At 42.3% G+C, this 71,501-nt stretch overlaps 4 protein-coding genes across 4 annotated transcripts; 2 read left to right on the forward strand and 2 right to left on the reverse strand.

The window, feature by feature from the left end:
• Nucleotides 1-15,450: 15,450 nt before the first annotated feature.
• Nucleotides 15,451-23,770, forward strand: LOC141611413 (uncharacterized). The gene is made up of 4 exons (XM_074429940.1): nucleotides 15,451-16,142; nucleotides 18,469-18,695; nucleotides 22,645-22,752; nucleotides 23,394-23,770. The coding sequence occupies exons 1-4, from the start codon at nucleotides 15,917-15,919 to the stop codon at nucleotides 23,496-23,498; spliced, it is 666 nt and encodes a 221-aa protein (XP_074286041.1). The 5' UTR covers nucleotides 15,451-15,916; the 3' UTR covers nucleotides 23,499-23,770.
• Nucleotides 23,771-25,387: 1,617 nt separating this feature from the next.
• On the forward strand, nucleotides 25,388-27,380 carry LOC141611411 (large ribosomal subunit protein uL2). Its single transcript, XM_074429938.1, has 2 exons — nucleotides 25,388-25,957; nucleotides 26,879-27,380. Exons 1-2 carry the CDS (start codon nucleotides 25,518-25,520, stop codon nucleotides 27,219-27,221), a joined length of 783 nt encoding a protein of 260 aa, XP_074286039.1. The 5' UTR covers nucleotides 25,388-25,517; the 3' UTR covers nucleotides 27,222-27,380.
• Nucleotides 27,381-27,787: 407 nt separating this feature from the next.
• Nucleotides 27,788-31,161, reverse strand: LOC141613572 (amino acid permease 6-like). The gene is made up of 6 exons (XM_074432312.1): nucleotides 31,086-31,161; nucleotides 30,766-30,993; nucleotides 29,764-29,857; nucleotides 28,712-29,069; nucleotides 28,410-28,637; nucleotides 27,788-28,314 (listed from the first exon to the last, which is right to left on the reverse strand). Exons 1-6 carry the CDS (start codon nucleotides 31,159-31,161, stop codon nucleotides 27,892-27,894), a joined length of 1,407 nt encoding a protein of 468 aa, XP_074288413.1. The 3' UTR covers nucleotides 27,788-27,891.
• An 11,171-nt stretch (nucleotides 31,162-42,332) lies between these two features.
• On the reverse strand, nucleotides 42,333-44,444 carry LOC141613121 (uncharacterized). Its single transcript, XM_074431858.1, has one exon. The coding sequence runs from the start codon at nucleotides 44,442-44,444 to the stop codon at nucleotides 42,333-42,335; it is 2,112 nt and encodes a 703-aa protein (XP_074287959.1).
• Nucleotides 44,445-71,501: the final 27,057 nt, after the last annotated feature.

Genomic DNA, 71,501 nt, shown 5'->3' on the forward strand with positions numbered 1-71,501 from the left:
ACCAGATTTCGGTTTAGTTGTGGATTTCGGATCCTTTTCTCAATGAGAGAAGTGGAGTATTTATAGACTTTCAACTTTTGTCACGTAGTGGCCAAGTGGCAGAGCAGGTGGAAAGACCGTTTTACCCTCGGCCGAGGGACCTATGGCAGGCCGGCAGGCCTGGTTGACTCCATGCCGAGGGGACTGGATGTGAGTACGCGGATATGCTTCTCGGCCGGCTAGTTGTCTCGCCGAGACCCAAGTGACAGGCCGACAGGCTGTGTCGGTTAGGCTGTCTAGTACGTTAACTTGTTGTCTTTTAGCTTTGACCTTGCTCAATATGTTGACTCGGTCAGCGGGTGCAGAATATGCCCCATCAATTTGCCCCCAGCGTAGTCTATGCCGTGGTATGGACCTTCGATGAGTGTTGAGCGTATTCTGCGCATGTTGAACTTCTTACTCGGCTTGGTTATGTTCAGGCCGTACCATATCCCCCCTCCACATGGTTGTGTAATGGACATCGAATGTGGAAAAGAAAATGGCGCTGGCCGAGACCAAGGTTGGGAGTGCCGTTTGCTTTTGATTGCCCCCGGCCGGTGCTGCCAAGCTTGGTTGATCAGCTGGCCATTGGCAAGTACGTACCAAGGAGCGTGTCAAAGAAGATTGGTAACTGTTATGTCGATTGACATTCCGTGGCTGCATGCTTGACACGTGGCTTGGCGTTGATTGATGGACGTTTCATGGGCTTTGCTCTGATTGGTCCGCTTCATGGGCTTTGCTCTATAAATAGAGCAGTGTGCCCCTCTTTTTGACTTGCAAACTTCATTTCTTCAAAAAATTTTCTCTCTCTAGTTTTTTTTCGAAGCGTTTTCTCTCTAACTTTCGAAGCGTTACTCGGCGTAACACTTTCTTCAAAGGTAAACAAACAAATTTTTCCAACTTTTATTTGTTAAGTATTTATTGTCACCATGTCTTCTGCTGATGCTCAACCCAAGACCTGCTGGCCGGGGCGAACTGTCATCGTCTGATGAACAGGAGCCACTGGTTGTCACCCCGATAGGGTTTGGGGGTCCCAAGTCGCCTTCTCCTGAAATTGATGAGAAATTTTTGGAGGATTTCGATGATGAGGAGGAAGAGGCCCCATCCGTCTCAGGAAGGCCGCATTACTCGTGGCACGGTGAAGCCTATTCGATTAGGCCTGATACTGTGTGGACGAACAAGTTCACCTGTGACTCTGGGCCTGACCTTTTTTAGGACCATTACTCCTTCGGCAGGGGGTATAGAATAATTGTTCCTGAGGGTGATCAGGCCGTCTGTTGCCCTCCCGAAGGTTGTATCGGTGTGTACGTCAGACACCTGGAGTATGGGCTCCGGTTTCCTCTTAATGAACACGTTGCTGCCATAATTAAAGCTATGAATGTCGCCGTGGCTCAACTACATCCGTTGGCCATCAGGACGATTATTGGCTTTGTATGGTTATGTCTTTTTAAGGGGGAGACCCCGACGGTGAACCTCTTCCGCCGGCTCCACCATCTTCGGCAGACTACCCTAGGCGGCACGGGGTGGTACAGCATACAGACCGAGGCGGGTTATGTTACCGTTTCCAAGCTGACATCTTGCAAGGACTGGAAGGGGCGGTGGGTGTACGTCGAGATTCCGGAGGACTATCCGTTGCCCCGGTCCTTTCAGAGGCGCGTCAATTTGCGGTGTGAGAGTCAGGGGGAGCATGACAGATATGTCTCCCGTAGTAAGCTTAAGATGGATGCCAAGAAGATCCATCTTAAGGAGGACGAGTTGCGGGCAATGAGGCTGTTTGAGGCTGAGAAGGACGGCACGCCGAAGGGATAGATGCCCCCGACGCAGATCGTTCTTCAAGACGAGCTGCTTTGCCACGTCAGCCTCATACCGGCCCTCGGCCAGGGTGAGTGGGGTCGGTATGAGGCCCACCTTTGCGTTTTATGCTTCTGTATTTGAGCCTTGGTTTATTTCTTTTGCTTAACTCCTGCTTTGTTTCTTGCAGATCGATTTGGCCGGGATCTGCCTGTCTCCATCCTCACCAAGTTGGGACTTGATCAGGACGGGAGAGTTGTTGAGCTGCACCCTAAGGCCGCGCCACGTGATCGCAGACCGGCTCCGCACGAACTTATGGAGCAGGCGATGAAGGCAATGGATGTGGCGGCGACTCAGGCGAAGATTGGCGGTAACGTGTCGCGCCGGAGACCAAAAACAACGTCTACGGTGGTAACGGCGCCAACTCCAGCTCAATCTTCAATCCCCGTAATCCAAAAGGAGCACGTGGTCGTCGATGTTGAAGAGGAGGTCACCGTTGTGGAGGGTCATCCTCCTTCAAATAAGAGAAAAGAGGCAACGCCTGCTGCTGCTGTTACCGAGGCAGGGAAAGAAAAGGGGTCAGCCGGCCCTCCAACCAAGAAGGCCAAGACTGGTACGGATCTAACCCATGGCTCGGATTTAGCAGGTTCATTAGGCATTCCTGATGACAGGCTCTCTGACATGTCAATGAATGTTGACATGGATGCTTTGTCTGGGTTTTTTGTAGATCAGCCGTCGCCGGCTGTCGTTCTCACTGAACGGCAATTGGAGAAGCAGCCTGTGCAGACGGGCGATCAAAATGTCACCGCCGACTCCTCATCCCAGAAGGTTTCCCCCGCTCAGCTTAGGGCGGAGGGCATAAGGTTGTCCAAGAGGCTAGTGACGTGGGTTGAACTAGCCGGTGCTCATATATATTATCGAGCAAGAAAAGCTCATGGCTCAAGCAGCTCCTGCGCTAGAACGGCTTAGGCTTGAGCTTGCCGCTTCCAAGAAGGAGGCCGAGAGGACGAAGAAGGACTTCCAGGCCGCCATGAAGGACTTCCTCGCTGAGCGAAAGCTTAAGGAGGAAGCTGATAAGGCGGTCCTAGCCGAGAGAGCCAAGGTTGAGGCTGCGTTGGCTGACGCCGCCAAGCTGCGGGAGGAGAGAGACAAACTTCAGGGCGGTTATAATACCATGGTTGAGCAGAAGGAAAGATGGAAGTCCCTGCATCTGGCCGAGGCGAAGGAGCATAAGAACACAAAGGCTATCCTTGCTCAGAGGGAGAAGGACATTGTGACGCTGAAAACCGTCATCATCCCTGACATGTGTGCCCGGTACCGGGACCAGGCTGAAGATGCTACCAGGGATGCAATTAAAGAGCTCCTTCCTGAAGGCTCCTTCCCGTGGCAAGATTTTGACCGGCTTCTGGATGAGAAGGCTGCTGCTGCGGAGGCCAAGGCCGCGGATGAGGCGAAGGCGGCGAAGGCCGCTCAGGAGGCTGCAGAGAAGGCGGCCCGGAATACTAAGGTGAAGGAGGCCAGAGAGGAGGCTGAGAGGGCCAAGGCAAGTAAAGCTGCCAAGCTTCCCTCTAGGCCGCCCACCGTTGGTGATGCTGCTACTGCTGCCGGTGGCGAGCAGCAACAAGCATAGGGAGACGGGCGGTCGTCACCAGATTCACCCGGTCCTTCGGACAGCTTCAGCTGTTCGGGGGCCAACTATTGAGCCTTTTCTCCCTGCCATCCTTTTGGCGCTTCAAGTCATATGTTTGTAACCTTTTGTTGTACCTTCTTTTTTGTTAAATTTTGGTAGGTTGTGTTTAGGCTATCCCTATGGGGACGACCGTCGACTTTGTTTTGCCTTGTAAACATTTTTCAATAAAGTTTGTTTATTTGCCTTTGGCTTGGCCGAGGCTTTTGATCTCATCCTCCATTAAGTTGTCTTCTTACGTTTTTAAAACATATTGAGCGCTTTGTTCGTTTTTACCTTCAGCTTGGCCGAGGCAGTTAGATTGCGTATCTCAACTGTACTTAACGTTTTTCAAACATGTTGGCATGTCGGTCGCTTCCTCCTCCACTCCCGGTCTTAGCCGAGGCGGTCAGATTTGCGCTTCCCAACTGCCGTTGTGAACATGTTAGCGTATCGGTCGTTGTTCCCCGTCACTTCCGGCTTTGGCCGAGGCAATCGAGGTTACGGCTCGACAACGTTCGTATCTATAGACATATTGATCGCTTCCTCTGCCACTCCCGGATTGGCCGGGCGATCATTTGCGTTTCTCAATCGTACTTATACGTTCTTAAGCATATTGGTCGCTTTCGCGAGTATCAATCGCATTGGTAGTAGATCGCCCGGCGTCTACTAAGCATGTTGGTCGCTTTCGCGAGTATCAATCGCCATTGTAGTGATCGCCCGGCTTTGGCCGTGGCGTCTACTCGTGATCGCCCGGCTTTGGCGCGCGTCTACCTTGGTACGACTACGGAGGGGACGAGCATTTTGATGGAAAACTTGGATAATTCTTCATTAGATATAATCACGCGTTGGGGTGCCCACAACGGTCTCGGACACCTCCGCCGCTATACAAAATACTTCCTAAGGTTGTCTGTGTTCCAATGGCTCATTAGAGGAACACCCTCCATGTCTGTCAGCCGGTATGTCCCCGGCCTCATTTCTTCGACCACCTTGTAGGGTCCTTCCCAGTTGGCCGTCATTTTACCATGGATGTTTCCTTTGTTGGTTGCGGCCGACTTTCTTAGGACTAGATCTCCTACTCTTAAGTCTCTTTTGTGGACCCTACGGTTGTATGCTCTTCTCATTCGGTTTTGATATACTGCCAAGTTGAGCCGTGCCGTGTCTCGACTTTCTTCGACCAGGTCTAGGGAGGCTCTCAGGCCTTCATCGTTTTCGACTGGGTCAAAAGTTTGCGTTCTGAATGTCGGCACCGCTGCTTCAATTGGCAGGACGGCCTCAGACCCATATACTAGGTGGAATGGACTGTACCCCGGTACTTCTTTCTCTGTAGTTCAAAGTGACCATAGGACGCCGGGTAGTTCATCATCCCATCTTCCCTTTAGATCTTCAACCTTCTTCTTCAACCCGTTCAGTATTGTTTTATTGGCTGCCTCCGCCTGCCCGTTGCTCTGAGGGTGGCAGACGGAGGAGTATGCAAATTTGATACCGAGCTCTTCCAACCAATTCATCACCATGTCGCTCCAAAACTCTCGGCCGTGGTCAAATACCATGACTTGGGGTAACCCAAATCGAGTTATGACGTTCTCCCAGATTACCTTTCTTACGGCCGCCGTGGTTTTGGCAGGTACCGCGACTGTCTCGACCCATTTGGTGAAGTAGTCAACGGCGACGATCAGGTATTTCCTTCCTCCGGAGGCCGTCGGAAATGTTCCTAATAAATCCATCCCCCATTGTGAAAATGGTAGGGGACTAAGTACTGGTTGCAGGTCTCGGGAAGGTGCATGTATCACCGGAGCATGCATCTGACAGTTCTTGCACTTCGTGGTTTTTGCCCTGGAATCTTTCAGCATGGTCGGCCAGAAGTAGCCGGCTCGGAGAGCTTTGTGGGCTAACGTTCTCGCCCCCATGTGGTGTCCGCAGATGCCTTCGTGAATCTTTGTCAGTATAAGCTCTGCGTCGGCTGGGCCGACACATTTCAAGAGTGGTCTTATTACGGACCTTCTATACAATTCTCCTTCGAACACCAAGTACCTTGCGGCGATCCTTCTTATCTTCTGAGAGAGACTGCGGTCCTCCGGTAACTCTTTTGTCAGTTTTTATTTCATTATCGGAGTCATCCACGTCGTCTCGGCTTCGATGTCGCCCACCATGCCGACGGTCTCAGCGATGTTTTTAGCATTTATGATATCCACCAGCACAGTTCGACTGATATTCTTGATGCTTGAACTGGCAAGTTTTGAGATAGCGTCGGCTCGGTTGTTCTCAGACTTGGGGATGCACTGTATTTGGAAGGATTTCAATTTTGAGGTGTCAGCTTTTACCCTTTCCAGGTACCTCATCATCCCATCGTCTCGAGTCTCATACTCTCCTCTGATTTGATTAGTCACTAAGAGTGAATCTGTCTTTAACACAATGTGCTCCGCCCCGGCAGCTCTAGCTAACTCGACTCCAGTTATCACCGCCTCATATTCGGATTCGTTATTTGAGGCCGAGAAGGTAAACTTCAAGGCGTACTCAAACTCGTCTCCGTTAGGGCTGGTGATAAGGATGCCGGCTCCTGAGCTGTTCGTCGTGGAGGACCCGTCGGTGTACACTTCCCACACGCCGTGATGTGATTCTTCTTGATATGTGCACTCGTCCAGGAAGTCTGCAAGTGCTTGCCCTTTTATCGAAGGTCTTGGCTTGTACTGAATGCCAAAGCCGGAGAGCTCCACTGCCCATTTGATAAGTCTGCCTGATTTCTCGAATTTTTCTAAGGCTTTCTCCAATGGCTGGTCGGTTAAGACCGTCACGGGATGTGCGTCGAAGTAGGGTTTTAACTTCCTTGCGGCAACGACGACGGCGAGGGCTGCCTTTTCGATTAGTGGGTAGTTTCTTTCGGCGGCCAGCAGTGTATGGCTGATAAAGTAGATTGGGTGTTGCTGCTTGTTTTCTTCTTCTGACGATTACGGCACTGACCGTGGTCGAGGTAACTGCTAAGTACAGATATAGCGTCTCCCCCAGCATCGGCCTGGACAGGGTCGGGAGAGTTAGAAGGTGGGCTTTCAGTTGTTTGAAAGTTGTGCTCTGTTCCTCCCCCCAGCTAAAGTCTTTATTCCCCTTCAACACTTTGAAGAATGGGGTGCTCTTGTCGGCCGACCGAGATATGAAGCGGGCGAGAGCCGCCATCCTCCCGGTCAGCATTATAACCTCTTTTCGATTTCTCGGCTCCGGCAGGTCTAGTATTGCTTTGATTTTCTCTGGATTGACATCAATTCCCCTGGCGCTGACAAGTACGCCGAGGAACTTGCCGGCCCGGACACCGAAGTTGCATTTCTTTGGGTTAAGCTTCATTTTATTTTTCCTTAGTGAACAAAATGTCTCGCTCAAATCGGCCAAGTGCTCGCTGTCAGACTTGCTTTTTACAATAGCATCGTCGACGTAAGCCTCGATGTTTCGTCCTTTTTTATCTTGAAACACTTTGTCCACCAATCTGGTGTAAGTTGCGCCAGCGTTCTTCAAACCGAACGGCATCATTTTATACATGTATGTGCCGTGTATGGTGATGAATGCGCACTTAGGCATGTCTTCCTCGGCCATGAATACCTGATGGTACCCTGAGAAGGCGTCTAGCAGGCTCAGCATAGTGTAGCCTGCCGTTGCGTCAATTAAACTATCTATTCGAGGCAAGGGATAGCAATCTTTAGGGCACGCTTTATTAAGATTTGTAAAATCAACACACATCCTCCACGCCCCTGACGACTTCCTTACCATTACAACATTTGCTAGCCACTCAGGGTAAGTACAAGGCATGATAAAGCCCGCCTCTAATAATTTGTCTACTTCAGCTTTAATGGCCTCATCCTTCTCGGCCGAGGAGTTCCTCATCTTCTGCTTGACAGGGCGAGCGGTGGAGAGTACGTTCAGCTTGTGAACGATCACCTCCCGGCTCACGCCTGGCATCTCGGCTGCTGAGTATGCGAAGACATCTTTGTTCTTCCTCAGCAGGTCTAGGAGGTCGGCTCTGAATTTTGGCTCCAGGTCGGCACCGATAGTTACGGTGTGCTCTAGGTCAATTTCCACTTCCTCGGTCTCGGCTCCTTCGACCATGCCGACATTAGTATCCATCTTTTCGCCCTCCTGCTGTAAGGATGGGCTCTTCCCCTTCTCTGATTTCTTCGCCACTTTGAGGGATTGCATATTGCACCCTCTGGCAGATACTTGGACATTGACAATTTCGTCTCTTTCGTCCTTTGAGACGAGCTTTTGTGCTTCCCTCCGGTCCGAGACATACATCAATGTCAGGGCCCGGATGGACATCACTGCGTCGGCCTCGCTCAAAGTGACCCGGCCTATTAGGACATTGTAGGCGGACGAACCATCAATAACCAGGAACTCAGATAGAATATTTTTAGCCGCGTCCGCTTGGCCGAACATCACCGGCAGTCTGATCGACCCCAGGGGTACCAGGCCGGCCCCGAGAAGTCGTACAATGGGTTGGTGCAGGGGCTCAGGTCTCCAATCTTCAGACCGAGATTGAGAAAGCACTCCCTGAACATGATGTTTGTGTAGGCGCCTGTGTCAATCAGGCACCTCTTGACCAAGTGGTTAGCTATGTCTAGGTGGACTACGAGCGGGTCGCTGTGCGGGGCAACGACTCCTTCGTAGTCCTTCTTGCCGATGGTTATATCTGTAATACTCCGTATTTATAAGTCTTTAGGTACTCTATCGAGTAGGCCTTACTCTGTCGAGTAAGGGCAAGTTGCGAAATAAAATAGTTTCTGACCTGTTGGGTACTCGATCGAGTAGCTGGGGTACTCGATCGAGTAAGGGGGTACTCGATCGAGTAGCCTTGGGTACTCGATCGAGTAGCCGGTTTACGGGGAGTTTTTCTCGGGTTTTGTTAATTATGCGATTAAGATATATAACCTTCCGTCATTGTTTCTAAATCACTTTTGCAAAACCTAACTTACTGTTTAAGAGAGAAGGCAAGTTTGTTCTTAATCCTAATCGCATTGTTGACAAATCCCGGAGCTAGAGGTGTCGGATTTCATTGTTCTTGGCATCATAGTGTTCCTTGCGTCAAGGGTAAGTCCTACATACCAATTTTATAGCGTTTGGTTGACTTTGTTTAAACCCTAATTTTGGGATTGGGGGTTTTTATGATTTGTTAAGGTTAGATTGTGATTATGTGATTATGTGATAGGAGAAGGATTTGTAAAGGAGAGGTTTTGAGACAGCTGCTAGATCGTCTGATGATTGTGTTGCTTTCCAGGTAGGATTTCCTACTCAGTATTAGTCCCATAATGGGATATTGGTGATGTGCTGTAGTTAGTTGTTTGATATGATGATTGTGATTGTGATTGTGATTGGTTGTCTATGGTTCTCGAGATGCGTTCTCGGTGAGTGAGGGGTCACTTGGGGAGTGACTTCACGCCCTAGTTTCGCCCTTCGTGGAACCCGCCACGGAAGGGGATGTGCACATTAATGGGACAGGGTTATCGCTCGGTATGATGAGCGGGGCTTAGGTGGGAACGGCAGTGCGGTCCCCCATCGGCGGGCGGTCCAAAGTGGACGATCGATTGAGATGATGGGAGTTGGTGGTGTGTGTGCGTGTGTGTGTGACAGTTCAGCTGTCTGTTTATCTTATTGTTAATATATGTTGAGTTGTGTGATTAGTACTGACCCCGTTTAAATGTTTTAAAAACTGTGGTGATCCATTCGGGGGTGGTGAGCAGTTATTGAGCAGGTATGATATGACGTGTAAGGGATAGCTGGGATGAGTCATCACGTGGCAGTTAGAAGTCTTCCGCTGTGTCAGACGGTGTTTTGTAGCTTTGATAGTTTTAGCAGTAGACCGTCTGAGAATCTTGTATTTCTTTTTATCAGTTGGGAATTGCTATGTAATCACTTTAAACTTTATTTACTTTTAAAGTTGTTTCGTTATTGTCTTATGAATATCATGCCTCGGGTAACCGAGATGGTGACATCCTTATACCTGAGTGGTCCTGGTAAGGCACTTGGAGTATGGGGGTGTTACAATATCGGGGACGGTGGAAGCGGGGATCGCTGTTTTGGGCACAAAGTTGATGGCTTGGTATAGCTCATTTAGGTGCCGTTTGTGCCCATTAGCTGACCCACCGTTCTCGTTTCCTCCGATGACAACCTGGATCACTCCCATCCGCTGGAATACTGATTTTCTATTCGCCCCGTCGGAGCTTGTTTCTGGGCCTCCAGCTACATACTTGCTGAGGGCCCCCTTTCGGATTAGCTCCTCGATGGCGTTCCTCAGATGCCGACAGTTGTCGGTCTTATGGCCGGTTTGGCCGTGGTATTCACAAAACTGGCTAGTGTCACCGTCCCCCCTCGCCTTGGGGGGCCTGGCCCACTTCTGCCCTTCATTCTTGCTTAGGGCAAAGACCTCGGCCGGTGATTTGACCAGGGGGGTGAGACTGTTGTACCGCTTCTGGGTGTATGGTCCCGAACTCCCCCCGACGCCCGCCGAGTGCTGTTTCCTATTGAATCTCTCAGGCCGTGACCGATTCCCGTCACGGCGTCCTTCATCTACGTTGTCCCGACGGCTCCTCCTCTCTAGGTGCCCAGCGTCACTGTGGCCTACCCAGGTCTTGTGATAGTCCTCCACCTTCACGGCTCGGTCGGCCATCTTTCTGGCGGAGTCTAGGTTGAGGTCCTCGCACTTGATCAGCTCGTTCTTGAACTCGCCTTTCGGGAGGCCTTTCATCAGTGCGAAGGCCGTCAGTTCGGTGTTCAGCTCACGGATCTGCTGAACCTTAGCGTCGAACCTCTTCACATAGCTTCGGAGGGACTCGTCCTCCCCCTGTCGGATAGTGAGGAAATCTTAGGTCTCCACGGCCCTTCTCTTGTTGCAGGCATAATGGGCTATGAAGTTGTCTCTCAGGTCAGCATAGCAATATACCGAGCCATTGGGTAGCCCCTTGTACCAACTCTGAGCCATCCCATGCAGGGTCGTTGGGAAGACTCGGCACCACACCTCATCGGGTTGCTCCCACACCGACATGTACGACTCAAAAGCCTCGACATGGTCGGTCGGGTCGCTATCCCCTTTGTATGATATGGGTGGCAGCATTAGTTTAGTCGGCACAGGGACTTGAGGACATAGGCACTGAGGGGCTGTCTGACCACGTGTCGAATGACACGCGGCGATCGGCTCCTCGCAACCTTAGTCCGACTTATCTCCATGTGGCGGGAAGGGCTTCTTGTCCGACTTTGGTGAGTCGGACTTCTTTCATTCCTCCGGGAGTGGCCTCGTTGTTGCCGCGGCGACGCTGTCCTCCCGCGAGTGGGGGAAGGACTTTGGTCTGCCACTGGCACCACGGGCTCCGCCGGCGTCCTTGCATGCCCAGCTCCTTGTATTACTCCGGTCAAGTTGTTCGGAGTCACTTTGTGGGCCCTGGTCACCTGTGGAGGCGCTGCCGCCCCTGTCGCCGTGACAGGAGTAACCGGCGTACCACCCATCAGGTCCAGGAATAGCTTCAATTTGGCCGCATCGACCACATGTCCCATGACAGTGACTTGGCTGGTCGGCAACGGTGTTTCTGGCTCTCTCGACATCCCGTACTTCACCGGCTCAGTGACTCGGCCGGTGGGGGACTGCCCGATCTCAGAATTAGGGAACGTGTCATCCTGGTAGAATACAGTTTCTTCACTCACAATTTCTGGTTGTTTTGACATCTTCTTAGCTTTTTGAATGGTTTTTGTTTTTGTTTTTTTTTTTTTTTTTTGTAAGGTAGGTGACTAGCTTTTAGTATCTATCCCCACAGACGGCGCCAATTGTTCCGGGTGTAATTCCGGAGTAGGATTATGACCACGTAAGCTTGCTGAACGATGTCTTTGCTTGTCTCTTCCTTTCACTCTTATCTGTAAAGATGAACAAACTGAGGGCTCGGCTTGGGGCCGAACGAACTCACTCCGACGCTCAAGTCAGTGAACTTAAAGGGATAAGTTGTGTGTTAACTTGGCAAAGTATATTGTAGAGAGATAAGGGAGTTTATACCAGATTTCGGTTTAGTTGTGGATTTCGGATCCTTTTCTCAATGAGAGAAGTGGAGTATTTATAGACTTTCACCTTTTGTCACGTAGTGGCCAAGTGGCCAAGTGGCAGAGCAGGTGGAAAGACCGTTTTACCCTCGGCCGAGGGACCCATGGCAGGCCGGCAGGCCTGGTTGACTCCATGCCGAGGGGACTGGATGTGAGTACGCGGATATGCTTCTCGGCCGGCTAGTTGCCTCGCCGAGACCCAAGTGACAGGCCGACAGGCTGTGTCGGTTAGGCTGTCTAGTACGTTGACTTGTTGACTTGTTGTCTTTTAGCTTTGTCCTTGCTCAATATGTTGACTCGGTCGGCGGGTGCAGAATATGCCCCATCAGTATGTTTGCTTATAGTGGGCAAAAACATAGGCGGTCTTATTATTATTATTATGTAAGACGGTCTTATTAATTAGACGATCAAAGGAGTATAAATTACATGTGCTTTGTAAAAGAAAGAATATAAAAATGAACTCTATGTATCAATAATTAGAAGATTAATTATTATTATTATTATTATGTAAGACGGTCTTATTAATTGAACAAAAAAATTTGAAATGACTAACTTATAAGAATGACATGTGTAAGTAAATTTTCCATATTTGAAGGGTAGGTATATGGTTCAAACAAAATATATATCCATCCGTCCCTGTCAATAGTTTACATTTGCTTTATTCTCCTTACCAAAATATAGCAAATGTAAATTATTCATTAATTTCACACCTGTCTTTGTATTAATCATAAGGGTTATCAAAGCGTCCCCATTGACTTACACTTATGATGATTAGTACTTAATAAATTTTGCTATAATTCGAGATAACAAAGCTTTAGAGGCGCTACTTAATGCTTAGAATCAACTACGTATCAAGAGACCATAAGTGATTATGATATTTCATTTTTTTAGAATTATTTGACACCCGAATTTGAACTTCGAAACACCTATTCGATAATGTTCTATAACTTAGTTTTAAAATAATCAAGGTTATTAACCCGTACGAAGTACGGGCTTTCAAACTAGTATAAATAACAATGCAAGCCTCCTTATGAGGTGTTGCCTTAACATATCGCTATATCAAAACACTCTCATAAGGATTGTAATACTTGTATCAAATAATAACAATTTATAAAGATTTGTGTTGAGTTTTGGTTTCGAAATACTCTCCCTATCAAAATTCCAACATTTCCTTAATCATTGACTTCCCATATATTTAGAATACCTAGATTGTAGTCAACCATGAATAAAATAATGAATTAATCAAGGATTGTACCATATGTGGGCAAATTGGACAATAATTATGAGGGCTGATTTTCATCGACGACGTTTTCATTCCAAAAGACGATAATGCCCTTGCACATTAACACTACTTTCTCTCTCTCTAAACATTTTTCTCTCAAACTCTAACAAAAACCAATTAAATAAAAAAAAACAACAACAACATCAATTAATTAGCATGACGGAACCCGAATCACCGATACGTAAAAAAATAAAAAAATGTTAGAAAATAACCCACATCGACTAGAAAACTTTAAAAATTTAAGAAATCAGCAAATAAAGGCAATAAACACGGTTTAAAAAAATTGACTGAACCATGAACGAAATTTTGGGTTTCAACATTCGTCCATGGGGACCTTGCATTTTAACGTTTGCCATGGAGTGAAAGTTGAAATTCAACATTCAACCACGGACCAAAACTCAAGATCCAACGTTTGCCATGGAGCAATTTTTTTTTTTTACCACCAAAAAAAAAAAAATCAACCATGGACCAACCTCAAAATCCTACGTTTCAACCATGGAGGAAAGTTGAAATTCAACTTTCGACCATGGCATCAACGTTGAATCCCAACATTTGCACCATGGATGAAAGTTGAATTTCAACTTTCGTCCATGGTGTTCTTTCCCTTTCCAAATTCGACTTAATTCGACACCAATTCGACACAACAACCACAAATATCGACACAAAATTCACTCTATTTCGCCAACAAAACACCACAATTACAAACAATAATGAAATCAAAAACATACAAACTAATTAACTAGAAAAAACTAAACTTAATTCAAAACCTAATTCAATTAAATTGGATAAAACCTAAAACAAACAATTAATTCAATGTTGGTGGTGGCAGTGGTGGTGGCGGCGTGCTGGCATGTGGTAGTCGGCTAGATGGTGGCGGCGGCGGCGGTGGTGATGGTGGAAGTTGGGTGAATTTTGGAGGATTTTGAATTAAAGAGAAAAGAATGAGATGTGGGCCTGTGGGGGGGGGGGGCAATACCGTCTTTTGCACTGAAAACGTCGTCGATAGTTACTAAAACATCGTCGATGTTTACAAACTAGGATAATTATCCATACATTACGTTCTTCTACTTTCTACCACCTTCACTTGCTAGTTATCACCAATATCAAGAGAATTTAGTATACCCATAATGTAATTAACCATGATTAAAATAATAAATAAGTAAAGGATTGTATTATCACCATATGTGGACAAATTGGGCAATAATTATGCATACATTACGTTCTTCCACTTTCTAACGCCTTCACTTGCCAGTTATCACCAATATTAAGAGAATTTCGAAGAAAAAAAGGCAAGAGTTTTGGAAAGAGGTAACATTATTTATTAGGTTAGCGAAATAGAGGTGAAAGGACCCCACTTTCCCCTCGGGCGATGTAAATGATTTCCCTTTTAGTAAAGAAAAGATTTGATGGAAATCTCTCTTTCACTCCCCATTATTGCTTTCCCTTGCCCTTTAGTGCTTTGTTCGAATGATAATATAAGGAAGAAAGGGACGAACGGAGGATACGGGAAATGAAATGGAGATAAAAGAAAGCGAGGGATAGCGAGCAAGAGGTGTTTTGAAGCAATTTCCTTTCAAAATTTAATACGGTAATCGCTTTTTTTTTTTTTAAGAAAAATCATATGATATCAATGTATTAATATCGAATCAGAATTACAAGATCAACCATGTATCCAGGCAAAGAACCTAACCACATCGATCACTATGCCCCTCCTTCATTTGCCGAAGTTCATTGATAACTCCAAAACAATCACTCTCCACAATGATGTCTTGGAAACATGTTTGTCTTACCTTTTACCCTCTTTTGAGAACTGCAACTGCTTCTGCCATTGTCGAGTCCTACCTCTCTCCTACGCCCTCATACAACCTCCTCATTACGACAAACCATACAAACATGCACACCTCTTACCTCGTACACTGCAACGTCGACATTTATTTTTACCTCTCCCATTTGAGGTAGCACCTAGCCTCACTCCTTTGCTCACCCCAACTCCCTCGCTCTGGATTTTCATCTCCTCTATCACTCCTTCTATCTGCCTGACAACTAACCTAGGCTTAACGTGGTTTCCGTCAAATACAGCTTTATTCATAGTTTCTGAAATTGCCCAACACCACCATGAACAACACACAATTCCTCACATCAAGCTCTCTCCAACTCGCCTCCACCCACTCCCTCACTAACTCAAACCCATATTCGGATGGTACACCCCCCCCCCCCCCAAAAAAAAAAAAAACTCGCAACCCCGAAAGGGATATATGGAAGTTGGTTTACTCCCCCGCTCAAGAAAATCGTGCACACAAGATCCCAATTTCCGAGTTTTCTTGTGATACTTGTCGTCGTCGCGAGCGCTGGCCTCCTTGCACATTTGCCGACAAAACATTCTAATATGAGGAAGTACTAGATATCTCCATATCTTCGATCAAATCCATCTTTTCTTTTCCAGAGTTGAGCTGCACGCTTCCACAACACTACCCTCCATCTACAGGATGTAAGCAATCCGTACCAGATTGTTAGTTCGAATCCCCCAATTCAAGCAAACCCGTCATTATTACTTCCAAGCTAAGCCTCCTTGGATGACACTACACTTCCCCCCTCCCGTAACAAACTAACTCTACAAGAAAACCAAAGGATGACCACAAAACCTTCCCAAAGAAAACTCCATCCTGCAAGCCACAATACCTCTCAAATAGACAAAAGAAGCACACAATCACACGTCACAACCTTTGACACTATCCTCTCTTAGCCACAAATTCACTCAAACCTTCCTTAAAATCGCCATATTTTCACGCAAAAAACACCCAAATCTCACATGACTACATGAGTACACCCCATTTTATGCGCACTCTATCCTAAACTCGCCTCATTTTCACTAAAATACACCACTTTTCTCAATCATCTTTCGTCATTAAACTCCCTCCCAACTTGCCAACTATAATTCCCCTTCTTATTCCTTTTGTTCACCTGCAACATAACACTTCCCATAACCTTTCTCAACTTTCTTCTATCTGAAGGAAAAATTGAATCAAACCCATTATTTGTACTCAAAAACCCATCATAAAGATCCTGTCTTTTTGTGTTTTGATTGAATTTATTGTCTGGGAATGACAATGGGTTCTTTGCAAATGATGAAGCCCGCTGTTTTTTCTGCATTTCATGGGTCGAGGGTGGTGGAATTGGATTCAGAAGTTCAGGGGAAAGGGTTTCTTCGGCTGCGGTCGCGACACCGGGGTTTTGGTGTTAATGATGGTGGTAGGAGGAGGAGGGCGTGTTATGGTAATAAGGTGTGCTGTAAATTACAAGATGGTGAAAATAGGCCCAGTGACAGCAGTAAGTTTTTATTGTTTATTTGTTTTAGAAAAAACATTCTGCATGGTTAACTTATTGTGAAGTAGCCGTCTTTTGATGCAATTCTCGAATTAATTTTGATTGTATGTCATATGGAAACAATATCTTTGTGTTATTAAGGCAAGGTATAGCTGCGTACATCTGACTCGACTTCATTTGCTTCACCACTAGTGAATGTTGTTGTTGTTGTTGCATGATTAAGTTATTTGAAGAGTTTAGGTACTCCCTCTGTCCCGATCATTTGTAAACAAATGAATAAGACGCCCTAAACTAGAATAGGTAAACAAATGACGGGGAGAAGGGAGTATCTTAGATTGCTCATTGTTAAAGTTTGGTGTCCTTATACAAGATATACTCCTTGTCATTTATACAAGATATACTAGAAAAAGAAAACAAAGGTAAATAATTGATGGGAACAAAGAGAATATTTAGTTTGGTATTTGGATATTAAAGACTAAATCAAAATGGCTTGTGAGCTTTTTTCATGGAGTAGAAGAGCTGTGTAGGGCCAACCCCCTAATTTCACTTTGGAATGAGATTCTTTATAGAATTATTTAGGTATTGATTAGAAAATTTGGCATGTGGGTGGACATACCATTTAATAACAATGAATGCAGAAGCATGAAGAATGAGTACATGTCTAGGTAATTTAGCAAAAATTAATGTAATTGTTTGCAGTATGACGTGCTCCGGGAATGGATGACGTGAAACACCTTGTGGTATTGTTTGATTAGGTGAGGTTTATTAACTTTCTTTATCGTTCTGCTGGCTGAAGTCTAGGCTTTGTTACATTTATGGTTGGTATTTTATGATTCATTTCTGAAGGGGGTGATTCTGTTTGATTGTATACTGTATACTACTTAAATTGCAAGTCGGCCTCCACATCCAGTATCTGTTTTGATCATTCCTCTCAAGTTGCAAGTTGGCCTCTACATAAATATCCTACTTTGCTGTCTAATGGAGTATGCTTTTAGGAGAGTTATGCATATTCACGTAAATAAGTTCACAGTGCGATTTATGATACGACATGCATTTAAGACCAATATATTAATGTAAGTGTCACAAAGTATACAATTAGTCAACCCATGAGTTTGAGTGCTTCTGATGGCTCCTTGATGAAAAAGGCCTCTGTTTATACTTGCATTTACAAGCTAATCTGCCTCAAATGGGCAACTTCCTTGACTGATTCACCTTGATGAACTTCCTTTACGGTTGTTTACTATATTCACATTATGTGTATCTTTATGATTACATTCAATCCAACTAACAACCTTTGACAGTTTTTGACTCCCTTTCCACACAATCTTTGTTCCTACAACGTCGTCTTAACTCTTAAGTGCTTCATGTTTTCTGCTGCCTCAGTTTGGTGAAACCTTGAGCACTAGCCCCTTCTGTTCATATAGGGCTCATTCTATGATCCATCCTCAGACCCTTTTTGACAATAAAAATTACTTCTACCATTCGAAAATCCAATGTCTATTTTAATATTAACCAAGTCCTCCAACATTTCTCGATGAGGATGATAAATTGTGCATATAGATGCTAAGGAGACTTTTTTTAGGCATATCAAATCTCTCTAAATAAGCCATATTTTTTACGATCCTATAGTCATAGAAGGAAGTGATGTATGTTAACTTGTAATACATTCTTATACATTACAGTACATTGACTTGAGGTCCCATGCCATGAAAATAGATTTCATAATAGCTCACAGGAGACCTCTTGACCTTCTTTCTTGAATCTAGAATTGCCTGCTAAAAAGAAAGATTGAGTTACCTATAGTAACATATGAGTACAAGATTTTATAATGCCTGTTGAAGGAATGTCGTACTGAACTAGTGCATTATTTCTGTTTCTACTTGGGAGTTAAAGCATATTCCATGGGTGTAGCGTAGTGGCTGTCTGATTAATTTCTGGTTTCCTTCTCACATGAGCATGATGTACTTCCTGATTGTCAATGTAACATATAAAATGCTGAGACTAAGTTTTGTGTTGTTCCATATTTCGTTTAACAGTTATCACTACTTCTGTAGTCTAGTTGACTCTGCTCTCTCTTTTCTTTCCATGCTAATATGTTCTCAATTGTTTTGAGGAACCATTCTCATTTTTTGTTTATTTTGGCTTGGGTTTTAAGTTCCGAAACTGTTCCACAATCCAGCGTAACTTTGAACTCTTTCGACTATTCGGATGTATGAAAATATGTTATCTGTTTTTTTTTTTTAATTTTCATGGGGCGAGAAGATAAAATAATATAAAATGTATTTATTCTATGTTTGCCTAGCATCACTAACTGTCTAACTCCTTGTAGATGGTGAACCACCCGAGTCTTTGTTCATGAAGGAGCTTAGAAAAAGAGGTATTTCACCAGCATCACTGCTTGAGGAGATAAACAACGGCACATTTGGGAACGAGATAATGGAAGAGGGAGGTGATCGATCATTCTCACAAAGGAATTCAATCGCAATGGGTCGTCTTGATAAAAGTTTAACTAATCAAAGGGAGCAATCGATGGCGTTGAACAGCGAAGGCCTTGAGGTTGACATACATTTAACTTTTTGATGTTTTTGTTTATTAACATAACTAATATTGTTCTTTGCTCAAATGACCTTGCCTAACCTGATGCTTTGGCTTATTTGTATTTCTGCGTGTTAAATTGATATCTTGAAATTCATGCTGGAGAGCCCAAATATGATTTATTATATAAATAATACGATAGGAGTATAGGACCCTACATTGCCTTATTGATTCTTGTGCTTTCTGTATACCCAACTACGGAGTACCATTCTTCCAGAATTTGTTGCAGAACTTATTGAGCACTTGTTGATGATTTCAAATTGACATTGGGATAAAGTTGTGCTATATTCACAGAACAAAACGGTACTGATGAAGATCTTGATTGAATCTCATTACAAATTTGACCATATCGAAATATGAATTCTTGTACAATTCTCATGGTTTATTAATAGAACTCCTATAAGTATTTCTCTGGTCTGACCATGTAGAAAAAATGGCTTACAATTTTCGGCCAAAGTAATATGAGCACTCTTGATTCTGTGAATTTATATCAAGTTCCTGTTAGAGTTTGCGGCTGTAAGAAAATTGGAGCAATGCAGTGGATAATTCTGCATTATGCAGTTCGAAATGGGTAGCAGTGTAGCACCTATATGTTAACGTAGGATCTACTGTGTTTTTTTCCCATCTTTTCTTATACAGGCGTTCAACAGTATACTAACAACGCGTCTGTCTGTTTTTCTCATTTAATGTTTTTTTTTTTTTTAAATTTGAGATACACGATACAACTAGCAAAAGAAAGTTACAGTATAATTAGAGTCCATCTGACAATCTTTTGATCTCAAAGCATGTGTCTGCAGACTACCTGATAGACGACTCTAGTAAGTAATGCCCTTCTAAGCAATCTAGCGGAGTTAAGGTTGCGTGGATATTGAATAGTTACTAGGGTATTGTTTTTTGATTTATATCTTCTGATAATTGGCATGTACCCATATTTTGTACATCTTGGGATTCCTTTAAATTCAGAACACCATATAAACTCCCGAAAAAAGCGCATGTCTAAAAGATTTTTTTAATCCTCTTATATCCCAGTATTACTATTAGTCTTTATCAAAAATATACAAAGATAGAATTTACAGAAGTCATAATATCCCCAATAATTGGAAAAAGATTGTTGCCTTCCGGATGAGGCTGCCTGACAGTTTGGAATTTCTTCGCAGACCAGTGTTCACGGTAAAAGTGAATGCTGTATCAAAAAAAGATGAATTAAGATATTGGTTGGTATTAGTATGAGGTCCAAGAGAACATTTTAACAAAGCACATTTAAATGCATCAATTATTAAAGCCTGCTGTGGGATATTTCAAGATAATAGGTCATAAATATTCAAAACTACAAGATCTAATGGTAATATCTGCTGATTCATCTAGGGTTTCAGATATTGTGATAGGCAAATACTCTTTTTTTAACTGGACCTTCTTCTAAACCACAAAGTGGAAAATATAAGAAACGAATGGTGAAAATTTTGGAATATAAATAATTGAGTGTTACTCTGCCTTGCATATAGTTTGCAAATTATTTTGCATTTTCACTCATTTTTAAAAGCTTGTTGCTCGTATGCTGAATTGTCGTATCTGGGTTGAGATCCTTAGTTTTGCACAAGAAAATTTGTCTTTGGTTGTTTCTCTTGGAATTGTTCTCAGTTTCACATAGCCTAGTAAGTGTCGTTTGTTGTCTTAGTTTTAAAAATCACGCACTCGCGCCCTAGATGAGACACTAGCCAAAGCGCCTCCGGGCTCACTAGTACGCACTTTCCATATCTTTATCTGTTAGATCTTCAATTATGCCATTTCTTTTCCCCATAATTTCTAAGAGTACTTTTTTACATGTTAGCCAACTTGAAAACTCCTACAAAAGGTATTGTTAACCAAAGTTTTATTTGGAAAATATAGTTTGTTACCAAAAATAGGGCGCTTTGCGTCCAAAGGCATGCGCCTTCGCCTTGCATCTCGTCACCTCAGCCCTATAGCGCCTTGGTTCACCTTGTGCATCTTCAAACTTAGTTTGTTGTTCTTTAAAAAAAAATGATTTGTTACCTTCCATATTTCCAATGGAGCCAAAGACTCTTTACTCTTTGGTTATGGATTATAATGGAATAAATCAAAATGGCTCACTAAAGTGGATGTGCTTATTTCTTTTGTGAAGTAGCGGTCCTTCGATGCAGTTCTCGACGCAATTTTCATCTTGGGTCATTCGGAAACAGCCTCTTTGTGTTGCTAACACAAGGGTAAGGCTGCGTACATCTGACCCTCCCTTACCCCGCAATTTGCGGGAGCCATTGAGGCACTGGGGTAATGTTGTTGTTGTTACTCTTGTATAGAGCGTGCCTTTTAGTCTTGAGTAGAAGTGGAACTAAGCGTCAAGAGCTTCCAGGTTTCAATGCACGAAATAAGATATATATTAATGAAAACATATCAGTGGTTCTTAACTCGTTGTGTCAAGCAACTAGTGAGGCAATGCCATAAAAAGGTACAGATTTTATTCTTAGTTTGGTAACATTCACAAATGATTGTATTAGACCATATAATATATTTGCCTTTATACAAATAAAAATTGTTGTCTCAGTGTTCAAGGGAAGGTTCTATATATAGTTATAGCATAAATAAGAGGAACTATTGCTTTGGAAGTTATATGCTTCTAAGATTATGAACTTGTGAGCAAGTTTCTATTGTTTTTGCATTTAAGCCGAGAATTTATGACAGGCTACGCATTTGCTAATTTTGAAATTTATTTACTGAATGCTTATGAGAAAAAAATCCTTCGGATAGAGTTCTTGCACCCCTTTTCACAAATATATAATCAGCCTAGTGTTTCACCAGAAAGCAGCTAGATGTCTAAAAAGAGTTTCTCTTAGTTTTGGCGGCTTTCTTTGCGTGACGTTGTACAGTTATCTGTTTGTTACGACTTTGTGAAAAAAATGATGTCATATAGCGTAAGTTAAAGGAAGTCGCTGTCGTTAAAAGAGTTTCTCTTAGTATTGGCGGCTTTCTTTATGTGACGTTGTTCAGTTATCTGTTTGTTACGAGTTTGTGAAAGAAATGATGTCATTTAGCGTAAGTTAAAGGAAGTCGCTGTCGTTTCTCACATAATTATTGCTTTGTTTTCTGTGCTTCATATGCCGTATCATTTCAAGTAATAAGGTGCTACTAATATTTTTATTCCCTTGCTAATTAATGTGTCGTCGAATATTCTACTTTTTACATATAAGTATAACAGCACTAATTGTGCTGTTATTTTTGTGCATCAAGGTAGGATATTCTGACGATACTGGTTTTGCCTATACGAGTGATAAAGGAACATCTGTTTTTGTAGTGGAAATTCTTTCACTGAGGCGTTCCATATAGATAAAAGCCACAAATTCAATTACCACTCCCTTAACTAATGCTCTTTACCGCACGAATGGGAATGTTCTTGTATGATATGTGTGATGCGTGTATCTAGTAGATATGGCTAATGTCTATATTCTATAACTGTGGAACTGTGATCTGTTTTCTACAGTTTAGTTACAAAGATCTTGAAGGTGCTCTATCTTTTTATCTGATAGTATGTGTCGGAAAGACTCAGTCCTTACACTGATTGTTTTTGCACACATTCACAGCAGTTGTGAACTTTGGCTGCCTACTGTTTAGGGTATTATAAATTAATTCTATTGCCTCCTATTTTACTCTGCCTTTGTCAAAAGTCTAACACAGATGGGTCATCCCACTCTTTGAGGGTATAATTTACCTCAGATTGTAAGTTTTAGTATTTTAGGTTATTTTTTTGACTTGTTAGTTGTTACCTCATTTCCTTGCACCATGTTTCCATTTTAAAGTGACTGATGACTTTACTGGTTCTTAACAAAAGATACATCATATCGTATTTGTCATTCTGGTAATATATAATTCTGCATCCTTTTTTGTATTTGTTGAACAGGGGTTGATTCCGCGTGGTAAAGTTTTGTTAAGACTTGGCGGAACATTCTTCCTGGCATTTTGGCCTCTGATTCTCATAACGTTTGGCGTTTTCGCTGCTCTCTATCTGGTAAACATCCTGATCTTTCCTCTACGATGTTCAGATTTCGCCTATCTTTATGTTTAACAATTTTTGTTTACTGAACATATGATGGGGGATCATTGGAAAAACAACTGTAAGTTGTTGTTACATTCCTGTTCTGCTCTGTGAACAGTTCTTTATTCATCCCTGTAGTACTTTCATTTTACGTGTTTTGTATTTCCTATGGTTTGTGATAGGATGGCATTACGGTGTCTTACTGTCTTGTGTCATTCTTAGTGACCACATATGCTCGAAGTAGGAGTACTAAGGTTAGGCCATTGAGTTGTAAGGTTTTGAAGGTAATTGCATCAACATTTTGAAGTGGTATCAGTCACCTGCATCTATAGTGTGTCGACTAGATTAGACAGGCACGAGTCGCACGAGCGATTCCGAGATCAACTCTTCAGCCAAGATATTATACTATGTCGAAACCTATAAGTGTAGAGATAGTTGAACAGTATTCCAAATTCCTCAATTTTTGGTCAATGAGGAGGTAGATAAGATCACTTTATGGGAAGCTAATCGTAGTAATGTTAGAAATGCTTATATGAAAGTAATTTGAGATGAACAAATTGTCTGACAGCAAATATCTCTTCTTTGACATTTCTGAACGAATTATTTTACTGCAGTACTTTGGACCAACATTTGTCCATGACGGAAGCAATATCCCAATTGCTCCCCCGCAATATATTGATCCGTATGTACTTCTTCAAGAGGAGAGAATCACACAGTAAGCTAATCCAGTGCGGATGTCCAGGTGATAGCTTCCGATACTTCCAATACTCCGAGGACGACAAGGAGATTTTGAATCTCTGTAATCTGTAAATTAAAGTTCAGTAGTTGCTCATCCTCTTCTATTGTAATAGTAAGAACGTACTCTCTTTATGTTCTCGAGGGTCGATGGAGTCAAAGTCGTCGTAATCACAAGTTAGAAAGAACTTTGCTGAAACCAGCATGTTGTATAAATAAAGCTTATAATATATACCTGCATCTTCGTTTACTGTCACCGTTTGGCCCAAAAATGAAGAGGGGTTGAGTCTAAACTGTTTGCCAATCAAGGTCAGTGCATGCCTGCTGGAAGCGTTAATGGCAGCTTCAGTGTTGGAACAGATTCGAACTTAAGATCATGACCTGTTGTAACATTATCATTGCGGACTTATGATAAAGATTACAAAGCGTTGGACGCTTGGCCGGCCTTTGAATCACGATGTGTTGCAGTGGATGATATAATCTCTCTCATTAGTATTTACACCAGTTCTCTCCCGAAAAGTATTTGAAGTTACTGCGGAGTACAAAATAATGGATGATACCTGTAAATCGTGACTCGTGAGGCGTAACTAACATTATAACCGGTCAACAATGAACTGTCACTCGTATTGAGCTCATTCAAGCCAAATTGGCTGCCACACGAGATCAGTTTCTTATTGATGTGTTGAAACCAACAATGAACTGTCACTTGTGTTCAGCTCATTCAAATCAAATTGACCGCCACACGAGATTAGGCTACTGTTTGATGTGTTGAAACCATTTCATTTCGGATGTCACTTAATTTTGGTTTTTCGAAATTTAGTACTCTAGGTTATCATGAATAAGTCTGATTCATAGACATTATACATGTTTGTTTTAAGGGGGCGTTTGGTTCGCGCGTGGGTATGAGTTTGGAATCAGGAATCATGCCCGGACGGTATGGTTTGAAACTTGATTCCTCTTACCTTGTGTTTGTTTCAGCTTTGAGTGGAATGAGGTTGAACTTCACCAAAGTTTAAAAAATCTAAAATACGTCATTAAAAATAATTATTTTTGATATTGAAAAATCATGAAAATAAAGATTTGACCAAATAAATGTAAAAAAAAATTATTTAAAATGTTCCATATAAGTTTTTTTTTTTTTTTTTTTTTTTCATGATTCTTGGTTTTATTATTTGATACCCATGAGTATCAATCTCATACCCATCTCCCTCCTTGGGTATGAGAAACCCATAGTTCATGGGTTTGAGGTATCATATAAAACCCTTATTTTTGCCAAACAAACACCTAGTATTGGCTTGGCTCATTCCAAACCCATACCCATACCTTTATGAATTGAAACAAACACCCCCTAAATACTCCTATCAACTTGATTTAATCTAGCCCAAATAATACCACCAAAAGTAAACCTTAAACCAAAAATAACTCGACTCAATAAAGTCAGATATTATCCACTATGATCATAAATGATTAATTTGAAAAAAAACCTTTCAAATTATGACCCTCGAACATCTCGAATAACACAACTCACAAATAACCCAACTTAGAAATAACCTAACTCAAAAACTACTCTTAAACATAGACATGATAAAATTGACCCAGCCTAAATGACCCGACTTGAATAACGCGGCCTGTACATGACTCGACACCTGAGAATTGAGGACCCGAGCTTGATTTGTATCCAAGTTGACCCGACCCAAACGTTTATTGGTGGAAACTTACCGTTATCCTTAACTAAGCTGATATAATAACAAGCCTATAAATGACCCGACTAACCCAAACCAAATTAAACCCGACCAAACTCGATCTGATTAACTCATTTACCAACTTTAACTAATACCTTGGGCCAACCCTAACACCTCTCACAAACACAACCAACAAAGCCCATAACCAAATTCCAAACCCTAACAAACCCTACATATAAAACCCACAAACACTCCTCATTTCTCCATTTCCCATTCCCCCCTCCCCCAAATCGCAGCCGAAACCCCAAAACTCCACCAAAAATGGGAAGAGTAATCCGCGCACAACGTAAGGGAGCAGGCTCCATCTTCAAATCCCACACACACCACCGCAAAGGAGCAGCCAAACTCCGCACCCTTGACTTCGGTGAACGTAACGGTTACCTTAAAGGTGTCATCACCGACATCATCCACGACCCAGGACGCGGTGCCCCCCTAGCCAAGGTCACCTTCCGACACCCTTTCCGTTACAAGCATCAGAAGGAACTGTTCGTTGCTGCTGAAGGGATGTATACTGGACAGTTTCTGTATTGTGGGAAGAAAGCTAATCTTATGGTTGGAAATGTGTTGCCTTTGAGGAGTATTCCTGAAGGTGCTGTTGTTTGTAATGTTGAACATCATGTTGGTGATCGTGGTGTTTTTGCTAGAGCTTCTGGTGATTATGCTATTGTTATTTCTCATAATCCTGATAATGATACCTCTAGGTATGTTTCTTTCCAGATTTCCGTCTCTGTCTTGGTTATTTGTTTGCCTATTTTATTTTATGTTACTTTATCCGTCTTGATAATTTCCTTGCGTTTAAGAAATGTGAAAATGAATGAGTTATAATTAGAATTGATGATTTGAGTAATTTAATTTGTGCTTTTTAATCGAGGTTGAAAATGAAGCGCTTCGCCGTAGTTTTGTTTATAATTGAGATTTGGAGAATTTTTGTGTAATGGATAATGGTGTTTATTGTCTGAATTGTTGCGGTATAGTTTCTTATTTGAGACGGTCTTATGATAGATAACTTGGGTTGCTGTTTTCTCTTTAGATTCTTATGCGAGACGGTTTTATGATAGATTAAAATGCTCCTCATAACGGAGGGAGTATATATTGTTGGAATAATTTTGATTTGGATTGGGGAGGCTGTGTTTCGCTTTAATCAGGTTTGTTAATTAGCCAAAGAAAATTGTTGGGAGGATTAGTTCATGTTGTAGCTTCGTGTGATTAGTTTAACAGTTTCAGAACACGGGATCTTTGTGAATTTATGCGAAAACTATTGGTAACAGTTATCTTTCTCGTAGTATTTAAACTTTCTTTGGTTTTCGATAACTGTCCTGCTGATCTTTGGTAAACTAATGCTTGTTTATCACTCGGTCCGTCCCAAACCTTTTTCTTTCTCAGCATTTGGTGCATTCTAATCAGCTTTAAAAAATCTAGTTACATGAAAAGAGTAGTATATGCTTCATCACTTGCTGTCACGATTGTTTCTTCATTTATTGAAATGGGAAAATCTGGAGGTCCTTAATTTGACAGTATTTCTAATTATCACTTGCTGTCACGATTGTTTCTACAGTTGTTGAAATTGGAAGTTTTGAGGTTCTCAACATGACAGCATTTCTAATTGTTATTGCCAATTGTAGGGTCAAGCTTCCATCAGGTGCCAAGAAGGTAGTTCCAAGTGGTTGCCGTGCTATGATTGGGCAAATTGCCGGTGGTGGTCGTACTGAGAAGCCCCTCCTAAAGGCTGGAAATGCTTACCACAAGTTCAGAGTGAAGAGAAACTGCTGGCCCAAGGTTAGAGGTGTTGCCATGAATCCAGTTGAGCATCCTCATGGTGGTGGTAACCATCAACACATTGGTCATGCCAGTACTGTCCGTAGGGATGCCCCACCCGGTCAAAAAGTTGGTCTCATTGCTGCTCGCAGGACTGGTCGTCTTCGTGGTCAAGCTGCTTCTGCTGCTTCCAAGAGCGACAAGGCTTAAGTTTTACTTTGTTTTCGGTTCTGATCATTTAGTCTGAAGATTGCATGCTAAGATTGTACTCAGTTTTGTTTAGAAACTCTGTTCTGGTTTTTACTACCTGTTATCGACTTAAATACAGTTTTTGCTTAATGAAGCTATCAATTGGGTTTGCTCTTATAAGCCGTCAGTTTAGTAACATTCTGAAAGCTAGTTCTCCATTACTCTCAGTGTTCAATTTGGTTGGCTCATTTGGTTCATTAAGTTTGCGCCTTCTCCATATCTCCCTTGAACTGAAATTGGTTGAGTCTGCTGAGAGAGTCTTGCCTTGTGTCGACGATTTAAATTTAGCTTATCTGAGACTTTTATTTTATCGCGTGGGTACGAAATTAGGAGGATCCCAACTCCAGGATCGATATTTTGTCATGCTTACTCTTTTACATGGATCATTTGTGTGACGAAGCAATAATCTTGGAGTGACTTGATCATTAACATCTTTATACAAGTGAATACACTGACCCATGGAGGCCTTGACGGGCTTACAGTAAATAAACCGCTGCTTAATGTTTCATAATGCACGAAGAACATGACCAGGACATGCCGAAGCTATATACTTTCAAGCTTCTATACACATTGTCACATTGAAATTAAGAATCTCATGGGAAATGATACATATTGAGATACACCTAAGAGGCTAAGATACAGAATGAAAAAGCTTGTATTTCGAAACACTTACACTAATACCTCTAAAGGAAGCTACAGCAGCTAAGAGTGAAATAATCAAGCATGAAACATTTAAAATTTGCAGCCCTATCCATTTCGGCGAGAATCGTCGGATTTTGGCTTGCACGATGTACATCTCAATAGGGAAGAATATGGTCAGCGGCCAAAAGGAAAACGCGCCTAAAAGTCCAACAATGTCGGTGAAGAATGGAAGGAGCATTGCTATGACAGTCATCACTACCACATATAATGATCGCCATGTCAACCTGAACAAATTGACGTTGTAGATCCCACAGAGGAGGTTGATCGGATATTCTGCATTGATGAATTTGTTTTGTGGGCATCTAGTTGCGCATTGAGACTCTATAAACTCGAAAAGTGGTTGCACGAATACCTATCATAAGTACATCAATTATCAATACCATGTTGTAATTTCACATTAGTCTTCTCGAGTCATTTGTATAAAGGTTTAAAAAGTAACAACATTACCTGGTACGCTCCAACAAGATGGACAACTATGAAGATATTGGCAATGGCAATGAGCCAATATGGTTCATAAAATCCAAACCCTGTCAAAAAATTGCCTGGTGCAGCGTTACCAAATGCTGCATAACCAACAACTCCACATAGCATGTAGAAAAACGTGGTTATGAAAATCCCAATTGTCGATGCTTTCTTCATCACCACATTCTCCGGTGGACTTGGTCCAAGTGTATCCTGTCAGTTACAACCATCAATTCATTTAAATCCTATTATGTCTAGAATTTTATATCAACGGGACGAAAGCTTACTTGTACTTCAATTAGAACCATGGAAAAAGCATAAGCAAATGCCATGTTCCCCAACGCGGTAAAGATGTTCCAAATCTTTTGTTCCTTTGTCACATCTACTCCAATTTGTACTCCAGTTAGTGTTGTTTTAGCATGGCTTTCACCTGCAACTTTGGCAATGGAGAGACCAATCCCAATGAAGGAATAACCAAAAGACGTGATGGCCGCGATTATAGAGAGTATGGAAAGCTTGTGAAAATTTTGGATTTGGCAGAGTAATAACTGAACTGCTCCAAATGTTATTATGAATGGATTGTTAGAAAGGTGACATCCTGCTTGGTGTCCCTCCTTGTGGAAGCATATTGCTCTCTTAACAGCCCTATTAATTAATTAATTTCATGAGTAAAGATTAATCAATTTGAAATAACATGTTTACATATTAGTAGGGATGTCAATGGATCGGGTTCGGGTCGGGTGAAGCCTCATCCGTCATCCATCCGTCTTTTTAAAATCTCATCCAACCCGTCCGTCATCCGTGAAACATATCATCCGTCATCCATCCATCCATCATCCATGGATGAAACGGGTGGATCGGGTGATAAACGGGTGTTGTGCATTTATAATTTCAAGTTTAAAAAAATGATGATTTTTTTTCTCTACAAAAATAAAGTTAGATAATTAATTTAGTTTAACTTTCTAGTGGGTAGGCTTACAAAATATTTATATTGAGAGTAGAAAAATATGAAAATTTAAATATTTTATATCTTAATAATGTGTTATATGTAAAAAAAATTAAATAAAAAATAATAAAATCGGGTGGCGGGTGGATGGCGGGTGAAATTTCTTCATCCAACCCATCCGTCATCCACATCCGTTTCATCCGTCATCCATCCACTATCCATTTAAATCGGGTTTTCATCCATATTTTAGGATCGGGTGGATCGGGTTTTAATGGATGCGGGTGAAATTGACATCCCTACATATTAGTCCTCTTTCCGTCTCAATGATTTGTTTCTTTGTAAGGTAAGTAAACAAATGATTGATACGGAGAAAGTAGATACTTAAATCCTTACGCCATGCTTATAGAAGCTGTAATAGTGTAACCTATTGTCACTCCTATGAAGTTTGAATATTGAGCAAGCCCACAAAACATAAATTTCGTTCCACCTGTAAACATATATACACCGTAAAATTAAGTTTAAAACATTAATCAAATTATGTAGAAATAAGAAAGAATCTCAATCAAATTATATAGAAACGGGTTAAATTGTCAGATTAAAATAAAATGATTTAGGAAGATTTTACGATGTGCCCCGAAATTTCTCGGTTTTCTATGTTGTACTCTTATATTTTTGAAATTATAATGTAGCATGTCTGACTTTTTGTTTAAATTTTTAGCAATTTTAAATGCTAATGTTGTTTATTAATAACTTCTTAGAGTTCTTGAAACTCGTGTTAATGTTATACTTAGTGGGCGTGGGAACGGGTTGGGGAGTTGTTTGCAGGGATGACTCGGGTGGAGTTGAGTGGGGTATGGTGGTTGCAGAGCTCAGAGGTGATGGTGCCAATTATTGCTGAGGACGTGTTGGATACTAATAGAATATAAATATATATAAGTTGAGCCTCAACCATCACCGTACTTCAGGGGCCTTTAGAAAGCAGGTGGGATAACCTTCCCCACGAGTTTGGTTTGTATTGTACTATTGTTGGTGATGATTTGCAAGAAATGAATTAGAGTCCTTCATGAATTACTCTATGACGCCTTATCAGTATCCAATTGCACGCTCTAATTCAATTTAAAGTTTACTACTATTAGTACAAATTTAATCACATGCAAATAATGACAATGATCAAGCTCACTAAACACAATCATTGTCTACAACTAATGATTGCATAATCATCCTTTAGAAACAAGATTATAATATCATATCAAAACGTAATTATTAAGTGAGATGATCACATTGCAATACAGTCTATTTCTATAAAAGCTACTCTTTTATTAGTAACCCATAAATGAATGAATTTTTCTGAAAAATGACCATCTTATTCTATAACTTGTGAAATTATAAAATTACCTAGAATAGATCTGACAGCTTCTCGATAAGTATAATTTCTCTTGCCGGTAACAGGGTCCCTATAACAATCAGCCTGCAACATAGAAGCGTACCATGTAACAACGGCGAACACCAGTAGTATTACGGGCCCGGCGATCCAACCCATTTGGGCTACGGCCCATGCTAGCGACAATACACCCGACCCTATTACGGCTGTTATGATATGTGCACTTGCAGTTATCAAAGTACCTTTGTCACATCATTAATTAAAAACGTTACATATTATAATACGTATAAACTTGCATGAAAATCATATTATAATAAAATGGATAGATAAAAACCTTCTCTTTTAGGTTTTCCATCATCGTCGAGATCGGATGAGTTTATTTGGTTTTCAATGGGAGGTGTTTCGCTCATGTTTCAGGACTTGTTTGGATAAGAGATTCTTCCTGGACGTAAACAGGTAGTATATGAATATGAATATTCTAAAGATTTTGTGTTTTTGAGATTCTAAAGGACTTTAGAAGAAGAAGAAGAAGAAATGGTAATGGTAATGGTGATCCAAAATGGTTGATTTGTGGAGATAATATTTCCCATCTTTTCTCTTTTGCAGTTGAGAAATCGTACTTAAGGGTAATGTTAGTTTATATTTTTTGAAGGAAATGAATTAATTAATGAGGGTCGTAAAATTAGAAAGTTGCCAAATGGTTAACGAATTTCAGAAGATTTGAAAGTTAGTTTTTGCAATGTTTGTCGAAGTTATTACATGAATAAATTATGAACGTTTAATTTGGCAGAAGATTTTTGATTTGGTAAAGTTCCATGATAATGGGAATTTAGGCAATTAAATTCGAGCCTATACTTCTTATGCATGCATGTATTATGCGGGACACAAAGTTTTGTTTTAAACGAAAGTATATTTGCCTTAGTTTAAAATTCGTCAAATAGAATAGAAAAGACAAAAGTATAATGTTACGATTGAACCAAAAACTTGTTTTAATTGTGCAAGTGAAATGTTACTTCACGTATTTTAGCAAGCCGGGGTATTACTTATTTTAAGAGAGACTAATTGTATATGGAGTATATGTATATCCATTTTGTGTTTAATCGAGTTTCAGCTGATTCTAGATGAGAATTGACGTTTTAATAAATCGAAAAAAAAATTATAAAACAGCACATTTATATATATGTTGTTTGAGTAACTGTTAGTATGTTTTGTAGGTATGTTATTTAACTAGCTAGGAGTGTTAATTACACTACTAACACTAGTCATATCTGTGGATTGATTTTGCATTATAAAGACAATATCGTCGCCCGGTAATAATTACATTACATATGATTATATAGATCAATCAGTAAGGTCCTGTTTTTTTGGACTTAAAGTCACTTAACTTAAGTTCACTTCAGATCCTATAAGTTCATTTCAGTTCAGATCAGATCCTATAAGTTCAGTTCAGATCCTATAAGTTCAGTTTAGTTCAGATCCTATAAGTTCAGTTCAGTTCAGTTCAGATCCTATAAGTTCAGTTCAGATCTTATAAGTTCAGATCTTATAAATTCAGTTTACAAAAATTAATATAAGGAGAATTATTTTTAAAAACCGACGCAAAAATATTTGACATTAATTATTCGATACATATATATACATTATTATTTTCAAAACAAAATTATCACTCTTCTCATTATTTTTTATCGTAATGTAACCGTGGTATAATGTATGAACAAACCAATGTATATAAAGCGGAAAAATGTTATTATTTTACCTTGTGTTTTAGACTATATTTTCTTATTAGTGTTCTCTCTTGGTTGCCTACTAATTTCATGTAAATTTTTTGTTTAATTTCACTAAAAGTTTGCGTTTTTTTATAATAATAATAATCAAAAGTTGCGGTTTATAAAAAAACAAAAAAATAATAATAAAAATAACAACAAGAACAAGAACAAGACCAATAATAATAATAATAATAATAATAATAATAATATAATAATAATAATAATAATAATAATAATATTTAAGTTAAATTAATTTAAGTTAATTTAAAATCGGATTCTATAAGTTCAGTTCAGATTCTATAAGTTCAGTTCAGATCCTATAAGTTCAGTTCAGATCCAATAAGTTCAGTTCAGTTCAGTTCAAATCCTATAAGTTCAGTTCAGTTCAGATCAGATCCGTTTCAGTCCAAAAGAACTAGATTGTTTTAGTTTAACAAAAGATTTTTTAGCTCCAAGTTTAGAGAATGCACCAGTATCTCATGAGTCATGAAGGAGAGCTTACCATCCTAATAATAGTTTTAACAAACTTGAATCCAGATTAAACCGAATGATATATACCGAATATAATTGTATTTTTTATGCTATCATAATGGAAGATATATTAATCCTAAAAATCAAATATTGTAGCTCTAATCTCTTATCTCTTCTAGATCACAACATACAAGTAAAACTTGATACCATTCAATCATACACAACTTGTTTACGTTCTAGACGGCAATGAGAAAAAGTCAGGCGTTGATGTTTCTTGCTTGAAGGTTAAACCAGCATCACAAACCTAACCATGCACTTATTATTCCGCATTTTGCTCCTTTATATTCTTCCCATTTTCCTTCATTATATACATATCTGAAAGTTTCCTCCTAAGTTATTGGCTTGTTATTATCCCATCAAAACCAAATTAACCACAATAATATGACTTACTCAAAGATCACAAGTGTTCTTTTTCTTGTGTCTCTCCTAATGTTCTTGGCGCTCTCGCATGGTGCCCGGCAAGGTACCATGTTTCCTAACTCGAATTCAGGGCCGGAAAACCAACTTCAGGTTGGATTTCTCATTTACATATTTTAATTTTAATTAATGTTAATAATATAAACAATTATTACTCTGTATTAGACTGTTAAACCAACCTAAGCTTCTAAACATTCATTTATCAAATTAAAAACTAAAAAAAAAATGATACATACTCAAATTTCCGTGATATTTATTGTCACTCTCTCTATTTAAGTTCATAGGGCACATGTTAAAAAATACGTTTTAACTATTTATTTTTAATTAAGTTAATGTTAAGTTGTGCTAATTTTCGAGTAAGAAGATTATAATTTGTTACACTAATATTTTGAATAAAGGGTGTGGATGAAGTGGATAAGGTTTGTGAAGAATTATCAGAAGAGGAATGCTTAATGAGAAGAACTTTGTTGGCGCACACAGATTACATCTACACTCAGAATCAAAATCCATGAAATTAGAAGATAGTCATATGCTTGTATATATCTATCTATGTAAATTGCAAAAATGTTGTACTAGAAGTCGACCAATTAAGAATAATACGTATATCGTAATATTGTTGTAGTAGTTGAATATTTTCATCCAAAATTTCCGACGACATACTTCTAGTTAAGTGTCCATGCATACGTGTTTGGCCTCGATCATCTCAAACCATTTTGGGCCGTGCTTTATGTCAACTTCAAGTCTCAAAAGGTTCTCTTATTTTATTCGTCTTAAAAGTATATTAAAAATATCTAACTTTTATAATTTTTGCAAATACGTAGCTAAATATATTTACCGCATAAAAGTCGCGTTGACAAACGTGATAAAGTAAGTAAACATGTAAAGTGAAGTTGATTGGAGGGAATATAAGATTATGTTTATCAATAAGCCCTGTTTTTTACTTAACTGAACTAAATTTATAGGAGTTGAATTGAACTTATAGATGTTGAACTGAACTGAACTTATAGGAGCTGAATTGAACTAAATTTAGAGGAACTTAACTTAACTTAACTTATATATAGGAGCTGACCTTAACTTATAAGAGCTGAACTGAACATATATGAGCTGAACTTTTAAGAGTCGAACTGAACTTATAAAAAATTTCCGCTTTATATAAATTAATTTTTCTTATTACAAGTAATACAATACATTACGATAAAAAATACATCACATATTACATTTTTTTCTAACCATTTATTTCCATATTATCATCCCCCTCGCCATTTTCATCTTCGTCTTTATTTTCACTATTGACATCATCAAATTCATTGTCTTGCCAAATGTCTTTTACTATGTTATTATTTCGCACCTTGTACATGGCCTCCTTACACTTCATTTAAAACATGCCTGAATCTGTTGTTCCTAGCTTGAATATTCAAGTCATATTTATTGTACAGTATTCCAAGTGTGCATCCTTGTAAAATTATGAAGTGTAAAAGTAGAAATAATAATGGACATTTGATATTTAGGTGACAATTTGAGGCATAAATTTTAACACTTTTCACCTTTTTTTTTCAATTGACCAAATGACATTTCAACTTTCATTCTCAATGACGAATGTTGATAATTAAAATGCTCTAACATTCCTTCTGGGGGGTCTATCTTTAAATTCCGACATATGACATCTAGCATTTGCCTTTTTATCGCAGATAGGAGACAAATATCCTGTTGCATGTATTCGGATATCCGCAGTCGATCCGACTAGATAATACTTTCCTCTAGGTGAATGCAGGAAAGCATATTTTGAATTAGTTAGAGCATCCCACTACACTGTAACGTCATGGACACTTCCCTCCCACCCGACACGGATAAATGTGAAGATTCTATCAAATGAACAAGAGGCTAACACGTTACAACTTTTTTTTAAAGAATAATGTGTATATGATAATTTTAATTTTTAATATTGGATTTTTTTTGCATCTATAAGTATTATTAAAAGGATAAACCTTAAAAGTCACGTAGACAATGCCACCTCACATTACTAAATGTCACTTTGCATTATCCAAATTCCACGTCACCAATCCTCCATGTAATATGACGTGTTTAATTAAGAGGATAATTCATGTTCGTATAATGATCCATTTAAAACGATACACAAATTAAAAAATATTTACATAAAAAATAAATTAGCATAAAAAACATTAAATTTTGGCCCTTTTAATTTATAGATAAATTAAAAAACAATTAAAAATTAAAATTCATACTAAATTTTAAATTTCTACGTTTATTCTTAGAATATTTTAAGTAACAAATAAATATCACATACTTCTAATTTTACGCCGTTTATGAAATAATAAAGAATTTGTAAATATTAAGGGCAATAATAACATACTTAACATTAAACATTGATATTTTAATTTTTAAAACTACAATTGGTTAAACGAAAAAAAAATAAAAAATTACATCACTCTAATTTTAAATTATTTATATGTGCAACTCCTTTCATTAAATTGAATACATATGTAAATCTATAAATATGATTTATAAATAAAAGAGAAGACAAAATATCTACCATTTTTTTAGTTCGTAATACAACTCTCTAAACAATTCTCATGCAATGTGGATTTTGTAAAAAAAAAAAAAAGTAAACCTTTTATATTTCATTTCTCATTACTCTATATTTATGTCTATATTAAATTTGTTAATAATAAAAATGAATGCTCAACAGTCATAAAACATTTATACATATTTATGTATATATATTAAATTTGGTAATAATAAAAAAACCAAAAGTCATAAAACGCTTCCTCATTTGGCTATAAATGTTTGATGAAAGACAACATTTGTGAGCCGAAATTCAAACAAATATTTTTTTTTACCCCAATCGCCAAACGAATTATATATATATATATATATATGTGTGTGTGTGTGTGTGTGTGTGTGTGTGTGTGTGTGTGTGTGTGTGTGTGTGTGTGTGTGTGTGTGTGTGTGTGTGTGTGTGTGTGTGTGTGTGTCAATAATCTTTCTTATCATTGTATCAAAATCAAATTAAGTGTACTAAGGTTTTAAATTAATAATTTATTTATTTATTTTGAAGTTCCATTGGTTATGAAGTAATCTTCACATTTTTAATCTTCACATATATGTTGTTTTGTTCTCATTTAAGGGTTATCAAGATTTGTGGAGTTGTGCTATTCGTAGATAAATATACTTACATCTTTATGAATCAATACCCTATTTCTTACATTATTTAAGGGAAAACTTAAATTAATAACGAAAACGTTAATATTACATAAATAAAATTCCACCATTTTGGTTTCTATTAATCCCTCAGTGGATTTTTTTTAGGGATGGTTCATTGGAGAAAGATGTAATACTACGGTTTTGTGAGTCTCTGGGTACTCTATCGAGTGGGGCTTACTCTGTCGAGTAAGTATGTTTTGATTTACGAAACAATGTTCTGCCTGTAGGGTACTCGATCGAGTAGCCTTGATACTCGATCGAGTAAGTGGCACTCGATCGAGTATGTTACTTACTCGATCGAATAAGTCGGTTATCGGGTAATATTTTGACGGGTTTTGTTAATAATGCGAATTAGTATATATAATACTCCGTTATCTTTCCTAAACACTTATAAACCTAATACACACAAAAAGAAATTGCAAACTACGTTGTTCTCCACATTTGCATTATTGGCAAATCCCGGAGCTAGAGAGGTCGGATTTCGTTGTTCTTTGTATCATTGTGATCCTTGCGTCAAGGGTAAGTTCTACGTACCGTTTTTATAGCATTTGGTTGGGGTTGTTTAAACCCTAATTTTGGGATTGGGGGTTTTTATGTTTATGTTGTATTAGTAGTGAGTGTATGATTATGTGTATAGGAGTAGGGCTCGTAGAAGAAAGATTTTGAGACAGCTGCTAGATCGTCTGCTTTTGTGTTTGCATTCCAGGTAGGCTTTTCCCTAATCAGTATTAGTCACATGATGTGGTTGGTGATTTGATTATGATTGTTGTTAAAGTATAATGTTGGTATTGTGACGGTTGTTGAATATTATCGTTGTTGATTGTTGTTGATTGTATCTGTCTGTGATCTTCGGGGTGCATCCCTGGCTGAGTGGATTCACTTGCGGGTGTGGCTTCACGCCCTTGATTCGTCTTCTGTGGAACCCGCCACAGAAGGGATGTGCACATTAATGGACTTGGGTTTATTGCTCGATGGAGATGAGCGGGGCTTAGGTGGGAACGACTGCGGTCCCCCACTGGCGGTGTGGAGTACCTGTTGCGATGGGTACTCTAGCAGGACTACACACTTTAATGTGTAGTCAGTGACGTGGAGTTTGTTTGTGGAGTTTGGGATTGATGTGACGGTTGAGCTATTTGATAATTATCTTGTTGTGATTGTGTTGTGTGATTAGTACTGACCCCCGTGTTTGTTTTGTAAAACTGTGGTGATTCATTCGGGGATGATGAGCAGTTCTTGAGCAGGTTTGATTAGAGGCATTTGGGCTCGCTGGGATGTGTCACCACGAGCTGATTAGAGTCTTCAGCTGTCATACTTTAGTTTTTGAGACATTTGGTTTTTGAGAACATGTATCGTATTATTTATCAGTTTTGGGATTTGGATATGTAATCACTTTAAACTTTTACTATTTAAATTATGTTTCTTTATTGTCATTTGATTATCATTGCCTCGGAAAACCGAGATGGTGACGTTCCTATACCTGAGTGGTCCTGGTAAGGCACTTGGAGTATGGGGGTGTCACAAAGTGGTATCAGAGCGACGATCCTCAAACCTGTAACCAATGAATCTAATGAACATAGGGAGTCAATTAAAATGAACCCGGGGTAGAAGTTGTAGGAGCTAATGCAAAGGCTTGGGAAACGTCCTAAAGCCGCAAACTCTCACTGCAATTTTGAACCGGTCACATTGGGTACGTGTCAGAGTCGTATGTGTTGTCTTTTGGTTTGTATGTGTACATAGTGGCATGTGTTGTGAATTGATGGATGTTAAATGTGGAGAATTGGAGGTATGGAGTAGAAGTTGAAAGATATGTGATTTGTATATCGAATTGGATGAAAAACATGTTGGTTGTTTATAATGTGGCACATTAGTGGTATGAATAAATTGTTTTGTTGATTTTATAACAAGTTGCGTATATATGCATGCGTAGTGTTGTTATTTTATTAAAATTTAAAAATTGTATATTATGTTGGGAAAGTAAGATTAACATGCGGGTAGTGTATACGAGTCTGCATGACTCGATCGAGTGCGGGGCACTCGATCGAGTAGGTGAGGTGCTCGATCGAGTAGGTGTGCCTCGGTCGAATAGGTAGTTTGATGTTTTCTGGGAAGAATAGTGTTTTTGGGTACTTGATCGAGTACATAGGGGCACTCGATCGAGTAGGGGCCGCTCGATCGAGTGGCTTGTCAGCTCGGTCGAGTATTTTTATGAGCAGAGGTCTGATTAGGTTCTGGAGTCGAGGCACTCGATCGAGTAGGTTGGACACTCGATCGAGTAGCCTCAACTCGACCGAGTAGGTTCTGGTACTCGATCGAGTGGGGTCTGTGCAGGTCATATGCATGTTTTGGGTTATAGTATGCGTGTTTATATCTACCTTTTCTTATATAATTACACGATGCCGCTAAAGAAAACCGCCTTGTATGCTAGAGCTGAGAGCATGAACATTGATGATATAGTAAAGATGTTGGAGCACCAAGATACTCTTACGGAAGCGTTGAAGCGAGTGGGAAAGGATAAGGAGGTTGATCATTAGAAGATCAGCATCCATATAGCGAGGTTCAACCCGAAAGAGTATAAGGGGACCGGGGAGCCAATTCTTCTAGATAATTGGCACAGAGAGATGGAGAATATCCTGGAGTTGGTGCACTGCCCGAATGAGTTGAAAGTGGAACAAGCTGCGTTCTACTTGAGGGAGGCGGCATGAGAGTGGTGGGATAAGGTCAAGGTGAGTGCTAGGGAGATGTACATGAAGCAGGGACTACCTGCTATACCTTGGGATGAGTTCAGGAGAGCCATGAGGCGAGAGTTCGTACCGGAACATGTGAGGAGTAAGCTGAGAGAGGAGTTCGATGAGCTTAAGATGGCATCTGATATGACGGTGGCCGAGTACTACGGTAAGTTTAATGAGAAGGCTAGGTACGCTGAGGATATGGGGTTGAGTGTAATACTACGGTTTTATGAGTCTATGGGTACTCTATCGAGTGGGTATTACTCTGTCGAGTAAGGGGGTTTTGATTTTAGAAAAAGTATTCTGCCTGTAGGGTACTCGATCGAGTAGCTTGGGTACTCGATCGAGTAAGTGGCACTCGATCGAGTACGTTAGTTACTCGATCGAGTAGGTCAGTTAACGGGTATTATTTTGACGGGTTTTGTTAATAACACGGATTAGTTTATAATTCATACCGTCTTCTTCCCTAAACACTTTTACAAACCTAATAATCTTAAAAAGGAGATTGAAACTACGTTGTGCGCATCATCCGTGTTATTGGCAAATCCCGGAGCTTGAAAGGTCGGATTTCATCGTTCTTTGTGTCCTTGTGATCCTTGCGTCAAGGGTAATATCTACATACCAATTTTATAGCATTTAATTAACTTTATTTAAACCCTAATTTGGGGGATTGGGGTTTTTTATGGTTAGTTGTGCTAGTAGTAATTATGTGATCATGTGATAGGAGGAGGATTCGTAGAGGAGAGGTTTTGATACAGCTGTTGAGATCGTCTGCTTGTGTTTGCATTCCAGGTAGGGTTTCCCTACTCAGTATTAGTCACATAATGTGGTTTGTTGTTGATTGTGATTGTTGTAAAGTACCATATTCATATTGTGACGGTTGTTGGATTTGGTTGTTGTTGATTGTGTTTGTCTGTGTTCTTCGAGGTGCGTCCCTGGCTGAGTGGAGTCACTTGCGGAAGTGGCTTCACGCCCATTATTCGCCTTCTGTGGAACCCGCCACGGAAGGGATGTGCACATTAATGGAATTGGGTTTATCGCTCGACGGAGATGAGCGAGGCTTAGGTGGGAACGACTGCGGTCCCCCACTGGTGGCGAGGAGTAACCTGTTGCGATGGGTACTCTGGCAGGGCTACACACTTTAGTGTGTAGTCAATTTTGAGGAGTTGGTGATGGAGTTCGGGTTGATGTGACGATTGAGCTTTGTTGGTTTCTGTCTTATTGTGATTATATAATTATGTGATTAGTAATGAACCCCTTTTTTTTTTGTAAAACTGTGGTGATCCATTCGAGGATGGTGAGCAGTTGTTGAGTAGGTATGATTAGAGGCATATGGGCTAGCTGGGATGTGTCACCACGAGCTGATTAGAGTCTTCCGCTGCCGTACTTGAGTAGTTTTAGACATTTGGTTTTGAGGACATGTATTATACTTTTATCAGTTTGGATTTGGATTGTAATCGCTTTAAACTTATTACTTTTTAAATTATGTTTCGTTATTGTCATTTGATTATCATTGTCTCCGGAAACCGAGATGGTGACATTTCTATACCTGAGTGGTCCTGGTAAGGCACTTGGAGTATGGGGGTGTCGCAAAGTGGTATCAGAGCGACGATCTTGAAACCTGTAACTAATGAATATAATGAACGTAGGGAGTCAATTAAAATGAACTCGGGGTAAAAGTTGTAGGAGTTAATGCAAAGGCTTGAGAGACGTCCTACAGTCGCGAACTCGCCCTGCAATTTTGAACCGGTCACATGGGGGGATATGTGTCAGGGTCGTGTGTGTTGTCTTTTGGTTTGTATGTGTGCATAACGGCATGTGTTGTGAATTGTTGGAAGTTGGATGTGGAGAATTGAAAGTATGGTTAAAAAGTTGAAGGAATGTGTTTCATATGTTGAATCGAGTGAAAAGTATGTTGGGTGTTTATAATGTGGCATTTTGATAACATGAATAAATTGTTTGTTGATTGCATAAAGAGTTACTAGAAATGCATGAGTATTTATTATATTTTTTTTGAAAGTATAGTAATGTATATAAGATGGGAGAGTGAGATAACATGCGGGTAGTGTATAAGAGTCAGCATGACTCGATCGAGTGGGGGGACACTCGATCGAGTAGGTGAGGTGCTCGATCGAGTGGGTCTGACTCGATCGAGTGGATAGATTGATGTTTTTATGGTCAGAACCGTGTTTTTGAGTACTCGATCGAGTATATAGGGGTACTCGATCGAGTAGGGGTCACTCGATCGAGTGGCATGCCAGCTCAGTCGAGTATGTTTATGATCAGGAGGTCTGATTCGGTTCTGGAGTCGAGGCACTCAATCGAGTATGTTGGCCACTCGATCGAGTGGGTTGTGGCACTCGATTGAGTGGGGTCTGTGCAGGCTATATACGTGTTTTGGGTTATAGTATGTATGTTTATATCTACCTTTTCTTATATAGTATCAAGATGCCGCCTAAGAGAAACGCCTTGTATGCTAGAGCTGAGAGCATGACCACCGATGACATAGTTAAGATGTTGGAGCACCAAGATGCTCTTACGGAAGCTTTAAAGAGAGTGGGGAAAGATAAAGAGGTAGATCACTCAAAGATCAGTCTCTACATAGCGAGGTTTAACCCGAAAGAGTACAAGGGGACCAGGGAGCCAATTCTTCTAGATAATTGGCATAGGGAGATGGAGAACATCCTAGATTTGGTGCATTGTCCTGATGAGTTGAAGGTAGAACAAGCTGCGTTCTACTTGAGAGAAGCGGCAGGTGAGTGGTGGGACAAGGTAAAGGTGAATGCTAGAGACATGTATGCGAAGCAGGGGCTGCCTGCTATCAGGGGCGAACCCAGGATTTTTAATTTGGTGTAGCAAAATTCTAAAATTGATAATATTACAAAAAAAATGTCAATTACAAAAAAAATTAAAATATTGCTACACTATTCGACGAGTTCGCATATCTAAAAATTGTTTTACAATTTCATCATCGGTCACATTTATAAATACATCACGTTCTAGAAACGTAACCAAACAATCATTCAGGTATTCATCGCCCATGCTATTACGCAATCTGTTTTTGATGAATGACATAGCTGAAAATGCCCTTTCCACAGTCGCGGTTGCCACCGGAAGAACCAACACAAGCTTTAGAAGCATGTAAACCTTTGAATGAGTCAAATGTTTCCTTGTTTCAACAAGTTTCATGGAAAGTTCGTTAAGAGTTTTGAGATTCCAAAATCTATCATCATTTTGAACATCATACTTGAAGGTATCAAGTTGATATTCAAAATACAACAAATCTTTACGAGAAAATTCACAAGGGTAGAACTCAGCAAGTTGAAGGAGCTTCTTCGTATCAAAAGAAGCAAATCGATTTTGAGGATTAAAGTAAGACATACATACCAGGAGTTCTTTACTTTTCTCGCTAAATCGATCATTAAACTCTGACAAAATTTGATCAATAACGCTCATGAAAACCTCAGCTCGAAAATGTTTAAGATTATCTACTTCTCGTCGACCACGTCTATGTCTTCCTGGAATAACATACACATCATCCATATTAGGAATATCAATGCCATGCTTAAAGCAAAATGCACTAACCTTTTCCATGTGAGCATCCCAACCATTATCTCTTATCCTTTGCAAAGAGCTTTTTGTCACATCCACAAGCTTTACAGCATTCACAATATCTTGCTCTTTTTTTTGCAATGCAAGGTTTAATTCATTTGTTACGCCAAAAATAGTCACCATTAATTGAGCAACAAATACGAAATCAAACGTCCTCAAAGCATAAGAAATGGACTCTGCCTTTACAGTGTCTGCCCCACTAGAAATCTCTCCAATTGTATCAATCGCATCAAGGATGGAAGAGTACATAGTAAGCACACGTAAGATCGTTTTAAAATGAGAATGCCATCGAGTATCACCTGGCCTGCTCAATCCAAGCTCTTGATTTAAACCACTTCCCGATTCAATTTCACCTACCTCAATTTCTTTCAACACATGTTCAGCTTGTCTTTCTTTAAGAATTTCTTTTCGCTTCGGTGAACTTCCAACCAAATTCAACAAATTTGCAAGTGTTTCAAACAACCAACTACAATCATAATTCTTTTTAGCAACAGCAACAAGTATTAATTGAAGTTGATGAGCAAAACAATGGACAAAGTACGCACTTGGAGATTCATTCAAAATTAAAGTTTTGAGCCCATTAATTGAACCTTGCATATTACTAGCACCATCATAACCTTGACCCCGAACTTTTGAAAAAGTAAGAGAATATTTCTTAAGTAACTGATAAATAGCTTCTTTCAATGTTAAGGACGTAGTGTCACCTACGTGCACAATACCAAAAAACCTCTCTTTCACTTGTCCTTTTTTATCAACGAACCTTAAACAAAGAGCCATTTGTTCTTTATCAGCTATATCAGCCGACTCATCAGCAAGAATACCAAAAAAATCACCATCAAGTTCTTTCACGATCTTCATAGTTGTCTCCATTGCACAAGCATTAACAATTTGTTTTTGAATTTTAGAAGACGCTAATATGCAATTTTTAGGAGCATTTTCTAAGACAACTTTTTCTATATTTTGATCATGTTGTGCAAGAAGTTTCAAAAGCTCAATAAAATTTCCCCTATTCAATGAAGTCTCTTTTTCATCATGACCACGAAATGACAATCCTTGTAGTAAAAGAAACCTTGTAGTTTTAATAGAAGCTTCTAAACGAGTAAGGTATGCACTTTTAGTTGCGGTAGAATGATTTTCAAATCTTGATACTATGGAATATTTTTGCTTCTTGAAATTATCAAGATCTCTCATAGCATTATTGTGAGCGCTCTTGTGATTACCAACATGGTTATTAAAGGCATCAGTTCTACTCCAAGTTTTAAACCCATTACTAACAAAGGCATCACCTCCTACCGCATTATCCTTTTTGAAAAGATAACAAACAAAACAAAAGGCAGCATCTTTCGCTTGACTATATTCAAGCCAAGACTCAAAGTTTTTAAACCACTCAGCCTTAAACTTCCGTTCTGACTTACTCATAAGTTTTTGAGGGAAATCATAATCTTTAGGTTGACAAGGACCTCTGCGAATATATTCTCTTTGGACTATTTCCTTATCATTAGGATGATAATCTGATATTCTTTTCCTCAATCCCGGATCATGTGGAAGAGACGCAATCTCGCCACTTAATCTTAATACAATAGAAGGTTGTGATGTCGGGTTTGAATTACCTCTGTCATGAGTTTCACCATCTTCTAATCAACATTAAGTGGCAAAGAACTCGGCCCACCTGATTGAGTTGATTCTTCATTTGATTTGGAAACCTTTTTCGAGAAAAAACTTGTAATTACTCCATCTCTTGTTCTTTTTGATTTACAATCTAAAGTCATATGCAAAATAATGTGCAATTAGTCGACTAAAACTCTGAATCACTGAATGTTCAACTATGAAAAACAAACAAATTCACCTAAGCACATTAGCTTTGTCGCAACTCGCTAGATTCTAAAACAAAGTGTACAGGTAAATGAATTTATTAAGTCATTAAGCAATACTATACAGTATACACATCTACTTGACAATTTCCACTAGGCACTAGCCAAGATTCCCACCACGCAAGACAATCAAACAATGAAACAATTCATCTCCCAAGTTCCAATTAACAGGCTGCCTAATTCGGAATCAAGCCAAATATTCTTTTCAAAAGTTGTTTGATTGTCTTCAAAAATTTCGTAAAACTTCTATAACCAGCTTTATACCCAAATCACAAATTCACAACAATTGTCAATTTGTCACTAAATTTTTCAGCAATTAATCGATTACTTAAATTGCAAAATTTAACCATCATTTTAATTAACCCATTACAATTTACAACATGTCAGTGTAACTCAACAATCAAACTCTTCAATCATTACAATTTACAAATGAAATCGAATTGCTAAAGACGGAGAATAAGAGCCTTAAGAGGTACACATTGAAATTACCTGTCTGATTCGTGGTGGTGGGGCGATGCGGCTGTGGCTCGATTGTCGACGGCGATTGAAGCGGTGCGCCAGTGACGCTTGGGGTCGGAACATCTACCATACTGATTTGTGAAGAGTTTGAAACTAAGAATTTTGAGAGTATGATTAAAGATATATGAATGTTCTACCGCAATTAAAAGTGGTATTGTAATTTTATTCTTCATTTGATAATTAAATTTCAAAACAGAAGTTGTAGAAATCAACCAGATTTTTAGGGATATGGGTGAGATAATTTAGGAATGATTAACTACTTTGAGAAGGAGGATTGAAAAAGATGCGGAGGATTTTAGGAATTGGTGTAGCAGTTAATTATTTCGTAAGGGGTTTTTTTTTATTTGGTGTAGCATTTGCTACACCTAAGCCTAGTGTGGGTCCGCCCCTGCCTGCTATTCCTTGGGAGGAGTTTGGAAAGGCTATGAAGAGAGAGTTCGTACCGGAGCATGTGAGGAGTAAGCTGAGAGAGGAGTTTGATGGGTTTAAGATGACATCTGACATGACGGTAGCTGAGTACTACCGACAGTTCAATGAAAAGGCTAGGTATGCTGAGGATATGGGATTGAGTGATGAGAACCCAGCTCTAAGGTTTGAGAAGGGGTTGACCCCCAAGATAATGGAGAAGCTACCCGTGGGAATCCTTACAGATGTTAAGGAAGCTTATGAGAGGGCTAGGAGTTATGAGAGGCTGGTAGAGATGACCCGAGAGAGAGGATATGAGAAAAGAAAGGCTGAGACCGAGGGTGGTGGCCAATCCAATTACAAGAAGGTCAACCACACTCAGGCTAGAGCGTATTCATCTGATTCGGGGTTTAGTGCTGGGGCTTCCTATGGGCGTGGCCATGGGAATAGTAGCAGCAGCTGGGGAATGACCTGTTTTAACTGTGGCGGTGTAGGCCACAAGAGACATGAGTGCACCAGTGCGGTGAGCGGGGGTTACCAGAGGCCGGAACAGGGAAGTTTTTCTCAGGGGCCGGCACAGAGTTATGCGAGCAACAAACCGGCTGGGTCATGGAACAACTGGGGAGGTCAGAGCAACAACGGTGGAGGTAACCGCAATGGCGGTAATTCTTATCAGAAGCCAGCTACGAACACCAACAACAATCAAGGGTCAGGTGCTAAGCCGACTACCTCTGCCAAGATCTCTGTCCGGGAGGTGGGCGGAAGACCGATGGAAAGTCATTTATGATGGAGAAGAAAGCAGCTGAGGACGACGCACATGTTATCACTGGTACTTTTCTTGTTAATGGTGTTCATACCTTTGTTTTGTTTGATTTGGGGGCGTCGCAGTCGTTTGTATCTTCGAGTCATGTTAAACAGTTGGGTCTGAGGGAATATGAGTCTGTAAGTGAGAAAGTCTTTATACCTTCGGGTAAGTCTGTATCATGTGAGAGGTTGTATAGGGATGTATCTATGATAGTTGGGCAAGTTGATCTACCTGTAGACTTGCTAGAGTTTCCTTTAGACGGTTTTGAGATGATAGTCGGGATGGATTGGTTAGGAAAGTACAAAACTAAGATAGACTGTTATCAAAAGAAAGTGTCTCTGAGAGGTCCTAAGGGCATTAGTGTGTCTTATCGTGGGACAATCCAAAGTTAAGTTGATTGCAGCTATGACCTTGAAGTCCTATCTGAGGGAAGGGTGCCCGATGATCTTGTGTCATGTGAGAGATGCATGATGGAGAATCCGAAAGTTGATCAGATACCAGTTGTGGGGGAGTTTTCAGATGTCTTTCCAAAGGAGATTCCGGGGTTTCCACCGAAGAGGGAGATAGATTTCAGTGTTGAGCTGAAACCGGGGACGGGGCCAATCTCTAAGGCACCGTACCGGATGGGTCCTAAGGAGTTAGAGGAGCTCAGGAAGCAGCTAGATGATTTGATAGAGAGGGGATACATTAGACCTAGTGTATCACCGTGGGGAGCACCTGTTCTTTTTGTGAAGAAGAAAGATGGGAGTCTGAGGTTGTGCATAGATTACAGGGAGCTGAACCGAGTGACGGTGAAGAACAAGTATCCTTTGCCAAGGTTAGATGACTTGTTTGATCAGTTGAGTGGTGCATCAGTCTTTTCCAAGATTGATTTGAGGTCGGGGTACCCTCGGTGAAGATTAGAGAGGAGGACATACCAAAGACAGCTTTCACGTCGAGGTATGGCCATTATGAGTATGTAGTGATGCCTTTTGGGTTATCTAATGCGCCGGCTGTGTTTATGGATTTGATGAACAGAGTCTTCAGTCAGCTTTTGGACAAGTTTGTGGTAGTTTTCATCGATGACATATTAGTCTATTCCAAGACTAAGGAGGAACATGAAGAGCATCTGAGGATTGTGTTGCAGACCTTGAGGGAGCATGAGTTGTATGCAAAGTTGTCCAAGTGTGAGTTCTGGTTGGAGAAAGTTGTTTTTCTGGGGCATGTGATTTCTAAGGATGGGGTAGCTGTGGACCCGGCAAAGATTGAGGCAGTTACCAAGTGGGAAGCACCAAAGAATATAGCTGAGATCAGAAGTTTCTTGGGTTTAGCTGGATATTACAGACGGTTCGTGAAAGATTTCTCCAAGATTGCTAGACATATGACAGCTTTGATGAGGAAAGAGAACAGGTTTTGTTGGGATGGGAGTTGTGAGACGGCGTTCCAAACATTAAAGGAGCGTTTGACCACAGCTCTAATCTTAGCATTGCCCGAAGGGACTGGGAATTTTGAGGTTTATACAGATGCCTCAAATAATGGGTTGGGATGTGTGTTGATGCAGAACGGTAAAGTGATTGCCTATGCTTCTAGGCAATTGAAATCTTATGAGGAGAATTATCCTACACACGATCTGGAGTTGGGTGCAGTTGTGTTTGCTCTCAAGATTTGGAGACATTACCTTTATGGGGCGACCTTTAAGGTATTTTCAGATCACAAGAGTCTCAAGTACATCTTCACTCAAAAGGAGTTGAACATGAGACAGAGGAGGTGGATGAAGTTGATTGGCGATTATGACATGGATATTATCTACCATGAAGGGAAAGCTAATGTAGTCGCCGATGCTTTGAGCAGGAAGAGTGTACATTCTTTGTGCACAGCTATATCCTTGATGAGGTTGAGAGATGAGGTTGGGAAGTTTGGGATACATATGATGCAGAAAGGGGATGCCATGGGGGATTTGACAGTGCAGCCTGATCTATATGATGATATTCGAAGAAAACAGGTGTTGGATCCTAAGATGGTGGAGTGGAGAGATGGAGTAGAGAAAAGGACAGTGCCTAGATTCTCTATTCATACAGACGGTAGTTTGAGGTTTGATGGGAGGTGGTGTGTCCCTAATGATGAGGAGCTGAAAAAGACAATCAAGACAGAGGCACATTGTACACCATATTCGGTATATCCAGGTGGTGACAAGCTGTACAAGGATTTAAAGAAGACTTTCTGGTGGCCTGGGATGAAGAAAGAAACGGCTGAGTTTGTGGCCCGTTGCTTGACATGTCAGAGAGTTAAAGGGGAACAGCGACGACCACAAGGTAAGATTCAGTCTTTAGAGGTACCTGAGTGGAAGTGGGAATCCATTTCTATGGATTTTATCGTGGGTTTGCCAAAGAGTCAGCAGGGTAACAACATGATATGGGTTATAGTGGATCGACTGACCAAGTCAGCTCATTTTGTGCCAATGAAAGATACATGGACTAAAGCACAAGTAGCTATGGCTTATCGGAAGAATGTGCTAAGGTTACATGGGGTGCCTAAAGATATAGTATCTGACAGAGATTCGAGGTTTATCTCAAGGTTTTGGAAAGAGTTGCAGGAGTCTTTGGGAACGACATTGAAGATGAGTACATCATTTCATCCTGCGACAGACGGTCAGACAGAGAGAACAATCAAGACTCTTGAGGATATGTTGCGAGCTTGTGTGATGGATTTTGGTGGTAGCTGGGAACAGAGGTTAGATTTGATTGAGTTTTCCTACAACAACAGCAATCACACTAGTATTGGCATGGCGCCATTTGAGGCCTTATATGGGAGGAGATGTAGGAGTCCGATTTGTTGGGACGACAGTGCTGAGGCAGTGGTTTTAGGACCAGAGATGGTACATGAGATGGTTGAGCAGATTAAGATGATCAGGGAAAGGATGGGAGCGGCTCAGGATAGGCAAAAGAGCTATGCAGATCTACATCGCCGGGATATAGAGTTTCAGGTTGGGGACAAGATTCTTTTGAAAGTGTATTCTAGGCGTGGGGTCATGAGATTTGGGAAGAAAGGCAAGCTGAGTCAGAAGTTCATAGGACCGTATGAGATCTTAGATCGGGTTGGAGAGGTTGCTTACCGTTTGGCCTTACCGTCTGCTTTGGAGAGAGTGCACAATGTATTTCTTGTATCTCAGTTGCGGAAGTATGTGAGTGATCCGTCACACGTGTTAGAGGTAGAGAACATAGAGCTAGATGAGTCCTTGTCTTACCTTGAGGTGCCTAAGCAGATCCTTGACCGGAAGGTTAGGAAGATTAGAAATGGTGAGACAGTCTTGCTTAAGATTCTTTGGTCTAATCATGAGGTTGAGGAAGCTACATGGGAGGCAGAGGAGTCCATAAGAGAGCCCTACCCGTTCCTTTTTTATCAGGTATGTATGGTTACGGGGACGTAACCTTGTTTCTTTTAGGGGGGTAGGAGATGATCGCGAAGAGTTTTTGTATCTTTTTATGTTCTTTTTGGTATAGTTAGTAGTGGTTTGAGTCGGGTTGAGTTTGGTTGGTAGTATGTGTCGGAGTTTTGTGTCGAGTTTTGTGTTGTTTGTTGTGTCGGGAGTGTGGTAGTATGTTTTTCTTTTGTTGTGGTTTGAACTTCGGGGACAAAGTTCTTTTTAAGGAGGGAAGACTGTAATACTACGGTTTTATAAGTCTCTGGGTACTCTATCGAGTGGGCCTTACTCTGTCGAGTAAGGATGTTTTGATTTTAGAAAAAGTATTCTGCCTGTAGGGTACTCGATCGAGTAAGTGGCACTCGATCAAGTACGTTAGTTACTCGATCAAGTAGGTCGGTTAACGGGTATTATTTTGACGGGTTTTGTTAATAACACGGATTAGTATATAATTCATATCGTCTTCTTCCCTAAACACTTTTACAAACCTAATAATCTTAAAAAGATGATTGAAACTACGTTGTTCGTATCATCCGTGTTATTGGCAAATCCCGGAGCTTGAGAGGTCGGATTTCATCGTTCTTTGTGTCCTTGTGATCCTTGCGTCAAGGGTAAGATCTACATACCATATTATATAGCATTTAATTAACTTTGTTTAAACCCTAATTTGGGGGATTGGGGGTTTTTATGGTTAGTTGTGCTAGTCGTAATTATGTGATCATGTGATAGGAGGAGGATTCGTAGAGGAGAGGTTTTGATACAGCTGTTGAGATTGTCTGCTTGTGTTTGCATTCCAGGTAGGGTTTCCCTACTCAGTATTAGTCACATAATATAGTTTGTTGTTGATTGTGATTGTTGTAAAGTACCATATTCATATTGTGACGGTTGTTGGATTTGGTTGTTGTTGATCGTTGTGATTGTATTTGTCTGTGTTCTTCGGGGTGCGTCCCTGGCTAAGTGGAGTCACTTGAGGGAGTGGCTTTGCGCCCATTATTCTCCTTCTGTGGAACCCGCCACAGAAGGGATGTGCACATTAATGGAATTGGGTTTATCGCTCGACGGAGATGAGCGGGGCTTAGGTTGGAACGGCTGCGGTCCCCCACTGGCGGCGAGGAGTAACTTGTTGCGATGGGTACTATGGCAGGGCTACACACTTTAGTGTGTAGTCAGTTTTGAGGAGTTGGTGATGGAGTTCGGGTTGATGTGACGATTGAGCTGTGTTGGTTTCTGTCTTATTGTGATTATATAATTATGTGATTAGTAATGACCCCGTCTTTTTTTTGTAAAACTGTGGTGATCCATTCGGGGATGGTGAGCAGTTGTTGAGAAGGTATGATTAGAGGCATATGGGCTAGTTGGGATGTGTCACCACGAGCTGATTAGAGTCTTCCGCTGTCGTACTTGAGTAGTTTTAGACATTTGGTTTTGAGGACATGTATTATACTTTTATAAGTTTGGATTTGGATTGTAATCGCTTTAAACTTATTACTATTTAAATTATGTTTTGTTATTGTCATTTTATTATCATTGTCTCGGGAAACCAAGATGGTGACATTTCTATACCTGAGTGGTCCTAGTAAGGTACTTGGAGTATGGGGGTGTCAAATTGAGGGAGGAGAACCTAGCTTTGAGGTTTGAGAAGGGGTTGACCCCCAAGATAATGGAGAAGCTACCTGTGGGAGTCCTTACAGATGTTAAGGAAGCTTATGAGAGAGCTGGGAGGGCTGAGAGGTTGGTGGAGATGACCCGAGAGAGAGGTGCTGAGAAAAGAAAGGCTGAGAGCGAGGGTGGTGGCTAATCCAACTATAAGAAGGGTAGCCACACTCAGGCGAGAGCATACTCATCTGGTTCAGGGTTTAGTGCTGGGGCTTCCTATAGGCGTGGCCATGGGAGTGGTAGCAGTAGCTGGGGGATGACCTGTTTTAACTTTGGCGGTGTAGGCCACAAGAGACATGAGTGCACCCGTGCGGTGAGTGGGGAGCAACAAACCGGCTGGGTTATGGAAAAACAGGGGAGGCCAGAGCAACAACGGTGGGGGTAACCGCAATGGCGGTAATTCTTATCAGAAGCCAGCTACGAACACCAGCAACAACCAGGGGTCGGGTGCTAAGCCGACTACCTCAGCTAGTACTGTCCAGGGAGGTGGGCAGAAGACCAGTGGAAAGCTGTTTATGATGGAGAAGAAAGCAGCTGAGGACGACGCTCATGTTATCACTGGTACGTTTCTTGTTAATGGTGTTTATACCTTTGTTTTATTTGATTCGGGGGGCGTCACAATTATTTGTATCTTCGAGTCATGCTAAGAGGTTGAGTCTGAGAGAGTATGAGTCTGTAAGAGAGGAAGTTTTATACCTTCGGGTGAGTCTGTATCGTGTGGGAGGTTGTATAGAGATGTATCCATGATAGTTGGGCAAGTTGATCTACCTGTAGACTTGGTAGAGTTTCCTTTAGAGGGCTTTGAGATGCTAGTCGGGATGGATTGGTTAGGAAAGTACAAAGTTAAGATATATTGTCATAAAAAGAAAGTTTCTCTGAGAGGTCCTAAGGGCATTAGTGTGTCTTACCGTGGATTTGTTGTCAAACCCAAAGTTAAGTTGATTGCAGCTGTGACCTTGAAGTTCTATCTGAGGAAGGGGTGCTCGTTGATCTTGTGCCATGTGAGAGATGACAGGATGGAGAGTCCGACAGTTGAGCAGATACCAGTTGTGGGGGAGTTTCCAGATGTCTTTCCAGAGGAGATTCCGGGGTTGCCACCGAAGAGGGAGATAGATTTCAGTGTTGAGCTGAAACCGGGGACGGGGCCAATTTCTAAGGCACCGTACTGGATGGGTCCTAAGGAGTTGGAGGAGCTCAGGAAGTAGTTAGGTGATCTGATTGAGAGGGGATACATTAGACCTAGTGTATCACCGTGGGGAGCGCCAGTTCTGTTTGTGAAAAAGAAAGATGGGAGCTTGAGGTTGTGCATAGACTACAAGGAGCTGAACAGAGTGACAGTGAAGAACAAGTATCCTTTGCCAAGGATAGATGACCTATTTGATCAGTTGAGTGGTGCAGCAGTCTTTTCTAAGATTAATTTTAGGTCGGGGTACCATCAGGTGAAGATTAGAGAGTAGGACATACCAAAGACAGCGTTCACGTCGAGGTATGACCATTATGAGTATGTGGTGATGTCGTTTGGGTTATCTAATGCACCCGATGTGTTTATGGATTTGATGAATAGAGTCTTCAGTCAGTTTTTGGACAAGTTTGTGGTGGTTTTCATAGATGACATCTTAGTCTTTTCTAAGACTAAGGAGGAGTATGAGGAGCATCTCAGGATTGTGTTGCAGACCTTGAGGGAGCATGAGTTGTATGCAAAGTTGTCCAAATGTGAGTTCTGGTTGGAGAAAGTTGCTTTTCTGGGGCACGTGATTTCAAAAGAAGGGGTAGCTGTGGATCCTGGAAAGATTGAGGCAGTTACCAAGTGGAAAGTGTGGACATGGCCCACTTGCAAGCCCAGCCGATCTGTGGACATACAACGGTTTTTTGAAAGCCACGCTCGGCGGCGTAAAAATGCTTTCGGCCGGTTCGTTTTAGATCGGTCGGTTTCGTCTCGGTAAGGGTCTCGAAACCATTAGAGATGTCCGGAGTCGCCTCCAAGCATTTGTGGGATGTTTGGAACCCGTTCGAATCCACTTTATACCCCGGTCAAACGAAGCACAAAGCAGTGTTTGACATAGGTACTAAAGATAAGGAATCGTCCCTCTTTAGCATCCTATCTCTAGAATGACTCTCGTACTCCCTAGATAAGGTCGTCCACTATCCAAAGTTTCTGAGTAAGAGATGAAGGTACGTATTGGGAAGCCCTTTAATCAGACACCCAATCCCGCCCGCGGTAGCGGCCTCTACTGATCGATCTTGGTTGGTTGAATGCAAAAGTTGATAAAACGGTTTAAATGTATGAATGCGCATCCACCAATTTAAACCTAACATGTGAGAGCTTTCTAAGTCGGTTGATTTAATCCAAGTATCAAGTATAAGATGTCGAGTTGGATTAATGGTTGATTTGTATGCAAGACGGAAATTAAATATCCATTTACCAAATTAGGTTTATGGTGCATAACGTGATTCATTTGTCTTAGTAAAGCATTTTGCAAATATGATTTTGAATGAGAAATAGTCATCTGACCCGTCCTATATCCGGGCTAACGGAAGTCGGGATCATCCTAGACTAATGCTGGAAGGGAAACAGGCCCTGTGCCAGATGGCTATATGAGGCGCGAGCAAGCCGGCAGTATAAGGGGACCTCCCATGGTTTTGAAAATAAGAAAGAAAAGGCCTGTTTAGGCGCGGGTCAACCAACGGTTGTATGCCGTGTTCTGACCTTTTGAAAAACGTTTAGAAAACGTATTGAAAAATGGGCATTTGACCCGATTTGGTTTGAAAGGAGCGTTTAAACCGTATTTGTTGATTTGAAGAACGAGACTTAAATAATCGTCATTATTTTGATGATATTCGGTGTCGGGTTCGACTTGACAAGCTTGACATGAATAGTTTTGAAAATAATTATGAACTAATTGTTTTAAGTTCATTTGAATATAATTAGTCGATACTCATCATCGTACCCGGGTTAAAATCCGGCATGGTATGTAGAACCAAGGATGACTTTGTGTTGGTGACTAATATGCTTGTTTTGAAAATGTAAAGAAGTGATGAAAGGCTTTAATATACCTCCCAAAATGTAAAGAAATGAAATAAAAGGCTTTAAATACCATTTAAATGTTATTAACCAAATATTATCACCGAAACACGGATTTAACCGTCATGGTATGAGGAACCAAGGGTGAAAAATGTTTTATGGTTAAAAACAAATAAAATAAAATAAAAAAGGGTTTGAAAATATTTGAAATGGTAAAAACCGATTACAAATATGAAAATGGATTAAAGGGGAAAGACGAGAACAACCACGGTTGAATTCTGACCTGGGCACCCCATTGAGGTGCGGGCCTATGTGCACAATAAGGGGCTTTTGCCTCAGGCCAAAACTCAGTTTTGGCTCGTCTATCCCATGTTTTGGATCGTGTTATGCATGTTTTAGCATGTTATAGTCATAGAACAAGTAAAGACATGATAAAAGAAGGATTTTTACACCCTCATACTTACATGTTTGGTTATGGCGAGAAACCGACGTAAGTTTAATAACTCATTTGGTCGGAAAAGACTCGGTTGAAAACCGTTTTGGTAAGTAAAAAGAGTGTTTTATTAAGTTTAGTGACGGTGTAGTGGTCAAAGTGGTCGATCAAGTGATTTAATGCACGATGACGGTACCAAACAATGTGTAAGGCTTGTATTTACGATCGGTAGGTCGTAAATACGCGTCGGATTGTGACTTAAGAAGTCGAGTCGAGAATTTAAGGGAGAAAAGAGGGGGCGGACACTCTCGTAAGTTCTCAAATGGGGGAATTTAAGGGGTATTTATAGGAAAATGAGTGGTTGTGTGAGTTTTGAGCGACGTGGCCACCTGGGCTGCTGAAAGAGGCGCGAGCCACGTCGCGGTTCTACGAGTTGTCCTGTCACTTTCACACAAGTGCAATCATGATTTGTTCTATCCTAGGATTTGTAGTCACATGTTTGGTACTTGACCATTCATGAATCCGGGAAATCTTAGAATATAAGGCTTTGAATGTTTTGTTTTTGGTGGTTGACTCGTTGTTGGAGGTGGGATTTGAATTTTTGAGTCGGTTTTTGGTCCGGTGTTGGTTTTGACTCTAGTTAGTGTCATTGTGACCCCGTCGTCGTGCATTAAACACTCCAGGTACTCTTGAAAAGTTTTGAAATGTTTTATTTTCAAAATCGTTTTAAGTTTTACGACGTAAAGTTGTACACAAACTGTCGATCAAACGCCGCGATTCCAAAGCATGTTATAGTCCGATAATCATCGGGTGTTTGTTGGAGTCTCAGCAGATACTGGGTATCTACAGAGCCTCCACTTTGACTGAGGCTTGGACATGGCAAAAGTCAAAGTAGAGCCCCGAGGTCAATCGAAGATTACAACCTGGAGACCCAAGCGACGTCGAGGCGGCTCGAAAGGATTCGGGCCAAGGACCTGCCATCGGGAAGGGCGACGCGAAGGCGACTCGAGGGTACGAGTCAAGGAGCTGTCGTCGGGAATAGTTTAGAGTCTTTCGACTATCCGTGCGGGTCGTTTAAAGTCTGTTAGACTGCATACAAAAGCTCGCCAGCCATAAGAAGGAGTCATACCTGAGGCATCTTCGGATACGTCCTTGCACATTTGCGGATAAAGGCTCGCCAGATGTGGTGCGTACATGAGGAGGGCTCACCAGCCGCGATGCGTAGTAAGGCTCGCCAGCTATGGTGCGTACATGAGAAGGGCTCGCCAGCCACGATGCGTAATAAGGCTCGCCAGCTATGGTGCGTATTTGAGGAGGGCTCGCCAGCCGCGATGCGTATTAAGGCTCGCCAGCCATGGTGCATACATGAGGAGGGCTCGCCAGCCGCGATGCGTAGTAAGGCTCTCCAGCCATGGTGCGTACATGAGGAGGGCTCGCCAGCCGCGATGCGTAATAAGGCTCGCCAGCCATGGTGCGTACATGAAGAGGGATCGCCAGTCGCGATGCATAATAAGGCTCGCCAGCCATGGTGCGTACATGAGAAGGGCTTGCCAGCCGCGATGTCTAATAAGGCTCGCCAGCCATGGTGCGGTCGGTTAATTGAGCGTGAGAATAGCCGCGTTGGATGGGCTTGTTTTGAAAGTAGTGGGCTCGTGATGCCGCCGTGGAAATAGTGAATTTGAATTTTCACTACTGTTGTTTTTGAAAAGAGCGGGTTCCGCGAGGAAGCCCCCTGTTGGCATTTTGAAGGAATAGTGAACTTGAATTTTCACTACTCGTTTTTGAACTTGAAGTGGTGGTTTCGGTCGCCGCCTGTTTGAATTTTTGAAGGAAATAACAAATTTTAAATTTCGCTATTATGTTTGGAGTGACGGTTTATGAGCCGCCGTTGACATGTGAAGGGAACAGTGAATTTGGAATCTTCACTATTACGTTTGAAGTGACGGCTTATGTGCCGCCGTTGACATGTGAAGGAAATAGTGAATTTGGAATATTCACTATTACGTTTGAAGTGACGGTTTATGTGCCGCCGTTGACATGTGTAGGAAATAGTGAATTTGGAATCTTCACCATTATTTTTGAAATTTGACGGTTTTAATTGCCGTCGTTGAAATTTGAAGAAAAATAGTGAATTTTGAATTTTCACCATTATTTTTGAAATTTGACGGTTTTAATTGCCATCGTTGAAATTTGAAGAAATAGTGAATTTTGAATTTTCACTATTATTTTGAAATTTGAAGGGAAAATGGCGATTTTGATCGCCGTTTGTTTGAAATTTTTGAAGGAAAATAGTGAATTTTGATTTCACTATTTGTTTTTGTATTTAAAAAATGACGGTCCTTAATATCGTCATTGAAAACTTGAAGTTTATTACGGGAAATTCGGCCAAAGCTTAAAATTCGCTGAAAGAGCAGGGGAACGCCTGATTAAGGCGCGAGCTACCTGGCGAACCAAGGGAGCTTTCCTATTTTTCTGTAAGAGACGCGAGGTTGGTCCGCATATCATCCTCACTTCATCTTCAACCTTCGACACAAATAAACCACAAAAATCGCCATTGTCGGGCCTTTGCTTGCTTTCATTCGTGCCATTATCAACAATGTCATCTTAAGGTATGTATTCCCTCTTGAATCCATTTGAATTTGTTGGTCTTTTAGCTAAATTGAATTAGGGTGAAAATTTTACCCTAGAAAAAAATCGATTTGGGCATTTTTGATTGAGCCCATTTCAAGTGAAATTGATGATTGCATTAGGTTAGAAAACCTGTTTAGGAGTATAGGGGTGCTTTTAGTGTGCATTTTGGTCCCCGTTCCCGCTCCCTATGTTCGAAAAACATGAGTGAGTTAAAGAAACCGTCTCATCTCACAATGCCAAGTTTATTTGCTTGGATAGTGGGTCCCACTAGGTTGCATTGTAGTCGGGAAAGACTCTATTTGCCATTATGGACCTTTGTTGGGTATTGTGGGCAAAATTGGAATTTTTGCCTTTTGTGACGGTCTTATGTCTGATAAAATAAGCGTCTGTTTGAGCTTGAATTGAGTCAGTTTGCCTTGAAATGGACCTTATTGGTAGTTTAGGTCGCCTTGAGGCGTGATAAAATCACGTTTGCCTTTTTGTGGTCGTCTTTGAATTTTTGACCGGTTTGTGCTCAAATTGGCGTATAAATTGCCTTTTTGAGCCGTATAAAATTTTTCCATTGCATTGGGAATGTATTTTGGTTTGTTGGCGGACCTTGTGTGGATCTTGGGGTGCCGTTTTTTTGTTGTGGTTGTTTTGACTCGTCTTTTGCTTGAAAAGAAGGGCGAGTCGTTTCTTTTTGTGCGTTTTTTTGTGAATTGTTTTTGTTTGGCTGGATTTGGGCGGGATTTCCCTTGTTTTGCTTTGCAGGTTGTTCTTTTTGTTTTTTTTGGATTTGTCCATTTTACGTCGTCATAATGCCAAAATTTCGGCTGACGTTCTTTGTTTGCAGGAGAGTGTTCGGGACAGGCTGGGTCCCTTGCCGCGACTTTTGAGGAGTTGTTCGGGACGAGGCCGGTTAGCACTCCGGTTAGTGTACCCGCCGCGGTAGTGGAGAACGCTTCCGAGGAGGAGGGACCCTCTACGGAGACTGTTGGGGCCGGGAGGGCCGTTGAGGAGCGTGAGGAGCCCGTTGTTGGGGCTACCGGCGCTAGGAGAGCCCAAACTGGGTCTGAGGTTGGTACCTCCGGGAGGAGGGTTTCTACGAGGAGACGGACTCCTCGGCCGACCAGACGGACTTTACAGAACGTCGTTAGGGTCGTTGAGAGGCCTCCCATCCGTCACGTTGAGTCTCGTGGTCAGAAGAGACAGAGGGCGGAGACAGTTGAGGACGACGCTAACGTCGCGAGTTGGGACACTAGACGGGCTACAGCCTCACGAGGGCTGAACCTGCGGGCGGCGCCTGCTTGGGCCGAGGGTTTCGACGGTAGCCAGTTGTTGCTTCGACTGGACAGGCACATATCCTACCGTGCTCATGAGGGCTTGGTGAGTCGTGTCCCTTGATTGAACTTTCGTCACTTTTGAAGTGTCAGACCTGAATAGGCGTTCTGACGTTGTTTGTTTTTTATTTCAGCAGATCGGCACCATGAGGACTTTCTCGGGCTTTACTACCTGCTTGGGCCTTTACGACGTTCTTCGAGCCGGGACGAGGGCGTTGATAGAGAGGTCGGCTTTTGGGCCATTGGTGGCCGCTTGGCGGGATAATCACAGGTCTTCGATTAGGCCGAACCTGTGTCTGATCCGTGCCATGTTGGATCGGTACTGGGACACGTCGTCGCCGTTCCACATGGAGTTCGGGGAGGTCGGCGTGACCTTAGAGGATTTTGCCATGATATCCTGCCTCCCTTGTGGCGAGACGCCCGTTGAGTTTACCGAGACGCCGGAGAGAGTGTCTTCTCCTACGGTTACTCATCTGATCGGTACTGCTTTGCCGGAGCCTTCTGACATTACTCTGTACCTGATCGCGAGTTCGTATGTGAGAGACCACTTCAGTGAGAGAGTGGCGGGTGTTGCTCCGGCACCGTTGGAGAGTCCGGAGGCAGAGGCTAGAGCTGACGCGTAGGAGGCGCGGTTGTGGTTGTGGTACTTCTTGGGTGCCACGTACTTTAGTGACAAGGGTGAGCGCTTGTCGACCGAAGTGCTTCCCCTCCTCGCTGACCTTGACACTTTGGGTCAGTTCGACTGGGTTACGCCGGCCTTGGCGAGTTTCACCCGGTACATGCATGCAGCGGTGCGTCCCGAGGCAGTGGGGGATGGTAGTGCCCTTGCCTTGGCTGGTCCCGGCCTCATCTTGGAGGTACGAGCATTTTTTGTAGTTTTTTTTTTATTTTTTTTTTATTTTTATTTTGATTTTGGCAATTTTTGAGAAATTGGCTGATTTGTGTTTGCTGTGTTTGATTACAGGCTTGGTTGTACGTTTACTTCACCCCTCTGCGTCAGGGGACTACACGCGGTGTCCCCTCGACCTACCCCGCTGTGAGGGATTGGACGGTGGCTCGGAAGAATTTGATTAAGTCGACTTACGAGGACTGCAGGCGGCGCGTGAACAAGCTTCGAGTTGCTGACGTAAGTTGTTGTTCCTTACTCCTTCTTCTTTGTGGAATTAGATAGAGATAGGATGACTAGGTAGCTTAGGAAGCCCCGAGTCAGATGAGTAGCTTTGTCTTGAATGCAGTTTGTCGGGTGGCCTTGGGAGCACTACACGGACGTGCCGACCGCTGTCAGGGAGCGTCAACGGCCTCGCAGTTCCCGATGTTTGTACTTGAAGACGGCGATCGAGCTGGTTTGGTACCTGGGCGAGCGTTTAGCTCTTCAGTGCCTTACTGAGATCTTCATGATACCGGTCGACCCGCCTAAGGTGTTGTTCCAGGAGTCGACCCCTGACGAGGTTGAGGAGCACCTTCACGGCCAGGGAGGTGAGGCATTGTTGCTGCGAGGCGTCGACTACGACACCTTTCGGTTGTCGAGGCTTGCCTGGTACCCGATCGAGGTATATTTTCCTCTGTTATTTTGTTTTCCTTGCTTCTTTTGATAGGAGGATTTGTTATTTTTGATGCGGATCCAAATTGCAGGGAGTCAACCTACTGAAGAGGACTCAACCCCCAGTTTTCCCTGCAGAGACCACCTTTCAGGGGCCGGGTGGTGAGGAGCTACAGCTGCGCTTGCCAGAGCCTGCGGTCGCCGAGGTAACCGACGTTGGCATGGAGTGGAGGCTGATCGTTCTGAGGGTGAGTCCCTGACTTGAACATTTTTCCTCATTTGTGTTTTGCCTTGCATTGTACTGAAGGACATTTTTTAATATAGGTGACGACCGTTAGTCATCAGGCTTTGTGGCGGATGGCTAACCGCTGGAGGGTGCCTGCTGGTGACCTGGCTGCGAGGGAGGCTCGGCTTTCTCAGGTATTTTGTTTGTGTGCTGTTTTTGTGCATTTTGTGTTGCGTTTCACGTTTTAAGATCTTGATGATCTGTATTGTGTTCTGTAGGGTACAGCGGATCCAGCGGAGCTTCCTAGGGTCCGCGCTGAGTTGGATTCAACTAGGTCGATGATCGAGGCCCAGGGGTTGGGGATCACTCGTCGAGACCAGGAGTTGAGGCGTCGTGAGGACGAGTTACGGAGCCGAGATGCGAAGATTGCCTCTCTGAGGGCTCAGTTGGCTGCAGCGGAGGAGCTTCATGTCGATGTGGAGCATGAGATGCTGGAGAGTTCTCCGGAGAGGGAGTCTGAGAAGGTGGTAGTGTCCGCGTTGGCGGTGACTTCTCGTGAGACCGGGACTGGTCCGACGGGAGGCGCCGAGTAGTTGTGGTAGCTTTTTCGTGTCTTGGACTCTTGTTTGTACATATTTACATTTTGCGTGAGGCGGTTTGTATATATGTGTTTTTGGATTGTGGTTTATTGTGTGATTTTTGCCTTTTTTGTGTTGTGTTTCGGAGGAGCGCTGTCGGCTGTCAATTCCCCTTTTGCTTTGCACTAGATCCTGCATCGTTAGTGTAGAAAAACAGGCAACAGGTAGCATATATACATAAACGTAAACACTTAAAAGCATTTGATTGAAAAACAAAATTCAACCAAGATGACTTGAAGTTAAAAATTGATTTTTTGAATAATGAAATAAATTTTGAAAATTTTTGCGACAAGTCGTCACGTTTGGGCTCCAAAAAGGAATTAATTTGAAAATTGAGCAATTAACTCATGTCTTGAATTAAATTGCGTTGAAATTGTTGAAATGATTTGTGACTCGAAATATTCAAACTCAAACCGTCGGGGATGAATTTAGAAAAGATTTGAACGAGTGTATTTGATTTGTGAGGTCAAGACTCGAATTTGTGAGTGCTTGAATTTTTGAGGAAAACTGACGTCGTGTTATCAATTTTCGGCTTCGAGCGTTCTGGCGGGAGGTTTGAGGTGTCAGGAGAAAACACAAGTTGAAAGAGACAAGTCAAAGCGGGAATCCTGGGAGAGGGCCTAAAGAGGCGCGAGCAGGCTGGCGATGGGAGCCAGCTCTCCCCTTTTTCCGAAAAACGCGCTGATCATTTTTGTATAAATAGTGATGTTTGCGCTTCATTGTTTCTTCATTCGAAACACAAAAACATTTCTACAAAACTTCTTCTTCTTCTTCTTCCACAAAAGTATTTCATGGATGCCTTCGAGAATGCGTTGCGACAATGGTGCCGGTATTTGTCGCCTCCCGAAAAGTATCAAATCATTTGTATGGGAGTTGGTCAATTGTTGGTGCTCCGTCAAGTCAAGGTGAAATCCTCATTTCTCGAAGCATGTTCTCGGTTTTGGGATTCGAAACACCATGTTTTCGTTTCCCGAAAGGTGAAATTTGTCCTCTTGCCGAAGAAGTTGGAGCCATTGGTGGGTGGCCGGGTTTTGTTCCGGTGCTTCCTCCGACTCGGTTGTGCTACAAGGAGAGATTCCGTTCCATGTTGGGTTTGTCGACAAGTCAAGTCAACTTTATTATTGCTCCACATGGTGTGGATATGTTGGCTCTTATCAACATCTTTTCGAACCGATTAGATGCCAATGTTTCGGAGATGGCTAGGAGAAGGGCTTTTGCCTTTTGCCTTGTCCATGTGTACCTCTTTGTTGATGTTTTGAAGAAGGAGGGGCCAAAATGCTATGGTAGTATGACCATTATACATGTGGTTGAGCAAATGGAGCATGGTAGATATCCATCATGGTTGGTGCTTGGAGAGATCATCCAAGCTTTAGACAAGGAAGGCTCTTGCGGAGAAGCTCCTTCGTTTGGGTCCCCAAGGATCCTCCAAGTGTTGCTATTGGAGAGGCTAAGGTATGTAGAGCCTCCGGTTGATTCTTCTTCTTATTCCTTCGGTCACCTTACCATGAGGAAGAAGTTGTACTCGGATAGTTTTGCTTCTACCGAGGGTTATTGGGCCGCGAGATTGACGAAGGAGGGTGGTCCTCACATCCGTTGGGTGGTGCCATGGTGGCACTTGAGGTCCTTCACGGGGTTGCCCGCTTCGGGTGCTAGTCCTCGTTCTTTGATGGTGGTGGGTTTGAAGTTGCTTCCTTCATTTATCCCGAAAGGCTCATGAGGCAAATGGGGCGTCAACAAAAGGTGCCCGCTCAAGATACCCTTGTCCAAGAGAATGTTTTCCGGAACTCCGAGCTTGTGGAGGTCTTCGAAATATGGTGGGCCACTCGGCCGCTTTGGGAGGTACCAAACCCTGTTGCCACGACATAGGTGACTCCCGCTTATGTCAAGTGGTCACGTGCTCCGTCCTTGGAAGAGAGGTCCAAATTCCGTAAAGACGAGGTTGTCGACTTGAAGTATCGAGAGGTTGGCAAGGCCAACCGTGCCTTCTTTGAGGAGTATGTTGATGGAGCTAGCCCCGATGTAATGAGGCCACCAAAGAGGAGAAGCTCGGGTCCCAAGAATATGGTGGGCCGTGCATTGGCTCGTTTCGGGTCGAACATGGGGTCTTGTGTTAGACTGGAGGCCGTCGCCGTCTTAGATCCGTTGAGGATTCGTTCCGAGGAGGAAATCCATGCTAGGCGGGCCAACAAGAAGAATAAGGGGAAGATGTACCCCGAGGGAAAAGGCAAGGGTAGAATGGAAGAGTGAAGATCTCCAATACCCACTTTATTATTATGTTGTATTAGTGTTGTGAGTTTTTATTATGTTGTACTAGCTAGTTATTGTGTGTTTTGTGCTAGTTTTATTAGGTGAGGTGTTTTAGTTGACACATTAGCTTTGACAAGTTGTAGACTCGTCGAGCTTTATTTGTTGTTGAAATTGTAATCCCGCCCATTTTTAATTAAATAAGAGGATTGCACGTGTAAAAAATTGTGAACGCTTGTTTCTTCCATCCATTTTGTAAAGGCAATTCAGCATGAATCGTCCTAAACATTTGCACTTGGGAAATGGAATTTTTGTGGGAAGGGAGAGAGGCTTATTTTTGTATTTTGTGGGAAAAGGGAATGTTTTTCCCTTTTCTCTTTTTTGATGGGGATGTTTTTTGTATGTGGGGGTTTTTGTCGTATGGGGATGGTTGTTTTTGATTGTGGGGATGGTTGTATTCTTCTTGTGTAAGAAATGACTACCTACGTATTCACTTGAAAAGGTGAAATCAAACCATGATCGTAGTTCGAAATGCTTTGTAAATTTGATTGGGTTTTGTGGCTGTATCCCTCATGTATAAAAGGCACTGCCTACGTATCCACCTGAAAAGGTGAAATCAAACCATGCTCGTAGTTCAGGGTTTTTTTTGTTGTTTTAGTGCAAATGGATGTTGCCTTTGACAGATCAAAGGACATTCGAAATGGGCAAGGTGCCGCAACTTAGACTCGATAAAACATGCAATTTCAAATCAGAACGTGATGAGGAACTTGACTTGAAAAGGGTTAATGTGGTTGCTAGTTGTAGAACTAGGCTTGGGTCGTTGGTTGCTATGGTTCAAGGGTAGTATTTCTTGAGTTGGTCTAGGTTGGCCGGGTTTGTAAAATCCTCCCCATCTAGGTCACTCAGTCTCACTGCGCCCCCCGAAAGTATTTTCTTGACCAGGTATGGCCCGGCCCAATTGGGTTTGAATTTTCCCCTCGGATCGACGGGTAGTGGTGCTCGAACTGACTTGAGGACCAAGTCGCCCTCCTTGATGTTCTTGGGTTTGACCCTTTTGTTGAATTCCCGTTGTATACGTCGTTGGTATAGCTGGACGTTGTGCAAGGCGTTGAGCCGCCGCTCGTCTAGAAGAGTGAGTTGTTCGTACCTTCGACGGGTCCATTCCGCCTCAGGGACTTGACTCTCAAGCAGGATGCGTAGAGAAGGGACCTCTAACTCTACCGGTTGAACCGCCTCCATGCCATATGCTAGGTAGAAGGGTGTGGCGCCCGTCGGTGTTCGAATGGAGGTTCGGTATCCCCACAGTCCGAATGGGAGTTTGCTCGGCCAATCGCGGTAGTTGTCTTGCATTTTCTTGATAATGGTGACGAGAGTTTTGTTAGCTGCCTCCACCGCTCCGTTGATTTGGGGACGGTAGGGGGATGATCGATGTCGTTTGATCTTGTATTTGTCCAGCAAAGCTTGAGTTTCCGCCTGGAAGTGAGAGCCTTGATCGCTGATGATTTAATGGGGTACCCTATATCGGCAGATGATGTTGTTTTGGATGAACTTGGCCACTTGTTTGGCGGTCAAGACTGCATATGACTGCGCTTCCACCCATTTAGTGAAATAGTCGATGGCGACGAGGACGAAACAATGCCCCTTGGTGCCTACCGGGTTAACTTTCCCGATGATGTCGATGCCCCGGGTTGAGAAAGGCCAGGGTGACGTCATGGTGTATAAAAGGGATGGTGGTATGTGTTGTATGTCGGCGAAGATTTGTCAATTGTGACAATGTTTGACGTAGTTACGGCAATCAGCTTCCATGGTGGTCCAGTAGTAACCTAGCCGCATGATTTTTCGGGTAAGCATCATTGCGCTCATGTGAGGGCCACATTCTCCGTCGTGGACCTCTCCCATGACTTTTTTGGCTTTTTGATGGTCAATGCAAAGGAGGAGAATCCCTTAGGGTGTTCTTTTGTATAGTTGATTTTGGTTTATCACGAATTGTGATGCAAGGAAACGGATGTCTCTTTGTCCTCTTGGGTCAGAGTTAGGAGGGAATTCGTTTTTGGCTTTGTAGTTGAGGATGGCTTGGTACCAAGGTTCATCATGGCTTACCTCGTCGTTGTTGATGGCACAAATGTGAGCTGGCTCGCTCCTTCTCTCGACACACATGGGCATCGAGGTCATGTCGTCGAGTGTGGCAAGTTTCGCCAGGGCATCAGCAAATTGACTTTCCTCTCGTGGCAAGTGGAAGTAGTCGACTTGATCGAAGAACTCGGCCTCTTGATTGATCTTTGCTCGGTAGGGAGCCAAGCTGTCACTTCAGATTTTCCATGATCCGGACACCTGATTGATGATGAGCGGGGAATCGCCGTGGACCCTCAGTCTCTTGATGCCAAGTGTGATGGCTGCTTGTAGGCCGATGAGACATGCTTCATATTCAGCAGTGTTGTTGGTGACGGCGAAGTCTAGTTTGACCGAGATCGGAACATGTTCTCCCTCCGGTGATATTAGGAGGATTCCTACCCCGAAGCCTCTCAGATTAGATGCGCCATCGAAGTATAGGTCCCATGCGTCGGAGTCAGCACAAAGGATGTCTTCGTCAGGAAGTAACCATGTGTCGGTCGTTGGATCCTCGTTGACGGGTTTCTCTGCTAGGCAATCGACAACTGCTCTTCCCTTGATAACCTTGAGGGGTACAAATTTGAGATCGAACTCGGACAGCATGAGTGTCCACCTAGACAGCCTTCCGTTTAGTACGGGTTTTTCGAAGATATAGTTGACCGGGTCCATCTTGGAGTAGATGTGGACCGTGTAGCTGAGCATGTAATGCCGCAACTTCTTTGTTGACCATACTAGGGCAAGGCGTGTCTTTTCCAGTTGGGTGTACCTTGTCTCATACTCGATGAACTTTTTGCCGATGTAGTAGAGGGCTCGTTCTTCGCCGTCGACTGTTTGTGCTAGCATTGCTCCCATGGCTGTGTCGGTAACAGTCAGGTATAGGGATAAAGGAACCCGCGATTGAGGTGGCATGAGGGCAGGAGGTTTGGATAGGATTTCCTTTATTCTGTCGAAGGCCTTTTGACAGTCGTCGTCCCAGTCGGTGTGATCGAAGGCGCAAAGTTTCTTGAATATTGGTTCACAAATCATGGTGAGCTTGGAAATGAAGCGGCTGATGTATTGGACCTAACCGAGAAATCCACGAATCTCCTTCTCGTTCCTAGGCCGAGGCATTTGCTGAAGGGCTTTGATTTTGGTTGGATCAATCTCAATGCCTCTTTTGCTGACGACATGTCCCAAGAGTTTTCCGGAGGTGACCCCGAATGCACACTTCTGAGGATTTAGTCTCATGTTATATTTTCGCAGACGAGCGAAGAATTTTCGAAGGGCGTTGATGTGGCCGTCCCGTTCTCTCGATTTGACGATCATGTCATCGACATATACCTCTACCTCCTTGTGCATCATATCATGTAGGAGAGTGATAGCGGTTCTTTGATAGGTTGCTCCGGCGTTGATGAGGCCGAAGGGCATGACCGTGTAGCAATATGTACCCCACTGTGTAGTGAATGCAGTCTTGTGCATGTCTTCTCAGCCATTTTAATCTGGTTGTACCCAGCATACCCGTCCATGAATGATAGGAGGGCATGTTCGGCAGTGTTGTCTACCAGAATGTCAACATGTGGCAAAGGGAAGTCGTCCTTTTGACTCGCCTGTTCAGATCCCTGAAGTCGACGCAAACCCGAATTCTTCCGTCTTTCTTCGGTACCGGAACAATGTTGGCCACCCAGTCAGAGTACTCAGATACTTTGATGAAACCAGCCTTGAACTGTTTATCTACTTCTTCCTTGATTTTCAGGGCCCATTCAGGACGCATCGGGCGTAGCTTCTGTTTCACGGGTTTAGCTCCGGGCTTAATGGGTATCCGATGCCTTGCAATTTCTCTGTCAATCCCAGACATATATCTGTAGGACCAGGCGAACACGTCCTTGTATTCGTGGAGGAGGTCAATGAACTGTTGTCTTTCCGAGGGATCCAGGGTTGTCCCTATCCTAAGTTCTTGAGGTGTGTTGTCGGTTCCTACGTTGATAGGTTCGGTCTCCTCAATGATGGGGGTTCTGGTTTCCCATTTGTCAAGTTCTTTGGCTAAGTGAGGTGGGTAGTCACTCAATTAAATTCTTCATAGTCATTCAGAATTGCATTGTAGTTAAATTGAGACGAGTCATAAGCAAACTTAGCGTTCATTAAGTTGACACGAGCGAAAAGCTCAGAGAGGACAGACATCTCATGGTCAGTCAGAGGCGACACAGCAGAGGAGGTAGCCCCTGGAACAGGCTCCGGATTGTCACCTTTCATGGGAGTGGGGGTGACCCTAGTAGACTCTGCCTCTAAATCAGCCACGACTTTGTGATAAAATAGTGGGAAGGGGACCTTAACTGGGACATCAGGAGTGTTAGTAGCTATGACAGACTCTGACTCCGACTCAGACTCAGATTCTTCTTCACTTCCCTCTTTGAACATAGGGCCTTCTCCAGTTGTGATCTTGAGAATGCGGCCTCGGCGATCGGTCCACTTGACGGTCTTCCTCCAGCCTTGTGTAGCTTTCTCCGGGTCAGTGTCGGAGATCAAGGCGGTTGGGTCAAATTGATTGTCCTTCAGGGCGATGTTGATAATGTCCTCATAGTCGAGGTGCTTGATGTTATCTTCCCCAAATAGGAGAGTGACATCTTGTCCATCGAGGAATGATGACGGCTTAGACTCGGTTGATGCAGCTTCGGTGTTGTCGGGGATGAAGTTGCAGTCCTGGAAGACTTACACACCCGGGTATCTGGCTTGGCCACAGAGTCATAGATCGGCTCCGGAAAGCCATGGTAGAGCTCTGATTCTCCTTCGGGGACAAAGTATCCGTTGAGGGTCAGATGATAGGGACGGAGGATAACTCCGTGCTTCTTGCGTTTTCGAACTAGGAGGTTCATTTCCTGGATATCTTCATTGAATTGGTAGGCTCATATCCCAGTCCGAAGGGAATGTTGGGGACCTTAGCATGTTTCAAGGGAGGTAAGGTGTCCTTCAGTGGATTGAGGGGCAAACCCGGGAATTAACCATTGCGCATCATGATGCGGTTGACTGTGAGGTTGGCAAACGGGTCACAATCAAAGGGTGTTGATTCATTATTTATGGCATTCACGGCTTGGAATCCCCACATTTCATTGTCATCTTCCTCAATGGCCTGAGAGGCTATTCCCTTTCTCATGACAGCTTTGATCGGGGAAGTAGGGATTGTGATTGTTTTCCCGTTGAAGGGGACCCTAATTTTCTGGTGGAGAGTCGAGGTAACTGCCTTGACAGCGTGAATCCAGGGACGTCCGAGGAGCATATTGAAGGAGGCGTCGATGTCGACCACCTGAAAACTGGTTTTCCTTTCCAGTGGTCCGGTTGCGACAGTCAGAGTGATGAGCCCCACGACCTTGCGATGAGTGCCGTCGTACGCGTGTACCCCTTGGTTTGTGGGGACCAAATTAGCTTCCTTAATACCCAGCTTGTGAGGGGTCTTGAGGGGAATGACATTCACCGCAGATCCGTCATCTACAAGGACCATGGACACATTCTTCCTGAGACATTGCACGGTAATGTACAGGGCAAGGTTATGATTGGTTCCGAAGGGAGGGATATCTTCGTCAGAGAAGACGACTGGGTTGTTCAACTCAGGGGCGTCCTTCATCATATGTGCCACTATTTCTTCAGGGGAAGAGGTGGAGGACACAGTTAATTTTCCCAAGGCATGTAGCAAAGCCTGTCGATGCTCAAAGGATGTCGCGATCAGTTGCCAGATCGAGATCTCGGCTTTTGCCTTCTGAAGCTGCTTGAGGATCGAATTCTCAGGAGCTCTCGGTTGAGTTTCTATTTCCGGGACGACTTGGTCGTTTGTGGTTGGAGCGACCATTGAACTGTTCGGGTTCTGATAGGAGCGTCCGGACCGGGTAAGGTGACCGATCTCTTTCGCCCGTTTCTCTTTCCCTGGGACAATATAGACATCTTCAACATCATCTCTCCAGATGCCATTGATTTCAGGATCTCGAAGGCACCTTGGAGGGGTATTCCTTGGTGGGCAGTTTTTGTGAGGGATATTTCTGTGATGGTAATTTTTGTGAGGGCAGTTTTTGTGAGGTTGATTATTGTGAGGGTGATTATTGTGAGATGTATGCCAGAATGGTCGCAGGAGCAACCCGTCCTGGTGAGGGTAGTTTTGGGCGCTTGGGGGACTCTCCCTCGGGCGTGGTGGTGGAGGATTGAAGATAAGTCGGCGGTAGGCATCGTCAAGTCAGGTGATCCTCTCGGAGAGGCTGGCTATGGCTTCCTCAACCTGTTGGAACATGGTGAGCATAGTTGCGGCACTGAACACAAATACCCCGTCCGAGGGATCTTTCTCCAAGGCTCTCACCTCGTCATCAACTGGCAGGATGAGGTGTAAGCAGTCCAGAGTTGGCTCATCATTGGAGATAGTGTGGATTCCGAGAGGATTTGTTTTGTTGTTTGGTTTAGACGGCGGGGGTAAAGGCAAATCCCCTTTCTCAATCATGTCTTGGATGATGTGTTTCAGTTTGAAGCAGGTTTCTGTATCATGCCCTTTCCCTTGATGATACTGACAGTAGGCATTGGGGTTCCAGAAGCGGGATTTCTTAGCATCGGTCGGATCCGGGGTGGGTCCGATTGGTTGTAACTTTCCCTGGTCCATGAGCCTCTTCAAGGCACTTGCATAAGTTGACCTTATATTAGTGAACACTCTCTGGGGGCGTTCAGCTCTCTTAGCAGATGGTTCAACGAGGTTGACTTCATCAATTTGTTCGTTTGGCCGTAAGGGCGAGACCCGGTTGAGGTGGATCCTTGGTAGCCTCTGCCAGTGGTCTTGGCCAAGACACCCTTCCGGAGGTCATCTTCAATGCGTGTCCCCAGAATTTGCTGATCCTGGAAGATCTTAATATTTTGATACCTCAGTAAGTTGGCATACACTGGGCGGAGATTGTTGACGAACTTCTCCACCAAAGTTGATTCACTCGACTTGCTAACTAGTTGAGTACTTACCCTCCTCCAACGGGTTAAGAACTCGGTGAATCCCTCCTTGTCGTTCTGGGTTAGAACCTCGAGAGTATGGGTATTGGCTTGGATTTCAACATTGTCGGCGTATTGTTTGGCGAATTCAACTGCGACTTCATCCCAAGTAGTAAGGTTTTTCGGATCAAGGGAGTAGTACCACTGGCGAGGGATCGGTTCCAAAGAGGATGGAAAGATCCGGGTGAAAAGCTCCTGTTTGACCTCTTTAATGGCCATGTAGTCTTTAAAGGCACGGATATTATTGAGCGGGTCCTCCACTCCTTTGAACTTAGGTACATCATTTAGGGTAAAGTTGTCGGGTAATTGATCCCCAACAGGTTCGAACCTTCGGTTGTTCTCAAGATGGATATTGTTACCCCGGGCTAGGAGCTGTTCTTCTAAGAGCTTTACCCTCTTCTCAGTTTCAGTCAGAGGTGGAGTATTATGCTCTCCAGCTTCCTTGTTTTCTAGGGCGTCGATACGGGTCTCGACGCGATCCAGGGTGACCTTAAGAGCGGTGAGCAGTCAAGGCTAGATCGGTGACATCTCTGTTGTTATCATTGTTGTTGTTGTTGTTGACAGACGAAGTTGAAGACGGGGCTACGGCTCTGAGGCAGAAAAACGGCTCACATTACAACTCAATCCGACACGGTTCAAAGACTGAACGCAGACAACATAAAGGACGAGACA

The sequence above is a fragment of the Silene latifolia genome, chromosome 11 (assembly GCF_048544455.1).
Source record: "Silene latifolia isolate original U9 population chromosome 11, ASM4854445v1, whole genome shotgun sequence".
NCBI classification, from domain to species: domain Eukaryota; kingdom Viridiplantae; phylum Streptophyta; class Magnoliopsida; order Caryophyllales; family Caryophyllaceae; genus Silene; species Silene latifolia.

Bases quoted from the DNA above. Each gene is read 5' to 3' on its own strand.
- LOC141611413 (XM_074429940.1), top strand. From the start codon at position 15,917: ATGACAATGGGTTCTTTGCAAATGATGAAGCCCGCTGTTTTTTCTGCA. The intron at 18,696-22,644 runs GTTGACATACAT...TTTGTTGAACAG, and splicing joins TGAACAGCGAAGGCCTTGAG to GGGTTGATTCCGCGTGGTAA. The intron at 22,753-23,393 runs GTAAACATCCTG...ATTTTACTGCAG, and splicing joins TTTTCGCTGCTCTCTATCTG to TACTTTGGACCAACATTTGT.
- LOC141611411 (XM_074429938.1), top strand. From the start codon at position 25,518: ATGGGAAGAGTAATCCGCGCACAACGTAAGGGAGCAGGCTCCATCTTC. The intron at 25,958-26,878 runs GTATGTTTCTTT...TGCCAATTGTAG, and splicing joins CCTGATAATGATACCTCTAG to GGTCAAGCTTCCATCAGGTG.
- LOC141613121 (XM_074431858.1), bottom strand. From the start codon at position 44,444: ATGAGTAAGTCAGAACGGAAGTTTAAGGCTGAGTGGTTTAAAAACTTT.
- LOC141613572 (XM_074432312.1), bottom strand. From the start codon at position 31,161: ATGAGCGAAACACCTCCCATTGAAAACCAAATAAACTCATCCGATCTC. The intron at 29,070-29,763 runs GTAAGGATTTAA...ATTAATTAATAG, and splicing joins ACAGCTTCTATAAGCATGGC to GGCTGTTAAGAGAGCAATAT. The intron at 28,315-28,409 runs GTAATGTTGTTA...TACTTATGATAG, and splicing joins ATCTTGTTGGAGCGTACCAG to GTATTCGTGCAACCACTTTT.